General features: G+C 47.3%; 3 protein-coding genes across 3 annotated transcripts; 2 read left to right on the top strand and 1 right to left on the bottom strand.

Moving 5' to 3' along the window:
- Positions 1–30,576: 30,576 nt before the first annotated feature.
- LOC117870316 (scavenger receptor cysteine-rich domain-containing group B protein-like) lies at positions 30,577–47,315 on the bottom strand. The gene is made up of 6 exons (XM_034757417.1): positions 47,300–47,315; positions 43,858–44,004; positions 38,008–38,337; positions 36,293–36,622; positions 34,784–35,098; positions 30,577–31,862 (listed from the first exon to the last, which is right to left on the bottom strand). The coding sequence occupies exons 1-6, from the start codon at positions 47,313–47,315 to the stop codon at positions 31,432–31,434; spliced, it is 1,569 nt and encodes a 522-aa protein (XP_034613308.1). The 3' UTR covers positions 30,577–31,431.
- A 5,709-nt stretch (positions 47,316–53,024) lies between these two features.
- Positions 53,025–56,260, top strand: LOC117870315 (scavenger receptor cysteine-rich type 1 protein M130-like). The gene is made up of 3 exons (XM_034757416.1): positions 53,025–53,152; positions 55,042–55,371; positions 56,058–56,260. Exons 1-3 carry the CDS (start codon positions 53,089–53,091, stop codon positions 56,258–56,260), a joined length of 597 nt encoding a protein of 198 aa, XP_034613307.1. The 5' UTR covers positions 53,025–53,088.
- A 4,665-nt stretch (positions 56,261–60,925) lies between these two features.
- Positions 60,926–65,248, top strand: LOC117870350 (DELTA-actitoxin-Ate1a-like). Its single transcript, XM_034757481.1, has 2 exons — positions 60,926–61,110; positions 63,743–65,248. Exons 1-2 carry the CDS (start codon positions 61,004–61,006, stop codon positions 64,212–64,214), a joined length of 579 nt encoding a protein of 192 aa, XP_034613372.1. The 5' UTR covers positions 60,926–61,003; the 3' UTR covers positions 64,215–65,248.
- Positions 65,249–70,903: the final 5,655 nt, after the last annotated feature.

Raw genomic sequence — 70,903 nt, 5'->3', positions numbered from 1 at the left:
GGCCATAAAGGCCCCAGAAGGTGGGCAAGCAGAAGAAGGGGACCTATGGGTGGAAAAGTTTCCCAGGGTATGGGCCAAAAAGAAATTAGAATGTGGAAAAATTGACGCAGAGGTTTTAATCCGAGGACCTGACCCCCATCCACAGCGCCAATACAAGTATCTGTTAGAAGCAGAGGAAGGAATAAATTCTACCATTAAAATATTTTTAGGACATGATGTTATTGTGCAAATGGCTAGTACTAATAATGCCCCGATTTGGCCTGTACTAAAAGGGGATGGGAAGACCTGGAGAATGAGAGTGGATTTTAGAGCATTAAACGCAGTAACCCCTGCCACTGTCCTGGGAGTGGCCAAGTGCCAAGAAGTAGTTGCTGCAGTAGCAGCAGGAGCACAGTGGTTCTCAGTAATAGTCTTGGCAAATGCTTTCTTTGCCATTTCCTTACACCCTGAGCCTTGGTACAAATTTGGTTTCACTTCCAGGGGACAACAGTTCTGTTTTACAAGGGTCCCCCGGGGGTTTCATAATGCCCCCGCAATTTGTCACTCCCATGTGGTCAAGATGTGGGGAAAATTGACACCTGAAGACCAAAAGAAAGTAATTTCCTATGCTGATGATAGATTGGTGCAAGGGGACAATAGAGAGGAGGTTGGTAGAATCACTGAGCACGTGTTGCAAATCATTCAGGATACTAGATTTAAAGCTAGTAGAGCCAAGGCCCAGCTGGTATAGCAAGAGATAAAATATTTAGGGTTCATATTGGGAAAGGAAGGATGAACCACAGATGCACAATGGGTTGAACTGATTGGAAAACTTCCCACCCCTACTGATGTAGCATCCTTAGGAGCCCTTTTGGGAACCCTGAACTTTGAGGGATTTCATTGAAATGCCTGCGGACAAGAGTCGCCCACTGTGCTTTCTCCTAAAGAAAGGGAAGGAGTGAGGGCTTGATCAAACAAAGGCATTGCTGACCCTGAAACAGGCTCTGGCTCAGGCCCCGGCCCTAGCATACCCGAAGGTGGGAGAACCATTTATCCTGCAATTGACTAGTACTGATATAGCACTGGGAGCAGCGCTACTGCAGAAACAAAGCATGGGGAAGTTACAACTTGTGGCTTATGGGTCCAAAACACTTAATTATAGGGAGCAAAATTTTACCCCCTTTGAGAAAGAGTTTGGCCTTAGTGTGGGCCTTGCAGCATTGGGAATATATCATTGGAGGATCCAAAGTCATACTACAAACAATACATTCCCCATTGAGATACATAATATCAGGAAAAGCGCAGGAAGGGCAGGTATCTAATCCTAGGTTGGCACAATGGACTGTGGCCCTTGTAAATCGAGGGATAACTGTAGAAAAGGGAAAGGTTCTATCCCCTGCACCATATGGCCTTGTAGTGCAAGGACAAGAGCGTGAGTGTTCTCTCCCAGAGTAGAACAAGGTGGAGTGGCCAGTGAAATCAGGATTCACCCTACAGAAAGCCCAGGAGAAAAATGCACAAATTTGGTTTGTGGATGGGTCTAGCTATTTGTCAGGGTTTTTAGTGGATATAGTCTTTTTGTGTTGTGTAAGTCCCAGCACAAGTGTGGGTACGGAAAAGTCATAAGGGTAAAAGAGATTCATAAAGAAAATATGTTCAGGCGAAAAGAGTCCCCTAAGGACAACACTCAAGAAGATCAGAAAAAATTACCATTTGTACAGGAATCTACTCCTTTTAAGAAAATTTTACAAAAGTTTGGGCACAGCCCATGGACTGGACAAGCATTAGCTGATGTACATACTATAGTTGATTTAGAAAATAGATTGGCAAAATATCTTTTGGTCTGAAGGGCATCGATTCTGATAAAAATGGACTCGGCTGCAATTTGGCTATAGTGGGATGCTTGCAATGAGGCATTTCTCCGCTTGGTTAGCTGCCGAGAGGAGAATGCCACACTGCATGAGAAACGTGGTGTATCTGAAGGAGAAACTGATGGAAAATACTCGCCACCAGGGTCCAAAACAGCCCCAAAAGCAAAAAACAAAAACAAACAAACAAAAAAAACCAAGTAGCTTTGAAATCCTTTCAAGGGAAACCTAGTCTCGGGTGGGAATGGACCCAAGTCCACTTTTTGGTACAAGGATTTAAGACGTTAGGGGATTTAATCCACACTCCCGATATGGTTGATGAAATTATTCTGGGATCCGACTGTTCAAAAACAATGTGGTATTTGATATGCCTAGAGGTACCCTTTGGAAGTTAGAAATTCCCCCTCCCCATTCAGGAAAAATTGGGCAGGGTGTTCTGTTAACAAAAGAGGGAGAGAGACCAGTAGCCGCACTTACAGCCCAACAGGTTGAAATTTGGCGCTTGAAATTCCCCTCGGCATGGACTCAAAAGAAAACAGATTGCGGTAAAATTAATGCTTGTGTTAAGATTGTTGGGGAATTTGTGCCGCCCCAAAAACAATACTTGTACCTGAGAGTGGCAGAGGCCCAACTGGTGCAAACCATCCAGGAATTAAAGCAACAAGGGGTCATTCGAAAAACAAATTCACCCTTTAAGTCCTCTGTGTGGCCAGTGCTAAAGGCAGACAGCCAATCCTGGTGTCTAACAATTGATTATAGAAGAATCAATAAGGGCAGTGGCACCATTCCTATGGCCTCTATTGTGGCTGATATGACACAGATCATACAAAAAGTGCAAGCCACATCTAAGTATTTCTCAGTTATTCATTTGGCCAACTGTTTCTTTGTCACACCCCTACATCCGGACTCACAAGATCGGTTTGCCTTTACAATAAAAGAGCAACAATGGACCTTTTGTTGGTTACCTCTGGGATATCACAACAGTCTGGCTATTGCCCATGGGCATGCTGTGGATATGTTAGACCAGTTGAGTCCACAAGAAAGATCTTTTGTGTTTTCATATGTAGATAACATTTTGATATTTGGGGAAACTGAGGCACAAACTCAAACACAAAAAAGTTTTGGCATGAATTCAGGAAATAGGGTTCAAAGTAGCTTTAGCCAAGGCTCAGTTGGTGCTACCTCAGGCTATATACCTGGGCATAGTTGTTGGCCAAGAAGGGAGACAGGTAAGGGCACTAATAAAAATGCCGGCCCCTAGCAACGCCCACTCTTTAAGAATACTGCTAGGAGGATTCAATTTTTTCAGATCACACATTTATAAATATGCTGAAATAACTCACCCATTGTGGAAACTGCTAAAAAATAAAGACAGAATGGGAAGGGGGAAAAGAGCAGGACTCTGCTTTGAACTTTTAAAACAGAAGGCTCTCTCAGCCCCAGCCCTGCATTTCCCTGATGAATCAGCCTTTTGTTATTCATTTGGCAGTCAATAACATGGCCTTGGCTGCCACACTATTACAAAATATTGAAGAGGGAAAGCTAGTGCCAGTAGCATATGAATCTAGGAAAATACAAGGAGCAGAAATAAATTTTGATCCCTGTGAATGTGAGCACCTAGCAGCCGTCTGGGCAGTACAATCTTTTGAGCCACTCACAGGAACAGCCCCTATTACTATCCAAAGCACCCACACTCCCCTCAAGTACATTTTGTCAGGGAGATTGATGGGCGGTAAAGTCTCAAACACCCAAATGGCTCAATGGACACTTATCTTAGTCAACAGAGGGGTGACTACAGAAACGGTGTCCAAGCTGGACTTGCTAACACATGCCCTGATTAAAAAAGGAAACCGACATGAATGTCCAGAGGTCACTCTGGAGCAAAGAATTGCCTTGGTAGAGGCACCCCCACTGGAAGAATTAGCTACCGTAGGTCAAAAAAAGCACTCACTGACGGGAGTGCAATGGTAGTAAAAGGGAAAAGATGTGTAAAATACGCTGCCATTAATTTAAAGGAGGAAATCATTCAGGGATGTCTAGATCCGCCCAGCATGCTGAGTGCCACGCAATTTATCAGGTTTTAAGGCAATATGAAAATTCCCCACGGCCCATGTATATTTATGCTGACAGTGATTTTTGTGTAAAGGGGATACAAATTTGGATACATGATTGGTATAGGAATGGGTGAAAAACAGCAGATGAAAAGGATATTGCATATTCAAAGGAATGGAAATGGATTTACCAGTGGGTAACACGGAACCCTAAACAGTTAAAGGTGTGACATGTAAAGGCACACAGTAAAGGAACGGGTAATCGAGGCCACCCGGAATAATCGGGTAGATACAATAGCGCAACAGCATGACATAGCAGTTGTAACTAGAAATCAGAAAAGGGGTGTCTGTGCTGACACATCTGAGCCGACAGATGGCACTACAGACCGCTCTAACCGAATTTCAGAAAAAATAGAGAGACAGGAGTTACTTAAAGTAACCCAGGAGTTTATGCATAAAGGAGTGGAAGGGACTTCAAAAAGGTTAAAGCAAGTAGCAGAATGGGAGTGTATGGAGAATGATGCTAAAACATGGGTGAGAAATTGTATGTGGTGCGCTCAGGACAAGACTCGTCCTCTGCATTGGCAACCCATGATGCACCAATGAAGGCTTGGGCCATGGCACAGGGTTCAAATTGATTTTAGTAATAAATTACCAAAGAGTAAGAAAGGATTCCAGTTGTGATGGGTTGGATCGCAGAAACCCTCTGGGAGCTGCCACTTGATGTTCCAAGAATACTTCTGCCCCTGCTTTCCTGCCCTGGCAGCTTAGGACTTCAGTGCCCTGCCTGGTTTGAGCCAGACCCGCTAGCCTGCTGCAAACCCAGACCCAAGTCTGAATCACGTCCCCTAACAGCTGTAGACTTATCTGAAAGCAGCTAACAGAAGTGTTCTTGTCTTTAACACTCAGATGCCCAACTCCCAATGGGGTCTAAACCCAAATAAATCCGTTTTACCCTGTATAAAGCTTATACAGGGTAAACTCATAAATTATTCACCCTCTATAACACTGATAGAGAGATATGCACAGCTGTTTGCCCCCCCCAGGTATTAATACATACTTTGGGTTAAATAATAAGTAAAAAGTGATTTTATTAAATACAGAAAGTAGGATTTAAGTGATTCCAAGTAGTAACAGAATTGTTACTAAGTGAATTACCAAGTAAAATAAAATAAAACACTCAAATCTAAGTCTAATGCAGTAATACAATTGAGTACAGATAAAAACCTCACCAGTAAGCTTCCTTTTTACAGACAAGTCTCCTTCTAGTCCGGGTCCAGCAATCACTCACACCCCCTGTGGTTATTGTCCTTTGTTCCAGTTTCTTTCAGGTATCCTTGTGGGTGGAGAGGGTCTCTCTTTAGCCAGCTGAAGACAAAATGGAGAGGTCTCCCACGGATTTAAATAGACTTCTTTTGTTGGTGGAGTCCCTCTCCTCTCTCCTATGCAAAGTCCAACTCCAAGATAGAGTTTTGGAGTCACATGGGCAAGGCTCATGTCCATGCGTGACTCAGAACTACAGGTAGCAGCCATTGTTCACATGCTACCTTGAACGTTCTCAAGTAGACTTCTTATGTGGATTGGAGCATTCCAAGATCCATTGTTCCTTAAGTGCTTTCTTGATTGGGCACTTAACTTTGCAAATTCCTTTCTAAAGAAGCTGACTAAATGCCTTACAAAGCCTTAGAAATCAAGCAAGTATACAGCCAATATTCATAACTTCAAATACAAAAATGATATATGTGTACAAATAAGATGAATAGATCCAGTAGACCATAACCTTTACAGAGATATGTTACATGGCACATGTAGCATAAAACATATTCCAGTTATGTCATATTCCCATAAAGCATTATGGGATACATTGTCACACCAGTATTTATTGGTGACAACTTATCCCTTTTCAGGATGGGTGGAGGCATTTCCCACTAAAAATAACAGCACCAGGGTGGTAGCCAAAAAGTTCTTTAATGAGGTAGTGTGCAGATATGGCACCCCCGAAATAATAGATTCTGACAATGGGGGAGCCTTTGTAAGAGAGATCTTTACAACAATGATACAAGCCTTGGGAATTAAACAAGAGCTCCATATACCATACCAGCCTCAGTCCTCAGGCCAAGTAAAGCGCACGAACCGCACTATTAAGGAAGCGCTCCAGAACGTAGTAAATTACACAGGAAAAGACTGGCCAAATAAACAGCCTTTGATTTTGGCTGCCATCTGCACCAGTAATAGACTAAGAACAAAAATCCAACCCTTTCATATTCTGTTTGGACATCCAATGCGCCTAATGATTGATCCTAGTTACCTGGTACAGGGTCAAGAAGAGAGCTCTTATATAACCCAGTATGATTATTTTCAATGGCTCAAACAGTTACAAGAAGATAAAACCACCCTCCAGGATAGGGTTAATCAGGCCATCGAACACATGAACAACAAAATTCAGAACCAAAGGCCCACAAAGGCAGCCTTGTGGGAAACAGGGGACCAAGTCATGTACCTTAGAATGGGAAAAAGGGGTCACTCTCTGGAATCAAAATGGATAGGCCCTTACTCCCTAGTGGACCACCTTAGCCCATTGGTATACCGCATTGAAAAAGATGGAAAATTGAAATGGGTACATGTTTCACAAGTTAAACTGCAGAAAAGGACTTCCTGGAACTGGAGGCACTGCTTAACCACCACAATTTTAATCCACAGAAAATGAGACTCCAGTGTAAGGTCTGGCTTTACCTGCTTCTGGGAACTTTTAGTGCCCAGATAATTAGAGAGATCATGGGAGAAGATGCAGCCCTTCTTATAAGCCAATATTTAAGGAATAATTCATTCCCCGCCAACAAATCAGGGATTCCTACCTGTGATCCGGTAATCCTCATAAAATAGTGTAATCAAAACACTAGCCAAATCTTAAAACCCTTAAAAAATACCAATGTGTATTCCTAGAAAAAAAAAGTGGAATTTAAGGCTTACCTTATCACACCGCAGGAATATCAAACCACTGGGAAATAGGGATTAAAATAAAAGGTCCCTATAAAAATACCACCTAAAGTTCGAGCTATCCACAATTAGCATATCAATGGAACAAGCCTGTTAAAACAAAAACAATACTAACAGTTATTGTGGAATACTGTCCAATACCCCATAGTAAATTGAACCTATGGTTCCTGGACACATGCACCAGAACCTGGACCAGGAACTATGCATTCAAAAAAGGTCCCCCAATTAAAATAAAGAAACCACAATTGTTTGTGACTCAAAGTAATCCAGTAAAAGTCTTGTTAAATCCACTATTAGTAAAAATAAAAATTAATATGAATTAGTTAAACGTGACTCAGTTAAACGTGTCTAAATTAAAACCCAAATGTTCATCCAATTTTAGGGTTCACATCTTTTCAAGTCCAGCTCACACAGTCATGGCTGCATTGTGCCTGGGGCATCTATGACAGGCTCTCTCAGTGAGTGCTCAAAGCTTCTATGCACAGAAACTCATACAATCGCACACACACCAATTTTATGTTTACTGATTGGCACTGGCTCAGTTAGATCAATGCTAAATTCCTCCCACAATGTTAGCTAGTCCATGTCTGTGGAATTAGCACCATCTTTTCTCTCTGCTGTTGAACATCTGCCTTCAGGTTGGGGCGAAAGCAGGTCTTTACGGTCGTCATTATCCAGATGCCCCAAAGCCTGTGAAGCCATGGCTCAACTGTTGCGAGTTTTCAGATAACAATGTAAAGTTTCATTTTCACAGGATGCTTTAAAACCTTTACTTTGCATCTAGGCCGCTTAGTCACATGGCTTAACATTTTGCTTTCGGGATGCTGAATGAAATTGACATTCTTGAGCTGTGTCTCCAGGACTGCCAGGCTCCCCGCTCCAGTTGGTGTTCACATGCTAGGGGAGAATGATTCCTTCCCCTTCAGGAGTCATGGGGTAGGGGTCTCTGGCTTGGGTCATGATGAGTGATCGTAATGGTCCCTTCTGGCCTTAGAATCTAGGACTCTACTAAATTCTTGGAATAACTTAGATCAAGTCAGAAACGGGCCATGTGACCTATAGATCCTGTCAAGCCCCTTTTAATTTCAAATATTGAATAGTTATAATAAACGTGTCACGAATGAACCTCAGCCTAGAACTATTGGCCTATATTATTCAGCGGGTAATTTAAAATAATTTAAAAGTTCTCCAGAGTTCACCCATCAGTCTCATGAGGCCGTAGTACATCAAAGGCTTTCCCACCACCCCTAAAGTGTTGGGACCCCTCCCCTTAGCCAGAAGGTTCTGTCCATTTCCTGGATCAGAGAAAAGGCCCTGAGACAGTTTAGACGCAGCCTTTTTCAACCACATGCCCTTTCTTTGTTTGCCAAGTCTCTGGAAATCCAATTTAAACCAGTAGATGAGAACCTTCCTGGGGTGTGGTACCTCTCAGGAGGTGTTTGTAATGTGAGTGATTCACCACCCTGTTTTAGTTCCTGAAGTAGCTGTGGTAATCCTATCCAAAGGAGCAGAAAACGATCATTCATACCATCCCTGGCTCACAGTGATACCTAAACTTACTACTATATAATATGTCCCCCCAAAGATTCTGCGTGCGGTTGCAATGTCTGTCTCAAAGGTGTCTCATTAGTCTCTTAGAAATTGAGATGCCCAGAATGGCTTGCCACTTTCTAAAATCTTGGCCTTGATCTTTAATTTTGTAACTACTGTGGGGGCAGAAAATACTCTTCTGAGGATAACTTGGTTTATGATGCACTCTTCTCAGCACTGTTATCAGCTGGAGACTGGGCTCAAGATTAGGATTCCAGATTACTTTAGAATTTACATAAACCTTCAGAAAAAAGTATATAACAGTGCAGTGATGCATTGACAGATGGCGTGATTCTCCTTCTAGTTTACATAGCAGCTTAAACACCTCCCTATCCCTCCCCCTCTCCCTCCTGGGTAATTCTATATTACACCTCATTCTGATGGATAAAGATAAGTGGCTCAAGGAGTTAAACATTGATAGTTACTGTTAGAGAGCTTATTCCTTCACTCTCACACTTCCCTGGTCCTTCTCACATGAACAGAGAGCAACAATACCCAAAGTCTGAAGGTGCAAACAATTCGATGTTTATTGGGGTGAACTTCCAGCAACCTTAAATCCAAGTTCCTTTTTCCTTATTTTCAAATCCCAACTTACTTCCTGTTTGCCCCTAATTTATATAGTAATATCTTTAGCTATACCTTAACCAATCATTCTACTAAAATTTACCTAACCAATCCTAACATATTGTAACATGATTAGCTAACCAATTATATCCCACCACCTTAATTAGTTTACACCCAGCAAAATTAATTATACAGCAGACAGAAACAATTACAGAACCAGACAGAGACCATGCAAATAAACATACAAAACAATACAGACATAAGGGTTTTACAACTACATCTATACAGACATAAGGGTTTTCCAGCTGTGTCTATTGGTAAGTGAGTTCTTACCAGACAGAAAACTATCAAACTAAATTTCCTTTTACATGTTCCTTTCTCTGGAGGTGATAGATTGGATCACCTTCCTAACAGCCCCAGATTGCCTTATTTCAATATGACTAAACAGGGCCTCAGCCTGTCACAGTGAGAGAAGGCCCTTCCACAGATAGACAATGATTTTGATTCTTTCTTTTATACCTCTATAACTAGCTAAGTGATAAGAATACACCTACATTCTTACAGTATAGGCCAGACAGGCTTGAATATCTATATCCTAACAGTTACCTAGATGAAAGTGATCATGAACTAATTTCATTTGCTGTGTGCAAACAGAATATAGTCCCAAACAGCAGACCTGTTAAGAGAAATCTGAAGCCTTAGTACATCATTTTCGCTGGGGCCACACCTTGTCCCATTTCACCCCAGTTACAGATGTTTGGGGGGGGTACTCTAATCTGGGACCCTGGTACATTTGTTCCTCCTTTCCCATTTGCCATCAGCCCTGTCAACCAGTAATATAAATTATTGGTACCTTGTAAAAATCGTCAGTTTCCCAAAGCTGAAAACAATTATGAGCAAAACTGGGTGGGAAGGAAATAATAAGCATAAAAATGTAATGATCATTGAAAGTTGTTTAAGACTGCTGTATTAAATACCCATAAACCTACAATTCTGAACTCATATAAAAGGCATTTTTGGTTAAACACATCCTGATGAAAGCAACAAGGTTGCTTTGATATAATTTTCAGAAACCTCACATTTCAGTTTTTTAAAAGGATTTTATCTTTTTGTTGAAGAAAAAATAATCCCCATCAAGACATGAGGAGATGTCACAGAAGGGTTAGTGTCACAGGAGAAATTGCTAGTGGTGAAGAGCTAGAATCAGATTGCTGGTCTGCCAGTCTAGCTGCAACCCTGCAACTACTGAAATCTACACTATGCAGTTTGTAACCAACCATCCTTGGCTCCAACACTGTATTTCAATGGAACAACCAGTTATGGGGCATGTTTTGTAAGGTAACATTTTCACTTTCATGTTTACTCTTTGTGCTTAGTTATTTGTAGAAAGTGGAGCTGAAATCCAAGGTTCATTAGTGCCCTGACTTAGCAAAGAACTGTTCACAGGATCAAATGGCAGTTAGANTTTGGTTAAACACATACTGATGAAAGCAACAAGGTTGCTTTGATATAATTTTCAGAAACCTCACATTTCAGTTTTTTAAAAGGATTTTATCTTTTTGTTGAAGAAAAAATAATCCCCATCAAGACATGAGGAGATGTCACAGAAGGGTTAGTGTCACAGGAGAAATTGCTAGTGGTGAAGAGCTAGAATCAGATTGCTGGTCTGCCAGTCTAGCTGCAACCCTGCAACTACTGAAATCTACACTATGCAGTTTGTAACCAACCATCCTTGGCTCCAACACTGTATTTCAATGGAACAACAAGTTATGGGGCATGTTTTGTAAGGTAACATTTTCACTTTCATGTTTACTCTTTGTGCTTAGTTATTTGTAGAAAGTGGAGCTGAAATCCAAGGTTCATTAGTGCCCTGACTTAGCAAAGAACTGTTCACAGGATCAAATGGCAGTTAGAAAGAAATTCTTTGGGACTTGGAAAAGTAGTCTTCCTATTATATCTGTGTCATTTTGCTCTTTAATTTTGGTAGTGGTTGAAGAAGTAACTGAAAGTGAATTTAAATGTCCTCAAAGAAAGAATTTGAGAATTTACTATGGCTTGTCCTTTTTCATTTTTCCAGCCCTTATTTTGCTTGTCCTGAGCTTGATACTTCAGCAGGATTTCATTGGTTGGGCTCGCTGCTCAGAAAAATACGATCGCGACCACTGCTGTGAAATAGTGGGAAAGGCTGTTGGATCTTCTCTTTTATGGTGTGTGATTCTCCTCATTGATGGCCGATACAGTGAGTGCATAAATACGGCATTCAAGGGAAACAGCGCAGAACCCACAGCACAAACAACGCCAGCACAGCCACCCAGTGAAGCTTATGTAATATCGCAGGTAAGAGCCCATCTGAAGTAAGGGACAGAACTACTTCAGGCATTTTATTTTCCTCTCTGTTTTCTTTGTGAAAACCCTGGAAAAAATATAGTTAGAGAAATGGTTTTATATTGTAGAATGATTTATTAAGTACAGTAAAAGCTTTTTTATCCAGCATGTTGGGGGAATGGAGGGTGCCAATAAGTGAAAAATTCTGGTTAACAAAGGGTACGTCTACACTTACCGGAGGGTCCGGCAGCAGACAATCGATGTTCTGGGATCGATCCCGGAAGTGCTCGCCGTCGACGCCGGTACTCCAGCTCGGCGAGAGGAGTACGCGGCATCGACGAGTGAGCCTGCCTGCCGCGTCTGGACCCGCGGTAAGTTCGGACTAAGGTACTTCGAATTCAGCTACGTTAATAATGTAGCTGAATTTGCGTACCTTAGTCCGAAAGTGGGGGGTTAGTGGGGACCAGGCCTAAGAGGGAGAGAGTTTGGGTGAGGGAGGGGATGCAGGGCTGGGGGTTGGGGCACGGGATGGGGTGCAAAGTGTGGGCTTCGGGAGGGAGTTAGGGTGTTGGAGGGGGCTTGGGGCAGGGGTTGGGGCATGGGAGGGGCTTCTGGGTGCTGGATCTGGGCGGTGCTCACCTCAGGCGGCTCCCTGAAAGCAGTGACCTGTCCCTGCTGCTCCTAGGCAGAGGCACAACAGGTGTCTCTGCGCGCTGACCCCACCCCAAGGGAACAGCCCAAGTTGTGCCAATATTTAAAAAGGATGACTCGGGTAACTACAGACCAGTTAGCTTGACATTGATCCCAGGCAAAATAATGGAATGGATGATACAAGATTCAGTGAGTAAAGAATTAAAGGATGATAACATAAACCATGCCAATCAACATGATTTTATGGACAGTAGGTCTTGTCAGACAAAGTTGATACTGTTTTTTGATAAGATCACAAGTTTGGTTGACAAAGGTAGCTATGTTAGCATAATATATTTAAACTTCTGTAAGACATTAAATTAGAGCCATGTGATATTCTGAAAAAAATAGCACATTAAAAAAATGTACCCCATCTTAAATGGATTTAAAACTGGCTAACTGATAGATCTAAAAAAAAAAAAAATTGTAAATGAGGAATCTTCATCCAGTGGAGGTGTTTCTAATGGGGGTCCTGTAGGGATCTGTTTTTGGCCCAATGCTATTTAGTATCTTTATCAATGATCTGGTAGAAAATATAAAATCATTGCTGACAGAGTTTGCAGATGACACAAGGCTTGGTAGAATAGTAAATAGCAATGAAGACAGAATTTTAGCGGGTTTTCCAAATCCAAACGCAAAAACTTTTGAGTTTTGTCCATCAGTCTTAGTAACACTGAAAGATTCCACCATTACCTGTCCCAAAATCTGGTTGAAGAGATTTTTGATTTGTAAATAGATCTGTGTAGCTAAATTTATATCAGAGGCCATATCCATTTTGGTGGGATGCTAAAGATGCATAGAGAAAAATTCCCATGAAAATAACTAGCTTTGGTTCCCCCCCCCTCAGGTTTTTGGACTATTTGCTCTTTTTGTTATCATATTTGTCTACTGCCTATATGCAGTTTACCCAATTTGGTTCTGCTGCAATGATAAAGAAGAACGCAAGAAGATAGCCAGCGCATACTAGAGGAAGAAACTCAAATATGTATTTCAAAAGAGGAAAAGTATGTGCAGGAAATAGTGCAGGAAATAGTGCGGAATGTCCTGGTAGCTAAATTTCAGGATCGCCTGAAAAATGTTTCAAATAACCTAAGTATAAAGGGCATATTTGAAGAAGTAAAGAAGTTTCTTACCCCATCAGCAACATCTCAAACGGAAACTGAAATGTGAAAGTTCCACCTGAATTGGAAATTAGGCAGAGATAGCCAATACTGATGTAATCTTCATGGAAAAGGCTGCAGCCCCACATCTGTATGGTGACTTTCCTATATCAATAACAACCAGAACTCTCCCCCACCGACTTTTTGAAAGAGTAACGAAAATAGACTTTAACAAAAAAATCATGCTTTATTATGTACTGTGCATATTAGCAGATAGAAAACAGCTGCATGGTGGAGTGTTCCACACAATCTCTCCCACAGATCAGTCAGGCATCTTAAAAAATGTATGTAGGATTTAGTATTGTTTGAAGTGTTGTTGTACCTGTGTTGGTCCCAGGATATTCGAGAGACAAGGTGGGAAAGGTCATATCTGTTATTGGACCAACTTCTGTTGGTGAGAGAGACAAGTTTTCAGGCTTAGGCTATGTTTACACTACAGCCTATATTGGCAAAACGTATGTTGCTCAGGCGTGTGAATATTCCACCTCCCCCAGCAAAATAAGTTACACCAACCGCTTGTGTGCACAGAGCTATGTCAGCGAGAGAGCCATCGACATGGCTTCTGCCGCTTGCAGAGGTGATATTTTTACATCGATGGGAAAGAGCTCTCCTGTTGGTTTAGGACATCTTCACTAGTCACTCTGCAGCTGCATTGGTACAGCTGCGTTGCTGCAGCGCTGTGTGTAGAGACATTCCCTTCCACAAAGCTCTTCATCAGGTTACGCATCTTGTCTTTCTCTAGACTTGAATGGTCATATCGCCAGTGCTTAATTTGTGCCAGGGCTTGCCAGGGCTGAGCCCTGGCACCTCTAGGCTTGGCAGTTCATAACCCCGGCACCTTTGGGCTTGCTGCATCAGTTATGAATGTAAAAAAAAAATTGCTTGAGCCTGGGCACCTATTTCATTACAAATCAAGCACTGTATCTCACTGATTTGTCCTCAAGAGACTAATCCTAAAGACTTCTAATAATCTTCTGAGCAGCGCATATTCTGTTTATTGAAGGGGAGTTTCCTTGTGCATTGAAATCATAACCAAATATCCCTGGTGCTGAGGATTTTAAATCTGTTCCCTGTGTCTGTTTCAGAGCTGTACTTTTCTCAAAACATTTTCGGGTGCTGTTGTGGAATGTTTCATTTGGCTTGGTCAGGTTTAAGGACCCTTTTCTAGTTTCTCTATCATTGCTTGTGCTTAGGACTGGACAAAAGCCGTCTGTTCAATAGCTCAGATGGTCGGTTAGTTTTCTTACTATGCTCACTGAATTTTTTTTGTAATTATCTTTCTTATTTTTATGTATGAAACCTTAAAAATAAAATTATTTTGAAATATACCATTTGTTTAATCTTTTTTTTATTTTTTAACCAGAATGATAATGTTGCCCCCTTTTGACCTGAGAGGTTACTCAAAATTCGGGGTCTTGCAGATTGTTCCAGCTGGGAGGAGAAACTGATGATTGAGTCAGGTATCTTTGGTGCAGTCCTGTTTATTTACAAAGAATGGACAAAGGCCAGTTTGCTTGAGAACTGGAGGAGCAAACAACAGGTGATGATAATCTCTTTGCTCGTGGCTCCAAGGAGGACACACCCAAGGCTGACCCTGGAGGTAGCAGTGCAATGAGGCAGGAGAACCCTGATGTTCTCAAATAGGGTGTTTTCCCGTACACAACTAATACAGTGGTGCTGAGGGTGCCCCAGCCACAGGGCGTGCCTGCTACCAGGGGACAGGTGTGTTTAACTGGTAGGGGTGGGACTGGGTCGAATCCCTCCCCTTCCCTTCTCTCCCTTTCCTGCCACTCTGCAATCCATTGGGCCACAGGGCAGCCAAGCCAGGTTGGCTGGGGGTAGTGCCACTCCAACCCAAGGATAGAGAGTTGGCTAGAGACCGCCAAGGGCAACGGGTGGAGCAGTGGCGTGACGTTTGGAGAGAACAAAGAAAGAGCAGCTGCAGGCTGGAAATGAATGAGCTTTGACCCCGCAGAAATATAAAGTGCGCTAAGGTGGCTTGTTTGTGGGGAGTGGCTACTGTAGTGTGTTCTGCGTGAGCTAAAATTAAGTGAGAATTAGTGTAAAAAATGAAGCCAGCCGGTCCCCTCTGAGCACCCGCTATGTTCTTCATTGTTAATTTTCGTGTATGAGGTAGTTCCAATGACTGCTGAGGGCAGGGTGTTCGTCGGGTGTGTGTGCTGTCCCAGTGCTGCAGCCGCTCTGCTTCAGTTTCCCTGACAGGGTCTCCAGCCTGATCTGGTGGCTCCCGGCTCAGCCCCCAGCCAGGTGGCTAGGACAGTTCAACCTTCTCCAGCAGTGTCCAAAGTCGCAGTCCCAAAACAAACAGGGCTCAGCCCTTCTGAGGTTATTCCCCTGCCTGCACTCTGGGCTTAACCTTCAGACCCCACCGCTTAACTCTCAGCAGGTCCCTGACAAACCCATCGTCGGGTGTCAGGCGCCTTTTTCCAGAGAGGCTCTGACTGGCTGCTGTCCTGCTCAGCTCAGTATTTTATAGACTTTGGTCAGGCCCTGTCTCATCTGTTTCCTCTGCAAAGACTCCCGACTGGTTCAATCTCTCATCACAAGAGAGTTTTTCCAGTCCCTCGATCCTTCTCATCCCTCTTCTCTGACCACCCCTGCCCCACTCTGCCATAGCCTGTTTGCGAGAGGGGTAACTGGGTGACATTTCAGGGCCTCTGCTACACAGGAACAGGACTAGATGATCTAATGGTCCCATATGGACTTAAACTCTATGCAGCCTTTCTGCCAGGTGGAGTCGGCAACAACAAGGCAGGGTTCAATATCTAGGGGATCCTCTTAACAACACAACACTGAACTGGCTCAAGCCCCCACTCAGAAATCCGGGAGAACTAACCACCATCCCTGGACAGGGCTGGATTAATCTTTTGTGGGCCCCAGAGCCTGGACTGTGGCCCCTCCACCCACCCATGCTCTGCCCCACTCAGCCTCTTCCCCCTGGGGCCCCACCTGCGCTCAGCACTGAGGCCTCATCCCTGCTTGGCCTCTTCCGCCCCGAGGCCCTGCCCACCGCTCACATTGGGGAGGAGTGGGCAGAGGAGCAAGCAGTGGGCAGTGCCTGGGGGGAAGAGGTTGAGTGTGGGTGGAGCTGGGGGGAGGGGTTATGGTCTGGGTGCCGGCGCCATTGTAAACCCAGTACTGCCCTGGGTGCCTCTAAGAGGCAATATTTTCCCACTCGCAAACACGGAATCTGTGTATAACAAAAAGAAAACTTTTATTAAAAGGGAAAGGGAACCCAGCATTAATTTGGGGAAACAACACAACCCTGATTTGAAAGAACGCAACCATAAGCAAATCTCTCTCTCTCTCTCTTTCTCTGTGGTCTCAGTGTTACTAGATGGGACAGAACCCCGCACCTGGGAGGTCTGTGGGTTACACAAACACCCACCCACCCCACAATACAGTGAGGTCTGAGGCCTTTTCCTGCAGCCATATTAGGAGAGCAGCAGCCATGAACCAAGCAGCAGAAAGTCACAGCCTCACATTCCATCTAAATTACATTAAAACAATGTAATATTGGGCTGTTAAAAAGGAGATCCTGTCCAAATAGTGCCCACCCTCACCAGATAATGAAACAGATCTTAAGAGGTTTAAAGAAAACTTTGTTTGACAGCATTCTGTCTGACAAGGAAACACTTTTCAATGGTTCTGGGTGTGAAATCTCTACTTTATTGTTTTGTCTTTATGGGCCCCACTTCTCTATTGTTTATCTGTATGGCTTCTGTCTGGTTCTTTGTTTCTGTCTGTTGTATACCTAATTTTGCAAGTTTTGAATCAACCTAGATGGTGGAGTATGATTGGTTAAAGAATTGTTTCACAATATGTTAGTATTGGTCAAAGAATTATTTTGTAATATTTTAATAAAATGGTTGAGGTAGAGGTAAGTGGGACTCAAAGTTTCATTGATGTAAGCAGAGTCAGGATGAGCTCTACCCTGACATCTGGTGGTGAATTATGGCGAGTGTGGAAAAGAACTCCAAGGGCTAATCTTGTTTGCATAGGCACACCCACTCGCCTGGCATGAAACAACAGCAACTGAAAGTGGTTACTTTGGCTGGTGTGGGATCCCCAGTTTCTCTGTTATTGGGGCAGGAAGAATAAAGTTTTGTTATCCTGATTCTGTGAATCAAGGCCAGTGGAACTGTTGTATGACAGAAGGAGTCCCTCACCATTACCTAAGTAGCACTTACTTGACAAGGGGCATGGGTTACAAAACCCAGTGAATTGAGAGAGGATGGGGAGGGGAGAGAGAGAGAGAGAGAGAGAGAGAGAGAGAGAGAGAGAGAGAGANAGAGAGAGAGAGCTATCTATCTATCTATCTATCTATCTGATGGCATGGCGCCCCCTCCCCCCTCGAGGGTTTGAACTAAATACTAATTGCACTTCCTTCTCTCTCCACTGTTGAATATCAGAGCTAACTTTGATTCCATTAGGAGTCTAGTTACAGACTGCTGAACTGAATTCACTTTGGGCCAATGGTGCACTAGCACTGGGGTTCCCCTACTATGAGCTGAAATTGCTAAGAGCTGAAATCACAAAAGAGCTAAAGTTACCAAGAGCTGAGATCACTGAGGCTGTGTTAACTAGTGGGGGAGCCTGAAGCTATATTGCTAAGTGGCTGGAGGAGCAGCTAGCAGAGCGGAGCCTTGTGGGAGCGGCCCAAGGGACGGCTGAAGTGGAGCAGAGCTAAGTGGCTCACAGGTCGGTGAGCGGAGCGGAGCAGAGCGGAGCAGCTGCCAGAGCAGTTCGTGGGATGGCAGGAGCGGCTCACGGGACAGCTGGTGGAGTGGAGCGGCTAGTGGTGAAGGCTGCGGTGGAACCCCACGGAGAGGCAGCTGGTCAGCCTCGGATCACGTAAGGTGCCCCTTAACACCCTGAGTGCCCCCCCCCACCTTTGAACTCTTGGGGCTGCATTGACCAGGGACAGAGACTTTGGGGGGTTGTTGGACTTTTGGGACTTTGGGTGGTTGCTGGACCCAAGAGACTTTGGGGGGTGTTGGACTTTGGGGACTCTGGGTGATTTTTGGGCTGCTGGATTCAAGAACCCGAGGGAAAGGACACAGCCCAATTTGCTGGGGTGGGTTTTGCTCATGGTTTGTGTTATGAATCCTGTTTGTGGTGTTTTTCCAATTTTATGCTGATGTCGTTTACCTCATGTTATTAAACATTTTCTGCTACACTCAGACTCCGTGCTTGCGAGAGGGGAAGTATTGCCTCTTAGAGGCACCCAGGGGGTGGTATGTAATTGTCTCAGGTCACTGGGTGGGGGCTCGAGCCGTTTTTGCATTGCATTATTGAAGCGGAACCCCTAGATACAGAACCTGGCCCTTGTTGCTGCCAACTTAGATGGGCAGAAGGGTTACACTATAAAAACTGAGGTCCAAGAAGGAGACCAGCTGGGGAAAAGAAAGGGAAATGCAAAGAAGAATAAGAAGGAAAGATCTGGAAGAAGAAGAGCTCAGAGCCCTAGTGTCTAACAACCAGAACCCAGATGAAATGGGCCTAGCCTAGCCAAGAGGGAAAGTCTACCTGTGTGACAGCATTGTATGCTTAATGTGTTATTTTGCTTGGTGATTGTTAATAAATAGAGGTTAAGGATATTATTGTGTAAGGCTCTTTCACTGATAAAAGGTCTTGTTAAAGAGTATCAGGGGGTAACCGTGTTAGTCTGTATCTACAAAAACAACAAGGTGGCATCTTAAAGACTAACAGATTTATTTGGGCATAAGCTTTCGTGGGTAAAACACCTCACTTCTTCTGATGCATGGAGTGAAAGTTACAGATGCAGGCATTGTTATACTGACACATGAAGAGAAGGGAGTACCTCACAAGTGGAGAACCAGTGTTGACAGGGCCAATTCAATCAGGGTGGATGTAGTCCACTCCCAATAATAGATAAGGAGGTGTCAATTCCAGGAGAGGCAAAGCTGCTTTTGTAATGAGCCAGCCACTCCCAGTCCCTGTTCAAGCCCAAATTAATGGTGTTAAATCTGCAAATGAATTTTAACTCTGCTGTTTCTCTTTGAAGTCTGTTTCTGAAGTTTTTTTGTTCAAGGATAGTTACTTTCAAATCTGTTATAGAATGTCCAGGGAGATTGAAGTGTTCACTTACTGGCTTTTGTATGTTACCATTCCTGATGTCCAATTTGTGTCCATTTATTCTTTTATGTAGGGACTATCTGGTTTGGCCAATGTACATGGCAGAGGGGCATTGCTGGCACATGATGGCATATATAACATTAGTAGACGTGCAGGTACCTCTCCACTTGTGATGTGTCATTATATAATGCCTGCATCTGTAACTTTCACTCCATGCATCTGAAGAAGTGAGGTTTTTTTACCCATGAAAGCTTATGCCCAAATAAATCTGTTAGTCTTTAAGGTGCCACCGGACTTCTTGTTGTTTTTTCAAAAGAGTATGCCCCGAGCCCTGGGAACTGGGTAATGGTGGTATGACGAACTGGGACTGGTCTTAATGTTTCCTCTGAATACTGAGTGGGGAGTATTGACCTGGGAAGATTGCAGGGGAGTTTTGCTGGGACTGTCTGCATTGGGGATGGGAGACTTTCCTTGAGGGAGGATACCTGAGCACGTAACATGAGAACCCAGGAAGGGGGTTGAAGGCCAGGTGACACCTCTGCCCGGGAAACTGGACAAAGGTCTGGGGAGGAGCCCGAGGGAGGCTGAGTGAGACGGCTGGAGGGAATTTCAGTTTTGGAGCTGGCTGGGGACGGGAAGTGAGTGCAGATGGGGTTGTCTGGCTCGCTGGACCCCAGAATGGACCTGGCTGAGGGGTCCCATTCTCTGTACCTACAAGTTCTGTTTTAGACGGTGTTCCTGTCATCTAATAAACCTCTATTTTACTGTCTGGCTAAGAGTCACATCTGACTGCAAAGTGGGGGTGCATGCAGGACCCTCTGGCTTCCCCAGGACTCCGCCTGGGCGGACTCGCTGTGGGAAGCTCATGGAGGGGCAGAGGATGCTGAATGCTCCAAGGTCAGATCCAGGAAGGTGAAGCCGTGTGAACTTCTTGCCCTAAAGATAGTCTGCTTAAGGGAGAGGAGGCTCCCCAGAGTCCTGACTGGCTTTGTGGGGAGCAGTTCCAAAGCATTGCCCGGGAACTCCGTGACAGATGGGTACTTAAATAAACTGGGTTATGCCTTGAGCCCTGGGAACTGGGTAAAGCTGGGTGCCCTAGATAGTGCGCGGGTAACAGTACATTGGGCAGTGTCCTTTGCCTCAGTTTCCCACCTTGCAGTGTCTGAGGAGCCAATGTCCCTTTAACATGCCCATCCCCTTTCCCTCTGCTGCACTCCACTCACCGTTGGCTGTCCTTGGTCAGGGAGGACCAGAGTTCAGAGGTGTGTTCACATGGGCTCACCTCCCACCCCTGAAAGTGTGGGAGGGGGTCGTTGAGTATCATGCTGCAGCCATGCACCTCGGCAGCTGGCTCATGGCTGCTGCTAACTCTGCCACTGTGCTCTGTTACAATAGCTGTTCTCTCTGTCACCACTCAGCTCTGCTGCTGCTATTACTGCTGCTGCTTACTACCCCTTCTACAGCGCCACGGTCCAAGGGCCCCCACATAGCCCCGCTCTCAATGATTTCACTAAGAGCCTCTTCATTGTCTTTCACTGCAGCACTGTCCCCACACCCGGTCTCAGGCCTCACCCCTCGACCTACTCACCGGTGACTTCTGCTCTAGCAACCAGAAACAAGAACTCACCACTGAACCCAATCAGCTGTTGCAGACAACACAAAACAACCCGTCCCCTCCCTTTTACAGGGATTTGGCATCCCTACCTCATGGTTAGCAAGTGAGGTTCAGTGTAAGGGGATCCCCCTTAATCAGGGCAGACTAAGTTCCTTTATTGCCCCTTACTCATGGAATAAGGAAAGAACATTTCAACATTCAATACGAAAGTGAATTGTAACACCAAACCAGCCAAAACTGATCCCTGTGGCAGAGCAGGTTTGTTTGCTGATCCCCTAGGGGTGCCTATGCCAGCGGTTCTCAAACTGTGCGTCACAACTCCTGAAGGGGTCGTGAGGTTATTACGTGGGCAAAACAGAGAGCAACAGCTATAAAATATATAATTTAAATAAAATCTAGCGTTTTAGAACAATTACATACACCTTTCCATTGCAAGGGAGTGCATTTACTTCAAAACGTATTGTAGATGTATTATGCAGTGATCCTTGTTCCTAAATTAAATATATATTTGTATTATCACCACTGTAAGGAAACTGGGGATTGTACTATTGTGCATGCAGGTTTGTTCTCTTGAGATTGAAAAGGTGGGACTGAGACAACATTAGAGGGCTCGACTTTTCAGCAGCTGAAGAGCTGCATTAAACTGCAGACAAGTCAGAACATTGAGACTGCCCTTGCCCCCACAAAAAAGCAATTTATAATTTAACAGTCAGACACACAGGTGGGGCGGCACTGGTGGGAGCTATCGCCACCCCAAAATTTGTCTTAGCCCCCCCCCCCCCATAGTCACCCCTCCTAGTGCAAAGGTCAAACATTATGCAGAAGTGCAAGTAGCATGGTATAGCATTGCCACCCTTACAGCCACCTTCTGCAGTTCTGTGCTGCTGCTGGCAGTGGTGCTGCCTTCAGAGCTGGGTGCCCAGCCAGTAACTGCCACTCTCTGGCCGCCCAGCTCTGAAGGCAGCGTCACTGCCAGTAACAGCACAGAAGTAAGTGTGGCAATGGGGTGCTCAATCTAAGAACACAAGAACAGCCAGACTGGGTCACACCAAAGGCCCATCTAGCACAGTATCCTGGCTTCCAACAGTGGCCAATGCCAGGTGCCTCAAAGGGAATGAACAGAACAGGTAATAATCAAGCAATCCATCCCCTGTCACCCGTTCCCAGCTTCTGGCAAACAGAGGTTAGGGACATCATCCCTGCCCATCCTGGCTAATAGCCATTGATGGACCTATCCTCCATGAATTTATCTAGTTCTTTTTTGAACGCTGTTATAGTCTTTGGCCTTCACAACATCCTTTGGAAAATTGTTCCTCAGACTGACTGTGTGTTGTGTGAAAAAATACTTCCTTTTGTTTGTTTTAAACCTGCTGCCTAGTAATTTCATATGGTGACCCCTAGTTCTTGTGTTATGAGAAGGAGTAAATATAAATTCCTTATTTACTTTTTCCACACCAGTCATGATTTTATCGACCTCTACCATATCCCCCCTTAGTTGTCTCTTTTCCAAGCTGAAAAGTCCAGTCTGAGGCCTGGTCTACACTATGGGTTTAGGTCGACTTTAGCAGCGTTAAATCGAATTAAGCCTGGACACGTCCACACGACGAAGCCCTTTCTTTCGACTTAAAGGGTCCTTTAAACTGGTTTCTTTACACCACCTCCGACGAGGGGATTAGCGATAAAACCGGCCTTTGCGGGTCGGAATTGGGGTAGTGTGGACGGAATTCGACGTTATTGGCCTCCGGGAGCTATCCCACAGTGCTTCATTGTGACCGCTCTGGACAGCACTCTCAACTCAGATGCACTGACCAGGTAGACAGGAAAAGACCCGCGAATGTTTGAATTTCATTTCCTGTTTGCTCAGCGTGGAGAGCACAGGTGACCACGCAGAGCTCATCAGCACAGGTAACCGTGATGGAGTCCCAGGATCGCAAAAGAGCTCCAGCATGGACCGAAAGGGAGGTACGGGATCTGCTCGCCATATGGGGAGATGAAGCAGTGATAGCTGAACTCCGTAGCAGTAAAAGAAATGGCAAAGTATTAGAAAACATCTCCAAGGCCATGAAGGACCGAGGCCATAACAGGGACACACAGCAGTGCCGCGTGAAAATTAAGGAGCTACGGCAAGCTTACCACAAAGCCAGAGAAGCAAACGGAAGGTCTGGGGCAGAGCCGCAAACTTGCCGCTACTACGCGGAGCTGCATGTGATCCTAGGGGGTGCAGCCACCACTACCCCAACCGTGTGCTATGACTCTCTCACTGGAGAAACACACAGGGAAGACAGTTCGGGGAACGAGGAAGATGAGGATGGAGGTACTGTAGGTAGCTCACAGCAGCAAGGAAGCAGAGAAATCGGTTTCCCCAACAGCCAGGATATGTTTGTGACCCTGGACCTGGAACCAGTAACCCCCGAACTCACCCAAGACCCTCAGGGCACACAGGAGACCTCTGGTGAGTGTACCTTTGTAAATATTTGTAAACATTACACATGGTTTAAAAGCAAGCGTGTTTAATGATTAATTTGCCCTGGCAATCGCGGCCAGTACATCTACTGGAAAAGTCTGTTAACATGTATGGCGATGGAGCGGAAATCCTCCAGGGACATCTCCAGAAAGCTCTCCTTTATGTACTCCCAAAGCGTTTGCAAAAGGTTTCTGGGGAGGGCTGCCTTATCCCGTCCGCCATGGTAGGACACTTTACCATGCCAGGCCAGTAGCACGTAGTCTGGAATCATTGCATAACAAAGCATGGCAGCGTATGGTCCCGGTGTTTGCTGGCATGCAGACAATATCCATTCCTTATCTCTCTTTGTTATCCTCAGGAGAGTGATATCATTCACGGTCACCTGGTTGAAATGGGGTGATTTTATTAAGGGGACATTCAGAGGTGCCCGTTCCTGCTCTTCTGAACAGAAATGTTCCCCGCTGTTAACCACGCGGTGGAGGGGAGGGGTGAAGTGATCATCCCAGAGAATCGTGTGTGTGTGTGTAGGGGGTGGTTTACTTGTGTTTGTGCCGCATGTTAACCGGGAAACCGCAGACCCTCCTTTTACATTGAAAACCCATTTTAAATGGACAACCCAATTCATCCTTGATATGGGAAATGCGCTGCTGTTTGCAACCTCTCCCGCATATTAAGAAGGTTAAAAAAGCCAAAACACTGTGGCCTACCATGGCTGCCTGCAAGCCGAAATATGCGACCTTGTAATGAAAGAGTGTACCCATTGTTCTCTAAAATGTGTCTTTTTTAACCACCTCTCCCTTCTCCTCCACCAGCTGCAAATGTTTCTCCTTCGCAGAGGCTAGTGAACATTAGAAAGAGAAAACATAGGACGAGGGACGATATGTTCACGGAGCTGCAGATGTCCTCCCACACTGATAGAGCACAGCAGAATGCGTGGAGGCAGTCAATGTCGGACATGAGAAAAGCACAATATGAACGAGAGGAGAGGTGGCGGGCTGAATGGCGGGATGAAAAGAGCAAGTGGTGGGCTGAAGACGATAGGTGGTGTCAGCTTGCAGACAGACAGCAAGAGTCAATGCTCCGTCTGCTGGAGCATCAAACTGATATGCTCGAGCGTATGGTTGAGCTGCAGGAAAGGCAGCAGGAGCAGAGACCGCCGCTACAGCCCCCGTGTAACCAACAGCCCTCCTCCCCAAGTTCCATAGCCTCCTCACCCAGATGCCCAAGAACACGGTGGGGGGGCCTCCGTCCACCCAGTCACTCCACCCCAGATGATCGCCCAAGCATCAGAAGGCTGGCCTTCAATAAGACTTAAAGTTTTAAAATGTGTCCTTTTCCATCCCTCCTCCCCCACCCATCCCAGGCTACCTTGGCAATTATCCCCCTACTTCTGTGAGGAACTAATAAAGAATGCATGAATGTGAAAAAACAATGACTTTATTGCCTCTGCAAGCGGTGCTTGAATTGGGGAGGGGAGGGTGAGGTGGGGTGGTTGGTTTACAGGGAAGTAGAGTGAACCGGGTCGGGGGGGGGTTGGAGGGTTCATCAAGGAGAAACAAACGGAAGTTTCACACAGTAGCCTGGCTAGTCACAAAACTCGTTTTCAAAGTTTCTCTGATGCGCACCGCGCCCTGCTGTGCTCCTCTAACCGCCCTGGTGTCTGGCTGCACGTAATCAGCGGCCAGGCGAGTTGCCTCAACCTCCCACCCCGCCATAAAGGTCTCCCCCTTACTCTCACAGATATTGTGGAGCGCACAGCAAGCAGCAATAACAATGGGGATATTCTTTTTGCTGAGGTCTGAGCGAGTCAGTAAGCTGCGCCAGCGCGCTTTTAAACGTCCAAATGCACATTCCACCACCATTCGGCACTTGCTCAGCCTGTAGTTGAACAGGTCCTGACTCCTGTCCAGGCTGCCTGTGTACGGCTTCATGAGCCATGGCATTAAGGGGTAGGCTGGGTCCCCAAGGATCACGATAGGCATTTCAACATCCCCAACGGTTACTTTCTGGTCCGGGAAGAAAGTTCCTTCCTCCAGCTTTCGAAACAGAGCAGAGTTCCTGAAGACGAGAGCATCATGTACCTTTCCCGGCCATCCCACGTTGATGTTGGTGAAACGTCCCTTGTGATCCACCAGGGCTTGCAGCAGCATTGAAAAGTACCCCTTGCGGTTTACGTAGTCGGTGGCTTGGTGCTCTGGTGACAAGATAGGGATATGGGTTCCATCTATGGCCCCACCACAGTTTGGGAATCCCATTTCAGCAAAACCATCCACTATTGACTGCACGTTGCCCAGAGTCACTACCCTTGATATCACCAGGTCTTTCATTGCCCTGGCAAATTGGATCACAGCAGCCCCCACCGTAGATTTGCCCACTCCAAATTGATTCCCGACTGACCGGTAGCTGTCTGGCGTTGCAAGCTTCCACAGGGCTATCGCCACTCGCTTCTCAACTGTGAGGGCTGCTCTCATCTTGGTATCCTGGTGTTTCAGGGCGGGGGAAAGCAAGTCACAAAGTTCCATGAAAGTGCCCTTACGCATGCGAAAGTTTCGCAGCCACTGGGAATCGTCCCATACCTGCAGCACGATGCGGTCCCACCAGTCTGTGCTTGTTTCCCGGGCCCAGAATTGGCGTTCCACGGCATGAACCTGCCCCAGTGACACCATGATTTCCACATTGCTGGGGCCTGTGCCTTGTGAGAGGTCTATGTCCATGTGAATTTCCTCATCACTCTCTTCGCCGCGCTGCAATCGCCTCCTTGGGTGGTCCGGGTTTTGCCTTGGCATGTCCTGGCTCTGCATATACTCCAGGACAATGCGCGTGGTGTTCATAGTGCTCATAATTGCCGTGGTGATCTGAGCGGGCTCCATGATCCCAGTGCTAGCTATGGCGCCTGGTCAGAAAAAAGGCGCGAAACTAGTATCTGATGGACCAGGAGAAGGAGGGAGGGCTGAGTGACGACATGGCGTACAGGTACAGGAACAGGGAATTAAAATCAAGAAAGGTGGCTGTGCATCAGGGAGAAACACAAACAACTGTCACACAGAATGGTCCCCCCAAAGATTAAACTGAAAACCCTGGGCTTAGCAGGCCGTTGATTTCACGGAGGAAGGGGAAGCAAATGAATACAGAACAAATCTATTTTTTACATCTTAAGCTGGCAGCCAACGGTGCAGCATGAGTGATAGCCTCTACAGTACGATGATGACGGTTACCAGTCATAATATACCATCGTCTGCCAAAAGGCAAGGGGCTGCTGCTGTGTAGCAATGCAGCCCCACGTCTGCCAGCCCCACGTCCGCCAGCACCCAGCATCGCCCTCGGCCTCTTCTGGGTGCTTAGCAGACAATATTGGGCAATTGGCAGAAAATAGTATATTACAACTGGTAGCCATCATCATCGAAACAGTAGCATGTCTGCCCAGGTGGCCATGATTGACAGCCACTCCAGTACGACGATGATGGATACCAGTCATAATATACCATCTCCTGGCAAGGGGCTGGTGCAATGCAGCCCTACGGCTGCCAGCCCCACGGCTATTACTCATGCTACACCGTCTACTGCCAAAAGGCAGTTAGCAGCTGCTGCTGTGTAGCAATGCAGTCCCACGTCTGCCGGCACCCAGAGGACATATGGTGACGGTGAGCTCAGCTGAGCTGAGCGGGCTCCATGCTTGCCGTGGTATGTTGTCTGCACAGGTAACCCAGGTAAAAAGGCGCGAATCTATTGTCTGCCGTTGCTGTGACGAGGGGGGAGGGGCCTGATGACATGTACCCAGAACCGCCCGCGACACTGTTTTGTATCATCCGGGCATTGGGATCTCAACCCAGAATTCAAAGAAAAGGCGCGAAAGTAGTATCTGATGGACTAGGGGAAGGAGGGAGGGCGGGCCGAGTGACGACATGGCGTACAGGTACAGGGAATTAAAATCAAGAACGGTGGCTGTGCATCAGGGAGAAACACAAACAACTGTCACACAGAATGGTCCCCCCAAAGATTAAACTGAAAACCCTGGGTTTAGCAGGCCATTGATTTGACGGAGGGAGGGGGGAGCAAATGAATACAGAGCAAATCTATTTTTTACATCTTAAGACGACGGTGCAGCGTGACTGATAGCCCTCGGCATCTTTCTGGGTGCTTGGCAGCAAATACTGGGCACTTGGCAGTTAGTGTATGACGATGGTCTTCAGGCCTATTGCACGATCTGCTGCTCGGGGAAGACTCTGCTAATGTGCGATGACCCAACTTGTAACAGGACGGTTAACAGTCGTAATACACCATCTACTGCCAAAAGGCAAGGGGCTGGTGCAATGCAGCCCCACGGCTGCTAGCACCCAGATCGCCGATGAAGGCTACCAGTCTACTGCACTGTCTACTGCCATAAGGCAGTTAGCAGCTGCTGCTGTGTAGCAATGCAGTCCCACGTCTGCCGGCACCCAGAGGACATATGGTGACGGTGAGCTGAGCGGGCTCCATGCTTGCCGTGGTATGTTGTCTGCACAGGTAACCCAGGTAAAAAGGCGCAAATCTATTGTCTGCCGTTGCTGTGACGGGGTGGGGAGGGGCCTGACGACATGTACCCAGAACTGCCCGCGACACTGTTTTGCATCATCCGGGCATTGGGATCTCAACCCAGAATTCCAAGGGGCGGCGGAGGCTGCGGAAACTGTGGGATAGCTGTGGGATAGCTACCCATAGTGCAATGCTCCGGAAGTCGACGCTAGCCTCGTACTGTGGACGCGGTCCGCCGACTAGAGCACCTAGAGCATTTTATGTGGGGACACACACAATCAGCTGTATTCAACCGATTTCAATAAAACCGGCTTCTATAAATTCGAACTAATTTCGTAGTGTAGACATACCCTTATTAATCTCGCCTCACATGGAAGTTGTTCCATACCTCTAATCATTTTTGTTGCTCTTTTCTGAACCTTTTCCAATTCCAATATATCTTTTTTGAGATGGGGCGACCACATTTGCATGCAGTATTTAAGATGTGGGCATACCATGGATGTATGTAGAGGCAATATGATATTGTCTGTTTTATTATCTATCGCTTTCTTAATGATCCCCAAAATTCTGTTCGCTTTTTTGACTGCCGCTGCACATTGAGTGGATATTTTCAGAGAACTATCCACAATGACTCCAAGATCTCTTTCCTGAGTGGTAAGAGCTAATTTAGACCCCATCATTTTATATGTCTAGTGGGCTCCATGGAGAGCCAACAGCATTTAATGGTGGTTATGGTTAAAAACCGTTCTAGGTGACCCCTCAGTTCTAGCACAGCTCCAGATGCCCCACGGCATGCTCCCTTTCCTTGCCACAGTCCGATTGCTCAGACACATATGAGAGCTAAGAAGTATGCCAACAGGCACCTCCGATGGGACCCCAGCACTGCTCTGCCTTCATGGAGCCAGGTCGACCAGAAGTCAGAGCAGCCTGGCCCAGGATCACAGCCCAACTCCCTGAGCTAAAGGAATAGTCACTCCCAGGGTTGGGTTTAAGGCCCACAGCTGAGATGCCCTGAGTGTCTCCGCGAGTTGCACACAGGCCAGCTCACAACCATACCACAAGGGGGTGACACAGCTCATAAAAGACGCTATTCCAGGTGTTTCCTACACTTATTAACAATGAAATTGTTGTCCTGTTCAGAACGTGCCCTGCCATTAAAGGCCTGTCAGGACATATGGTGCAAGCATGGCCCTCCCCTTGCTGGGGGTAGAAGCAGCAATGTGGGATGTGCCCCTCACATGCACTAGTGCAAGCGCCTGGGGTGGGTGGAATGTTTGGACACTAGGAGGTGAAGCTGCCATCTCCCCGTTCCAGGCCAGGCTCCCCCACAGCCCAGTGTTGCTGGCATCCTCCTAGTCAGTACATCTCTCGCTGAGGTCTCTGGATGCCCAAAAGACTTGGGACATCTGTGAATGAAACAATGTGAAGGGGGGGGTGAGGATAGAGACTGAGAAAGAAATGGAGCTGAGCCAAGGACACCATGGAATGAACTAAATCATTACAGCAATAATTCTCCTGGCAAACCCCCCCCCCCCCCCACCCGCAGAGGCACGGAGTCCTGCTCACCCTCTAACCGCTTCCTCTGATAATTCCCCCAGACATCTCAGCAGCTGCGGAGCACACTCTGCCCTATGGCACAGGGAGGCATCTGGGTGGCAGAGGAATCTCAGCTCTGAAAATACTGGACAAATCCTACAGCTACAGCAGGGACTTCGGAAGCATCATTTCTGATTCCCAGAGGTGGGACAGTTTGACAGTGGCTCTTGGAGAGCGACAGGCCAGAGCCACAAAAGTAGACCCAGATTCAAACAGGCCAGATTTTAAGCTATCCTGTCTCTGCTCGGGGCCAGGGGAGATTTAAGGTCTGGTTTTAGATTCCAAAACCCCCTCCTCACAGCTGAACCATGCTGCAATCCAGGCATCCTGCTTCCATCCTGTACATCTCATGCCCCCAGCCCATTGCTTTGCCTGGGAAAATCAGTGAGTCCAGCCAATGTGCAGATTCACCTCTAAGGGAAAGAAAGGATTGTATTGTGCAAAGTCTGAAAGAATGGCTCAAGCTGCCTTTGAGTTACAGATCATGACAATTTCAAGGAAGTGGATACAAATAATGAAAGATTTCCAGGGTTTGTTTGTGTCCTTGACTCTGGGGCATGGACTCAGACTTATGTTTTCAGGCTGACCAGAGACATTGCTGCTGGAATTACCCAGCTGAATGTCTAAGCAGAACCACCCATAAATGACAGTTACTCACTGGCGTATATAACCGACTCCTCTCCCATCGCTTGGTCCTCTCCAGCCTGCTCCTTGCTGCCATTGACAGTTCTCAGGGGCTCAGGGAAGGCAGGGGCTCCTTTCTTCAGGATGCAAGTGATGATTGGGGCAGATCCCAGCAGGAGCAGAACCAGGGCAGAGCGGAGAAGCCAGACTCCAAGGGATATAGCAGGCTCTGGGGTGTGGGAGGAAAGGTAGAGGTAGGTCTATGCCATAGGTTATAACTAAGGCTAAGATTTTGGTCATGGATATTTTTAGTAAAAGTCACAGGCAGGTCAGGGGAAAAAAAAAGTCACAGAACTGTGACCTGTCCGTGACTTTTAATAAAAATATTGTGACATAATGGGTATCTGCGGGTCCCCAGACTGCCTGAAGCAGGGCAACTGTGCAGGGATTGGGAGCTGCCTGCAGCAGCTGGGGGGCTGCAGGGTACCCCTGCCACCCGCAGCTCAGGGGCCCCTGGCGGCCTGGAGCTCGAGTGTTCCCCCACCACTGCCACCCGCGAGCTTGGGGGTTCCCCCGTCACCCGTGGTAGCTGAGTCCTCAGGGGTTTCCACGCCGCCCTCGGCAGCTAGGAGCTGCAGGGAACCCTGCCACCCACGTCATATGGGAGCTGCGGGAGTGGCCAGCAGTGACTTCTGTGAACTCCGTGACTAAATCGTAGCCTTAGTTATAACACCAGAAGGGACCATTGTGATCATCTTGTCTGACTTCTTACCTAAAACGGGCCACAGGATGCCCCTGAACTAATTCCTGTTTGAACAGGCAGCTGGGGGGCTGGGAGAGTGGGAATATGCTGTCCAGTGACACAGATTGATGGGAAACTAGTATTGAGAGCATGTGCAATTTGGCTGCATTTGGGCCCTGAAGGTTGTTGAGCACCCCCTGAGAAACACTGGGAGCCCTCCCGTCCCACTGACATCTCAACACCTTGTGGGACCTGCCCAGCGACTCTCAGCATTAGTATTCCCTTAGACATTGGGGATTGAAGCAAAAAAGAACGTTGGGCCAGGAAGTGAGGAGAATCCTGTGTCCAGCACATGCCAGGATTTCAGGCTGAAGGAAGGCAAATGGATTCACCCCACCTGGAATTCAAATCCAGCATTAACTCCCGGACTGCTGGGAAAGTGCAAGAGAGAGACAATGGGTAGGGCCTCAGTTTTAGCTCTCAGCAGGAAAGACCCAACTCAGGCCAGTCTGGGACATCAGAGTCAGGGCTGATTCAGAGGGGAGAATGGCCCCTGTTGAGTAACACATGCTGCTCTGCTCCCTGCAGCACAGTACCTGCCACCGAGTGCCATATGTGACATGGGTGAGGGTTACCTGAGCACACAACACTGGCATCTTCTACATGGTAACAGTCATGCACTCCCCAAGGCCTAGCCCTGCATTCAGAGAGGGCAGCTTCTTTCCCTGTGTGGTTAACCTCATCCAGCCAGATGAGGTGAGATCCTTGTCCAAAGTGAGCTTCACGTGGCGCTAATGACGCCGTCCCACAGCCCAGCTGCCTGCACACAACTCTGGCATCAAGAAAGTCCCAGTCATCATCACACACGGTTCCCCACTGCTGGCTCAGGAACACCTCGACTCTCCCTGCACAGCGATGTGGGCCATTCACCAGCTGGAGCTGAGCAGGCTCTGAAATAGATAAACCTACAAACACAACATGTGAATAGAGACTCTCTTCAATTCATTTTACTACAAATGACTGAGTGATGACAGTGCCTCTCTGACTGCGAAGTCACAAAGGGCTCACATACAGCTACTGCTACTGCATCTGTAGGGCCATGTTGCCCTCCACTGAGAAGCAGCCACCCCTGGAGCTCATTAAGAGGGCAGAGAAACATGCCACAGACATTCAATACAGCAAGTGAAGAGAATCCTAAGTCTGATCAAAATTGTAGCAGTGTTTTAGAGAGGCAGGGTAATTAAAAGGTAATTAAAAAGTAAACACAATTCTTCAGTCACAAAGGTTGGGCTCTTTGATCCATCCTGGTTAAGTAGGGAAGTAAAGGCAACAATAAGTAATACAATATTTTACACCCACACCCACCCACACCCAGACAATGAAAGGAAAAAGGGGGAAGTAAAGACTATTAATCATCAATTATGAAACACAGATAATTGATAAGGGAAGCTAAAGGTATTAATGAAAACTCTACGGCTATTAGGGTTAAGAACAATAAAAACAATTTCTTTAAATATATCGGGAACAAATGAAATAGTAAAGATATTGGCCAATTCCTTAATAGTGATGGTCAAATGGTCAGTCATGATGCAGAAAAGATAGAATGTTCTGTATTTGGAAGGATGATGTAGAGTAATAATGAAATACTTTCTATTCAATGACCAGGTAATATGTTAATCAGCAACTATTGAAGCGCAACGCTTTCAAATCTGGAGAACCAGATAACTTACACCTAAGAGTATTAAAATAATTGGCTGAGGGACTCTCTGAGCCATTGATTTTGATATTTAACAAATTCTGGGCAAGTCCCAGAGAACTTGGAAAAGATTAATGTGCCAATATTTAAAAAAGGTAAAAGAGATGTCCTGGGAAATTATAAGTAGAATAACCTGACATCAATCCTAGGCAAAATAATGGAAAGGAGGCAATCAGTAAAGAATTAAAGGATGGCAGCATAATTCATGTCAATCAACATGGCTTTACGGAAAATAGATCTTGACAGCTAGCCATTGTTTTCTGATGCAATCACAACACTGTTGGATAAGGGTAGATGTGTTAACATTCTATACTCAGCGCCACATTCTGAGCTGTGTCTTTGAGACGCACAGCATAGAACGCACAGCTCAGGGTGGGGGTTATGGTGGCTTTAAGCCACCTTTGTGCCTGCCCCATTCTGGGCTATTTTGGGGGCTGAAGAGACCCCTGGAATAACTTGGACAGTTGTAGGCCTTATGTGAGTTATGGCAGCCTCCAGGGGGCTGCCCTGTGGGCTGCAGCATTGACAGAATGTCAGTAGCGCTGTGTGTTGCAGCAGTCCCACCTTTGACAGCCCCGGCATGCCCCTACCCCAGGCCTTGTGAGGGGGTCCTTGGAGGACAGCCATCTGGCTGTCTTCTTCACGCCCCGTGCTGGGCCAGCACTTGGGTTTTTAGGGCCCCTTTATGTTGCTCCAGCTCTTTTACCCAACATAAAGGCACCGGAATGGGGGGGAGGAACTGGGAACTGGAATGTAGAAATGTGTTTGGGGTTTGACTTAGTTCCACAAAACATTCTAGCTTAAAACACTAGCACTCTACAAAATCAATGCATCCCATAGTAAATTAAAACTGGTCTAACTGATACAATTATTTTTTGCAATCTAACAGGGAATCATCATCCAATGGGGTGACTGAAGTGGGGTCCTGCAGGGACCTGTTCTAGGCCCAATGATATTCAATATTTTTTATCAATAATCTGATCTGGAGGAAATGTAAAATGACTGCTGGTGAAGATTGCAGATGACACAACTATTGGTGGAATGGTAGATAATGATGGGAACAGGTCAGTTATACAGACGGATCTGGATTGCTTGGTACGGAGAGGATCATTTGAACAACATGCATGTTATCACAGCCAGCTAGATCTAGGAACAAAGAATGCAGGGCACACTTGCAGGATCGGGGGAGGGGGCTGTCAGCTGGAACGTAGTGACTCTGAAAAAGATCTAGGGTGGGAACCAGCTGAGCATGAGTTCCCAGTGTTATGTTGCAGCTAAGAGGGCAAATGCCATCCTGGGATGTATAAGCAGAGGAATATCATGTAGAAGGAGGGAAGTGGTATTAGCTCTCCACATGGCGTTAGTGAGACTGGTACTACATACTGTGTCCAGTTCTTATGTCCACACTTCCAAAGATAAGTTGAAAGGGCTCAGAAAAGAGCTCCGAGGATGAATCGAGGTGCGGAAAACCTGCCTTCTAGTGAAAAGACTTATGAAGCTCAATGTGTTTAGTTTGCTCAAGAGAAGGTTAAAGGGTGACTTGATCACAGTCTCCAAGAACCACATGGGGTAGAGATTTCTGAGAGCAGAAGGTTGTTAAATCTGGCATAGGAAGGCGGAATGAGATCCAAGAGTTGGAAGCTGAATGGCAGGAATAAGCTGGGCATTTTTACCAGTGAGTGGAATTAACCCCTGAAACAACTGGTGGGGATTCTCCATCACCTGGAGTCTTTCCATTGAGCCTGGGTGTCGTTCTGAAACGTAAGCTATAGCTCATCCAGAAGTGTGGGCTCCCTGCAGGAGAGACTGGGAAGGATTCTATGGGATGGCTGTAATGGTCCTTTAGACTTTAAAACCTATTAATTTCTCAACTTGCCAATGAGCTAAAGAAATGGGGTTAGCACCCAGAGTCCAGTAAAAGTGACAGAGGATGGTGAGCCCCCATGAGCGCAGGCTGGACCTGCTCACCAATGAAGCCCAAGCAGTATCTCCATCCCCACAGTAACTCCGTCTGCAACAGCAGAGCATTAGGGTTCGGGCGGGCTCAGAGAGGAGAGTGCTCCCTGGTGAGCTATTGGCACTGATTCCTGCAGCACAGCACCCCCTAGGGATGACCTGGGCTAATATTACCTGAGCACACAACACCGGCAGCTTCTTCATGGGTGCAGTTATGGATTCCCCAGGGCTTGGCTCTGCATTCGGTGATGGCCACCTCTGTCCCTGTGCAGTGGACATCATTCAGCCAGATGGGGTCAGAGCCTTGTCCAAACTGCCCTCTTCCTGGGGCTGATAACGCCGTCCCACAGCCCAGCTGCCTGCACACAACTCCGGCATCACGTAGGTCCCAGCTGTGATCACACACGGTTCCCCATTGCTGGTTATGAAGCACCTCGACTCTCCCTGTGCAGCGACTCGGGCTGTTCACCAGTCGGAGCTGGGAGTGCTCTGAAATGGTCAAACCCACCAATGCACCACAGGCATTACCATGGAGCTGTACCGAGGCCAGAGCTAAAAGGAAAAGATGGCCGCTACCTTTACGGGAGTGTTGGACGATGATTTTTTTAAAGGAAGGATGAAAAAGTGGCAATGAATGAAACTTAGAAATGACAATGTGCCAGGTAGTTGAAATGTCGATGTCGGTTTGCAGCAGCTTGGGGTCAGACCCATAGCGGAGCAACTCTTCAAAAATTGCCACTTTTCATTATTGTTAATGGCGTGTTTCCCATTTTTAGCCTTTGTTGGCACCTGTTTGCAAAATCTTGGGTTCTGTATCACTTCCCATGCTGCTGTATATTAGCCAAGATGGGCAGGCATGGTGTCCCCAGCCTCTGTTTGCCAGAAGCTGGGAATGGGTGACAGGGCATGGATTATTTGGTGATTACCTGTTCTGTTCATTCCCTCTGAAGCAGTTGGCATTGGCCACTGTTGAAAGACAGGATACTGGGTTAAATGGACCTTTGGTCTGATCCAGTATGACTGTTCTTATGTTCTTACATATGCTAATGAGGACAACAGCAATTGGCTGTCGGTAGTCTCTTTATTAATTTAGAAAATAATATTTTAAAATGACTCTTGATAAAGATGATAACATGAAACTTCCCATTTTCTTATTTTGTTTTGGAATTTCAAACTTTTGTTTCAAATTCTGTTTGATGAGGTTATATTCATGCGCATATTATTTGTATGTTATTTTTTGACTTGTCAGTAGTACAGGTGACTAATATGCACTACTACCACTGACAAGTCAGGATATGACATAATAATATTCTGTTATTGTTATATTATTATATGTTCTATTGCTGGTCTATTGTTTATTTTTAAAATCATTAGGGGCAGCTGCTACTTAGTATTGATTAAGACTATTATCTTTTATTTTATGTCAAAGTTGTAATGAAAGACTTTGAGCTGCAGTCCTGCTCCCTGCAGCACAGCGCCCCCTAGGTCCAGCACTGACTGTGAAGGGAGAGTGCCCCTTAGTGAACTCACCCACCCCATTCTTTGCAAACCAGGCCCACTAATGCCAGGCTGGATCACTGAGGCCAGTGCTGACTGTGAGGGGAGAGTGCCCCCTGCTGAACCACCATCACTGCAGTACAGGTCCCCTATCACCATGCAGGAAATTACATACGTGAGGGTTACCTGAGCACACAACACTGGCATCTTCTTCATGAGTACAGTTATGGTCTCCCCAAAGTCTAGCCCCGCACTCGGTGAGGGAAACTTCTGTTCCTGTGCAGTTAATCTCATCCAGCCAGATGGGGTGAGACCCTTCTCCAAACCAAGCTTTTTCTGGGACTGATAACACTTCCCCACACGCCAGCTGCCTGCACACGACTTTGGCATCATTCATATCCCAGCTGTGATCACACACGGCTCCCCATTGCTGGTCATGAAGCACCTCGACTCGGCCAGTGCAGCGACTTGGGCCATTCACCAGGCGGAGCTGAGTGTGTTCCGAAATGGTCAAACCTACAAACGCCTCAGGAGAAAAAAGACTAATCAGTAAAATCCACCCCAGGGGGATGCTGTAATTATCCCCCCAAACAAGTGCACTAAACCTAGGAAATTCAGTGTTAAGGTGACACTGCAAAGAACCCTCAGCATGTTATGATCTGGGAGGTCACAGGTAAGCACCAATCAACCTTAACTCTGCCCTGCAGTGACTGGGGGGTTTGGACAGTGCTGGTCTCTCAGGTGCATGTATGGCCCAATGGGCATGTTACAGAGCTGGGAATTCTGGGGATTGTATGGAGCCAGATTGAGGGCTTGTGAAAAGCCCCTCCCAGCCCCCCAACAGTCAGCAGCACAGGGTGGAATTGAGGCTGCCTAGCTTGGCTGTGCTTGAGATGCCCGTGCCCATGGGAATGGGACCAGGAGCCCAACGAACAAGCCACATCACCAGCTGCAGGGCCCAGAGAGCCCACCCATTCTGGGAGCACCCCTACTGCCATCGGTGGAAGACCTGCCTGCATGGGACAGCCCCTCTGCAACAGGAGCTAGGAGCAGGCAGGGACCCACTGCATCCAGTGGGGAGAGCTGTTGACCTCCCAGCAAAGGGCCCCTCCTGCCATTGTCCCCCAGAGCTTCTGACCAGTCGAGGTGGGTGGAGGGCTGTGGGGGAGCGTGTGTTGTGCCTGCATGGTTGTGGGCAGGCAGTGGTTATTTCTGTGGCATGGTGGGGTGACTCTGTTACCCCACCTCCCTGTCTGTTACCAAACCTACCCGGCGATGAAGCGTGGTTTCCCCTTGTCGTGGGCTGGCCCTTGGCTCCATACAATGCCCTAGAGATCACAGGGGCTGTCTGGCCCTTCATGTACCTGGCCACTAGGTGGAGGCACTGAGTACAGAGAACACAGGGCCCGCTGGACCAAAGGTGGGACACCCCAGAGTGGGGGAAGCATTGGGAGTGCCGCTTGAGGGGCCTGAACATGACTTCCCTGGGAGGAGTGGGGGGTGTCCCAGGCCAGCACATGGCTGGGAAGGACCATGTGACCATGTGGGAGCTCAGCATAGGGAGCAGGGCTGGGGTGGGGCTGTGTAGTCTGAGAGCAGAGTCCCAGAGGGGACTGTGATGCTGGGGTAAGGGACAAGAGAGGATGTGGGAAGCCCAGAAGGGGAGACTTCATTTGAAACACCAGTTGGGAGATGTATGAGTATCCCCATGTCACACCCAGAAGGGAAACTGAGGCCCCATAGCACACCTCAGTGTGGCAGCTTTGTTGGACATGTTACAGTCACTCACCCCACTCCCAGCAGCACAACGGCCCCAGCGCTGCTCTGGGGCATTGGGGCGAGAACTGACTATGGGGGGAGAATGCCTCCACCTCCTGCACAATAAGACGGGTTAATATTACCTGAGCAGTCAACACCGGCATCTTCTCTGTGGGTACAGTTCTTGCCTCCCCAAGGACTAGCTCTGCATTCGGAGAGGGCAGCTTCTGTCCCTGTGCCGTTAACCTCAGCCAGCCAGATGGGGTCAGACCCTCCTCCAAACTCAGCCAGCCCTGGGGCTGATAACGCCGTCCCACAGCCCAGCTGCCTGCACACGACTCCAGCATCCAGTAAGTCCCAGCTGTCATCACACACGGTTCCCCACTGCTGGTTGTGAAGCACCTCGACTCTCCCAGCACAACGACTCGAGCCATTCACCAGCCGGAGCTGAGCGTGCTCTGAAACGCTCAAACCTACAAGTGCAATGTGGGAATAAAGATTCAGAGAGGGGAAGATTAGGGCTGAGCCACGAACGTCCTTTCTAGCATCCTCCATGCCCACGTATCTTTACAGCGGGCTGTTCCCCGTCTCCTGGGAGCCTGGAGGCAACCAGACCTTTTCCCCTGAGCCAGGGGACGTGAGTTTCAACAGCAGAAAACCCTAACTGTATAAAGGTAACAAATTCCCGCAGCCCAGACTATTTACACCAAGGGCTGCACAAGAAATATGAAGATTTCCTTCTTGAGAACATACCTCCCTTTCGAAGGACATAGGCAAGTGGCAGAAGCCCTACCCATAATGCCATCCTTGATGGGCAAATGGGGGTGTGGCTTTTGCTACATGTGCGTTGCACCATTTCGACTGAATTTAGTTAACCCTGTGCAAAATCCCGTGGAGACACTCTTATTTTGGATTTGGCAATTCTGGGGTTAGCTTCCCGCTGTCAGAACAGGGACGAAGCAGAACCAAGATAAGTGTAGACACTCCAACCAGCACTGTTTTCATTCTGTTTGCAAACAGCACTTTAGTTAACCCAGTGCAGGTTTACGCCTCAGGAACTGACTGATGCTAAAACACAGTGGGACCCCAGGTCAGGACTGGAAAGGAGCTCCTTGGTCATCTAGTCGAATCCCCTGCTATTACAGGCGTCCCCCATCATATCATCCCATTTGTAAACACGTCAAGCTCCATCTTCAAACTAGTTCGGGTGTTTGTCCCCACTCCTCCTACTGGGAGGCTGCTCCAGAACCTCCTTCCTCTGATGGTTAGAACCCGCCTTCTAATGTCCAGCCTCAATTTATTCCTGGCCAGTTTATCCCCATTTGTTCTGGTGCCAGCATTATCCATTAGCTTAAATAGCTCTTCTTTACCCCGACCCCTGAGGTATGTGTAGAGAACCATCAGATCCCCTCTCAGCCTGCATTTGCTAGGCTAAACAAGCCAAGCTCTCCAGTCTTCTCTAGTAAGACCAGCTCTCCATTCTCCTGGTCATCCTATCAGCCCTTCTCTGCACCTGGGCCTGTTTGAATTCACACCCCGGTGAGGCTGGGCAGGGCTCTTAACCCCATGGGCTGGATGGGTAACGGAGGTCCAGAGTGACTAAGTGGTTTGCCCAAGGTCATACAGGAAATCTGTGCCAGAACAGGGACTTGAACCACAGCCCAGAGTCATAGAGTTTAAGGCCAGAAGGGGCCACCAGATAAAATCTGATCTCCTGTGTATCACAGGCCACCAGCATCACCTGGCACCTGCACACTAAACCCTACAATGGAAATTGTATCACGGCCCTCAGGAGACTAGACTATTGTGTGCCACAGACAGAGACTAGGAGGGACTGAGGTGCACCAAGGCTCGAGGTCCCTGCCATGGCAGGGAATTGATTAAATGAGATACACCCAGATGATCCCGGCACATGACCCACACCCCACACTGCCGAGGAAGGTGAACCCCCCCCCATAAGGTCACTGCCAGTCTGACCTGGGGAAATTCTTTCCTGACTGCACACGTGGTGATCAGTTAGACCCTGAGCATGTGAACGAACCAGCCAGCCAAGCACTGAGAGAGAAGCTTGGTGCCACCTCAGAACCCTGTCCCACCCTGTCCTGTGTCCCATCTCCAGCCATGCCCAGTCCTGATGCTTCAGAGGAAGGAGACCAAAAAACCCCCACAACCCCGCCACCTCCAAAATACGCCCAAACAAACCACCCAACCAACCAAAACTACATTGGGGAAAAAATTCCCTTCCTGACCAGCTGAAGCCCTGAAACAGGAGATTTTGGGAACATTGCAACAGAATTGGCCCCCAGGGCTGCCGAGCTCTGCTCCCCACCACCACAATCAATCCTGTCATACAATCCTACTAAAAAATTAGCCCAGCTCACTCTTAAAACAATAACTAAGTTGTTGGCCCCCACAACTCCTATTGGGAGGCTGTTCCAGAACCTGCCTCCTCTGATGGATAAAAACCTTCTAATTTCCAGCCTGAATTTGTTCATGGCCAATTAATATCCATTTGCTTTTGCACCAACGTTGTCCTTTATCTTCAATAGCTCTTCACCCTCCCTGGTATTTACCCCTCCAGTGTTTTTACAGAGAACAATCAGATCCCCTCTCAGCCTTCTGTTTGCTAAACGAAAAGGCCAAGCTCATAAGAACATAAGAATGGCTATACTGGGTCAGACCAAAGGTCCATCCATCTCAGGCCTTGGCTACACTTGGGAATTCACAGCGCTGCCACGGCAGCGCTTGCCACTGCAGCGCTGTGAAGCGCGAATGAAGTCGCGCCGCCAGTGCTGCGAGAGAGCTCTTGCAGTGCTGTATGTACTCCACCTCTCCGAGGGGAATAGCTTGCAGCGCTGCGAGGGAGCGTGCAGCGCTGCAGGTGCTGATTACACTGGCGCTTTACAGCACTGTACTCGCTGCGCTCGGGGGGGGGGTGCGTTTTCACACCCCTGAGCGCAGCAAGTTGCAGCGCTGTACAGCGCCAGTGTAGCCAAGGCCTCAGTATCCTGTCTACCGACAGTGGTCAATGCCAGATGACCCAGAGGGAGTGAACCTAACAGATAATGATCAAGTGATCTCTCTCCTGCCATCCATCTCCACCCTCTGACAAACAGAGGCTAGGGACACCATTCCTTACCAGTGTCTTCTAGTGTCTTTTCATAAGATCGCCCTTCCAAACCCTGATCATCCTAGTAGCTTTTGTCTGCACCTGTTCCAGTTTGAATGAAGCTTCCTTGAACATGGGTGACCAGAATCACACTCCGTATTCCAGATGAGGCCTTACGAATGCCTCGTACAATGGCATTAATACTTTTCTCTCATTACTGGAAGTGCCTCGCCTGATACACCCTAGGATTGCATTTGTCTTTTTTGCAGCCTCATCACATTCGTGGCTCAGAGTCATCCCGTGATCGAGCCGCACTCCCAGGTCTTTCTCCTCCTCCATTGCTTCCAATCGATGAGCCCCCGGTTTGTAGTAGAAATTCTTATTATTAGACGCTTAGTGCATGACGTTCAACTTTGTACTATTGAATTTCATCCCATTTCTGTTATTCCTGTCTTCAAGGTCAGCCAAATCTTTCTGTAGAATACTCTGATCCTCCTCTGTAGTGATCACATCTCCCAACTTTGTGCCATCAGCAAATTTCATTAGTGCACTCCCACTTTTTGTGCCAAGTCATTAATAAGAATATTGAATAAGACTGATACCAAGACCGATCCTTGAGAAACTCCACTAGTAACCTCCCTCGGTCTGATAGTTCACCTTTTGGCACAACCTGTTGCCTTCTTCCCTTTATCCAGTTCCTCACCCACCTTACAATGCTTGTACCAACCAATCCCCATCTTCCCTAATTTAACTAATAATTTCCCATGTGGTACTTTGACAAAAGCTTTACTGAAAGTCCAAGTCTATTAGATGTACTGCACTTCCCTTATCTAAAAAATCAGATATTGTCTCAAAGAAGGAAATTGGGTTAGTCTGGCACAATCTACCTTTGGTAAACGATTGCATTACAGCCCCTTTTCCATTTACCTAAATGAATTTAAATATTCTTTCCTTCACAATTTCTTCTAAAACCTTTCCTACTATAGAGGTCAGATTAATGGGTCTGTAATTGCCTGGATCACTTTTCCCCCCGCTTTCTTAAATATAGTTACGACAGTAGCTATTCTCCAGTCATAAGGTACTGTCCCCGAATACATAGATTTATTAAAAATCATTGCTAGTGGACTAGCAATCTCATGTACCAGTTCTTTCAGTATTCTGGGATGGATATTAGCTGGCCTTCCCAATTTGGATGCGTTAAGCACTTTTAAATTTTTCTTCCACCTTAGATGTGGTAATTTCCATGTGTATATCCTCATCTCCATCAGCGTTCCTGCCTTCATGCCCTTGTATCATATTATCATCCTTATTGAAAACCGAGGCAAAGTATTCATTTCATTTTTGGGCCATACCTAGATTAGTTTTGATCTCCTCCCTATCCATGCTGCATTGCAACCCAACCTCATCCTTCCTTATCCTCTAGAGACCTACCCACTGGGACATCCTTTGTCTCAGGAAATTCCTAACTTTGAACACATCCTTGCCCAGGAGATTTGGGATTACAGAACTCTACCATCACCAGGCAGAAAAAAGTCTATTTATGTAATCAGATTGTGGGTGTAATTTTCAAAATCCCATGGGATTTAGGCTCCCACAGCCCAAAGCCTATGGGTCTTAGGCGCCGAACTCCCATTTAAATCTGACACACACACCCTTCCTACCTCTTGCAGGACAGTGCCCCCTAGTGCTGAAATAAGTGATAATTCAGAGCTTCAATACCTTTGAGGATCTGGGACTAAGTAAGTCCTTTTTAAAAATGGAAATGAGGAGCCGAAGTCACTTAGAGGTTTTAAAAACTTTTCCCTGCTTCTTTTTGCTCGTGATCCTGTGAAGTGATGATGCAGCTCCTGCTGCTTCGTTGTCTTTAAGAGAAGAGCTTACTTAAATCTGGGAGCCGAGGTACCTGCTCCACGCCATCACCTGAAATTTCCAGTACCACTCCTAGGGCCTTTGAGGGGAGACACTCTCACTGGGGAGGTTTCTAGACACCAAGAGGCATGTTAAAGACAGCGGATGAGTCTGACTACAGAATTGTCATCCCCAAGCCTTCACAAATCATAAGTTGCACACACAAAAAATCATGAGATTGGCTTCAAAATCATGATTTTTTTTTAGAGAGAAAAAATTACGTGTTGGGAGCTGTCCTCTGATTTTTGAACTGCCCATGGAGTGTATGTGTGTGGGTGACAATTGGTATTGCTCATTTTTCATGGAAAATACAATTCTGCGCCCCTGCATGCCGACATCCATGAATTTTGTGCCCCCCCCCCACGTCTAGCCCAGCCCCACAGGAGTTCTACCCACCCAGCCACCCAACAATTCTGCACACACCCCTTTTGCCACCCAGCTCCACATCAGATCCTTCTGCAGCTGCGTGAGGAGGCTTTTCTCCCCTGGCAGACTTGGAGTGGGGGGTGGGGAGCAGGAGCTGTTCCTGGGGATTTTACCCCCTCAGTCCTTCCTGTCCCAGGCCTGGTGTTGAGGGGAGAGGGGAGCAGAACAGCCCATTCTGCCATAGCATCACTGCTATCGTTATGGGCGCTGCTATGATCTAGTTAGATAGATTATGTCTGCATGTGCTGCAACCAGATCTCCCAACTGCAGTGCAGACACACCCACTCTGAGCCAGTGGGCTCTCTCCTGTGTCCCCGGTCCTCTCCTGCTCCATCCCAGAATTGGGGATTGAAACCTCAGAGGCCTGAATCACTGCTCCCTGCTCTAATTACTAGATGACACTTCCCTCCCAGAGCTGGTGATAGAACCCACGAGTCCTGACTCCCAGAGAAATGTTACATCTAGTCTCCAAAGGTGCCAGAGGAGCAGATTCTTTAACCAGTTTTTGAAATCTCTGTGCAGCTGAACGGCAGGAGAAAAGGGCACTCACCCCAAGCCAGCCCAGAAGGACGAGCAGCGCTGTGTTCCCGGTCCCCCAGTCCCTCGGAGCCATATCCAGAGACCTCGCTGTGAGCTGTGTGGCCCCAACAAGGAGAGCTCAGTGGGGAAGGGAAGGAGTGACTTGCTGTGGGCCAGTCTGTTGGTTTTGTTCCCAGCCTGGCCAGGGGCTACAGCTGCTGGTTTCCTGCATGAGACACATGATGGGCCAGGCTCGTGAGCACAGGAAGGGTGTGAGGAGGCCCTCGCTCATGTGGAGCCCAGGGTGGGAGAGGTATGAAATGAAACTCCTGGCAAGGCTCCCCCCACCCCAGGGCCTCTGCTACAATTCATAGCCCCAGGCACCCTCTGGAGGGACCTAGCCCTGGTAAACCTTGCCCACTCCCATCTTCCCCTCTCTGCACCTTCAGCATGTAAATCCACTCCCAGCTAAATACATGAGCACTCTGATCAGTCACTCATGAGTTACATACAGCACGACACCCGCAAGTTCTTAGTCCCAGACTTTTCCTGAGAAATGTGTGTCTTGTACTGTCCAGCACACTACTGAACAATGCAAGCTCATAGAAAGTCCATCATTTCATCAAAGGAAAATGATAATGCACCAAGCTTGTTATCCGAAATGGAGTTTCCCACACACTGTAATCCAAACACACTCTGATTAAGATAAAACAATAAGATAAGTTTATTAACAACAGAAAGATACATTTTCAGTGATTATGAGTATTCATGCATAGAAGTTAGGTTTGGTTACAAAAGAAAATACAAGAGTAATACGCAAGCTAATACCTAATTTAACAAGCCTAAAAACAAAGGTTTTTGTCTCACCATATGCTGTTGTAAATTTCACAGGCTGGGTCTCCTTCCAGCCTGGGACCACTCCCCGCTTAGCTCAGTTCTTTGAGAGTTGTTGATATCATGAGCAGAGAGATGGGAGGAGAGGTGAGTTGGAGGTCACTGTCTCTCATATTTATATCTCTCTCCCTTCTTCAAGGATTACTCACAGCTGGGGTGCAGGCAACAAGCTGTCTCTTGTGGACATGAGGTTTGAAATGTTCCTGTGATGCGATGTAAATTTCTTGTTTACCCTTTCCAGTTGCTGGAGAATGGCCGCGTAAGTAGGTGATGGCCCTTTAACACCTGAGTGGGGTTCTAGTGTGTCTTTGTCTCTGAAAAACTAGTTTGTGCTTGCTTGTCTTAATCTTGTCTTAATCTAATAACTTCTCATACAATATTGATACACACATTTTACAAGGACAATAATATTCAGCAGATTATGAGTTTTCAAATGATACCTCACAAGGCATACTTTGTAGAAAATGTATCATAGCCTTATAAAAGTGGTGAACATAGCATTATAGACCATCACACTCCCTCATAACTTCTAGCCCACCAGTGAGGGTACTCACCTGGGATGCAGGAGACCCCTAGTTCAAGTCCTCACTGTACCTGAAGAAAAGATTTGAACAAGGATCTGCCATATCTTAGGTGAGTGCCCAAGCCACTAGGTCATGGACATTCTGGCATAGGGCTTCCTCAGTTTCTTCTGTTGAAGATGTTCCACTGTGGAAACAGGCATTTGCACAGACAGACTGGATCCTCAATCTCCCACATCATCAGAGAGTGCCCTAACCATGAAGCTGCAGCATCCTTTGCACAATTTTGCTTTCAGTCTTTCCATAAATTATACCCTTTTTGTTACGGTAAACCTGTAACTCCTTCCAAATTTAGGGTATGGCATGTAGATGAATTAAAGAGATTAAACCTGAATTTACTAAAGAAAATAAAAACAGCAATGGCGTATTAGAAAAACCTGTATTTTAGTATCTGAGAAGCAGTAGCTACAAACTAAATGTTCTTATTAAGATTCAATGTTTCTTAAATGATTTAGCAGTAAATGTTTCACATTATTAACCTATTCGGCTGTGTAGCGGGGTGGTCATCCTGCTCCTGCCTGAATGGGATAAAGCAGCCCTGGAGAGGGCTGCAGTGAGGAAAGCTAGGCTGATTAGGAAAGCAGCCACAGCTGTGGTAGCTTAATCAGGGCCCAGCTGGCCCTTATAAGATGGCAGTGGGCTAGAAGCTGACACAGTCTCTCTCTGGCTCTAGAGAGAGAAGGACCTGGCTGTCTGGGAAGCTGAGAAGGGTACCTAGGGTGGAGCAGTGCTGGGGAAGGGCTGAGGGAGCTAGGGAGCTCCAGCCTAGCAAAGCCCCAGGCTGCAAGCTGAGTTAAGGGCCCACAAAGGATACTGGGGCTGCAGAGGGGCAGCCCAGAGATAGGCAGAGGCAGCAGGTCCAAACCCCCCTTGCTAATGATGAGTGGCCTTTACAGACTGCAGTCTGCCCCAGTGAGTGGGGCTAGATGGTAACTGGCAGTAGCCACTGAGGCGAGGTGGGGATAGGGGTTGGGGGTTCCCCTGAGTGGGGAGACCCAGATTGGGGGTTGCTACGGTGAGCAGAACCCCTGGGTAAAGGGCACCAGGGTCTGGGAGGGACATGGAGCCAGCGGCAGGCGAGACATCAGCTGGCTGAGGGCATCCAGGGGCTGGAAAGAGCTAATTCCCTGGACAACCACCAAGAGGCGCCGCGTGGTGAGTCATCACCTTGCCAGAGGCACATTTAGCAAAATACCAAAAAGAAATGAAAAAACATGAAATGGACCTGTACACACATACAGAGGAACGCAGATTTTAGAAGGTAACATGAAAACACAGGGCATGAGGATAAAAAAACTTGGAGGGGCATTTTAACAAATGTTTGAAATCTTTATTTAGCAAAACAGCCTTGTATGTATGCTTTATTAGATATCAAGGTTTAACATGTGGGTAAGCATGTGTCATGCAGAAACCCTTCTCAACCGCATGAGGCATTATATTCCCACTTTTGTTTTTCCAGTGTTTCTAATCACTTTTTCACCGGGGAGTTAGTAAATAACAAACACTTCCAAAGGCGTCAGGTGGAATGGGTATACATGCAGAGGCTGGTCTCTGGCTGGGATGACAAACACTGTATCATAATCACAATGCTTGTTTTTACATCCTTAGTGATATTTTACAGAAGTACTTTAAAAGCAACAATCATTTTTGTTCATTAATATCCTAAGACACATATTGGACCCTAAAAGAACAGCAATGATGAAACATGAAACCTAAAAGGAGTAGAGGGGTAAAGTCATTGTTAGCACTGTGCAGCTCACTGCTTCAACCCCCCCAGCTCAGACATGATAAAAAAGCCCTGTGATATAATCAAAATGCACCAACATCTTTACTTTTGTAGCAATATTTTAAACAGCTGTATGACAATTACTTTTTTCCATTTTTATCATCATTTGAAGTGGCCCCAAAATATTAATTTCCCTGCAATTTTATCAAAATGTACATTGCATAGTGCCTTTAAAACTGTACCCTCTTAGCAACTTCTTGCCTCCACCCTACCTCTGATAAACATCATGGTTTTGTCTTAAGCAAAGAGAAAGAAGTCTGGTGAAATAAAAATTACATTGTAATATTTAAAAGCGAGACTATCCCAACCTTTTAAATAAGAGCATAAACTTGTTTTTTAAAATGAATTATCCAGCATGCAACCCCCCCATAAAAAACAAACCCACAAACAAAAGACTCCTCTAAAGGCAGATTACAAAGATGGGACATAAACCTCTTAATAAACATTGTTTGTAAATTGTGAAGAAAGTGTTAGATTCCAGGGTACAGTTTAATCCCCATTGTCATTTGCAGATAAAAATTATCAAATTTGAAAAGCTTTGTAACTGCATGTAGGAGATAGATAAAGTCCGTAGCCTGTTATCTGGAAAAACATCCCCCACCCCACAGCCAATCCCCAATGCACCATGACAAAATTATGAGAAATTTGGCAAAATGATGGGGGGCAATAAAGCCTTCTGAAGTTCAGCGAATGTATCTGTATGACAAAGGCTGGCCCTGGCTAAAGCAAGGCAACTAACAAAGAATGGATACAAAACTCTTACACTAAACAAAAACAAATTTCAGTCCATAATCAAACCACCCCCCAAATCTATGTCAGGTCTCTTATTCCTAGGTCCCTGTTTTTTTCATATTCAACTTTGAAAAGTTTATGATAGTTTATTTTGTAAAACGTTGTTTGATGTTATTAAAAACAGTGAGTTTAGCAGCAGCAGAAGAGGGAGATGGCTGTTTCAGATAAAAAAAGTCAGGAAAAGAGAGGCATGGGGTAGGATGTGGGGTGACAAGTTTTTTCAGATAACAGTGTCAGATGCTACAGACTTTATCTCTCTCCTTTATGCAGTTACAAAGCGGTGGTTTGGCTTTTCAGGGTTGATATTTTTATTGTAAAACCGCTAGGTAAATGATCAAAGGTTTATGCATTCTGGAAATTTCTTCACAAATTACAATTGATGAGCTTATATCATATCCTTGTATACTGCCCTTAAAGAATATTGTTGTTGTCAGGGTTTTTTTGCATGTTGAGTAATTCATGTAGGCATCACTTCAAAAACAAACAAATGCTTTTATTGAAAAGATTGAGCTAGTTTCTCTTGTCAGCGTTGTAATTTACTTTTTATTTCACCAGACCCCCTTCTCTTTGGTTAGGACACAACAGTAAGGTTTATGAGAGGTGGAGTGGAGGCATGGAGAGGGAGCATTAGAGCAGTGGTGGGACCTACGGGGGGGAGTGCCTGAGGATGTCAGCAAAATGTCTTGCGGCCCGCAATCAGATTACTCTGATGGGCTGCATGCGGCCTGCGGGCCATAGGTTGCTCACCACTGCATTAGAGGTTATGGTTTTAAAGGCACTATATGTGATGCTGGCAGACCAGGTACCAGCTCATGCCAAAGCCCCAGTCCTCACTGAATGTTTATAAATCCATAGTTGGAAGCCAGACCAATTCACTTGTGTATTAGTACAGATCCAAGTGATTGGTAAATGTATGAGAGTGTATTTGATGTTTAAACTTCATGAAAACTAGTGGGATGTTACATGCATTGTTTTCACTTATCTGTATCCCGTTATAATGTAATAGCAAACATCCACAGTGTATATCCCTGTAACTAAATAACCCATCAAATGAAAAAGAAGCCGTGTGGAATGCAAATGAAGAACTTTAACAGAAAAGTGCTAATTTTAAGGCAAGTGATCATTGTGTGTGGTGATCAGAGGTCAAAGACGCTAAGTGCATTCCTCACTCTCCATATTCGAATGAAGAGCTCATGTGGGTAGTGACCCAGTGAGTTTGCTTGCTGTGAGAAGAAGCTATAAGTATGTAGTTAGGGAAAGCTCCTTCATCTCTGAGCTGTTTGGATTCTAACAGGTGGAATAACCAGAGTTAATCTGGGTAGCCCTGAGATCCTTTTGGGAAAATGGCTGGATATTACATCTCTGCCACCATTTGGAATTATAGACTGTGATTAACCTGTTATTATGTTTAACCTGCTTTAACCTCTCAATAACTCATTTCCTTTTCTTTGCTAATAAAACTGTAGTTAGTTTACTATAGAATTGGCTGCCAGCATTGTCTTTGGTGTAAGATCTAGGATACCATTTGATCTGGGTGAGTGACTGGCCTCTTGGGACTGGGAGTAACCTAAAATATTTGTGATTTTTGGATTAAGTGACCATTTTATCATGAAGTCCAGTTTGTCTGGGTGGCAAGATAGGCTGGAGAGTCTAAGGGGACTGTCTGTGACTCCATGGCATGACTGGTATAGTGATCCAGGAGTTCACATTTGTTATTGGTTTGGTGAAATCTAATTATAGAACACACCACCAGCTTGGGGTGTCTGCCCTGTTTTCTGGCAGTCTGCCCTGAGGTAGCATTCACAGTCATGAGCCACTCCAGACAGCATGACACTATACAATAATTTTTTTATAAGAGAAAGAAAATTAATACCTTGGTGCTGCTTCAGTGTGATGATAAATAAAATGAAAAAAATTAACTGTTTTTCAGATAGCTCTGATTATCAGATAACTCTGTGTACCTGTGTGTGTGTGTGTATGTGCTCAGTGATTGTTAATCTCTTTTGTGTATGTTGCAAAATATGCCAAATAAGTTATTAATGCAAAATATTTACTGCTTAATCTTAAGGATAAAATTTTGTTTGTAGCTATTGTCTCTCAAATACTAAAATATAGGTTTCCCAAATACTCCATTGCTGTTTTTATTTTACTTAGTACACACAACTTTAATTAATCCACATTTCAGATCTTACCAAAAAGGGCATAGTTTGAGGAAAGAGGAATAAAAAGGTAGCTTAAACTAGGCCTGCATTTTCTCTCACAAATGGGCCTATTAATGAATTTTCACCATTAGATTTCCTTTGAGTGCGGTATTGTGTGTGTTTTATATGAAACAATGCTGAAAAACAAGTGTGTGTGAGAAAGACACATCTATAAAACATTCAAAGTAGTTTTATATTATATGTTTAAAGGGGTTATCTATAAATAGTGAACAAGCTGGCTTGAACATACTTATTTGGGGTTGGAAGTGATGGGGGTGTGTTGCATGTTTCCCTACTTTTTTTTTGTCAAAAACTTTACGAAAATTAAGAGGCCCCTAATACAGCTTAAGCCAATAGGTGCTAATTTCCAATAAATATAAAAAGGTTAGGAAGAAATACATTATTTGAGTATATGGAATAAGGGAAATTGGAATAAAATTTAGGTATGTATCAGTTTTTAAAGACAAATGCTAAAAGAATTGTGGTGAAAGAAGACATTTTATTCCTGGTCCAAATTAAGAAACAAATAAGGTTAACTGCTGAATGTATGTAGGTATTGTAAAAAAAATGGATAAAGAAACCTACATACATGCTTATTGGAATTGGTATTTTATCTTTAATTTACAATTTAATATACTCTGCTGGATAATCCATGGGGTTAGAAAATCCTTCTGATTGGTTTAGGAAAATGTGATGCAATTTACTATTCAGTGACATGTGAGTCCACAAAAAGTCATGTGGTTAAAGAATCCCTTCTGATTGGCTCACCAGTGATGGGTGGTTTGTTGCAAGATTCCAGAGCAGGGGGTGCTGCCAGGGCCGGCTCTAGGCACCAGCAAACCAAGCACGTGCTTGGGGTGGCACATTTTCAGGGGCGGCATTCCGGCCATCTTTTTTTTGTTTTGTTTTGCTTCTGGCGGCAAAAGCCTAGAGCCGGCCCTGGCAGCAGCAGCATGTGGTGGGCGGGGGGCGCCCTCGGGATGCTGCGGTTCGTGCCACGGGGGAGCAGTGCCCACACCTTGTGGCTGGACCAGGCAGGCTCCGAGCAGGGGACACTCGGGCTGGGGGCCGCCCCATGGGCACAGGGAGCTGCCTGCAGGTGCCACAGGCACCCTGAGCCGCCCAGGGACTGTGGCAGGGCGGTCAGAAGCAGCAGCAGCAGTGGGGCCATAGAGGGCGGGGCGCTGCCGTGCGGGGCCTGTGTCCTGCTCTCCGGGGCTCTGTTCCCTCTGGGGCTACCCTGCCCCGGCTCCTCAGCCCCGTGCCGGGGCGGTCCCCAGCTCTGCCCTGGGCTGAGGCGCGGGGGGCCCCGCTGCTTACCCGACCCTACCAGCGCTGGACTGGCTGGAGGTGAGGGGGGAGTGGGCGGAGTCAGCACTGGTGGTTCTGGAAAGGCAGGGGGTGCGGGTGGGGTGGGGTGGGGTCGGGGGGAGAGCCCAGGGCTGGGGCAGGGGGCAGCCAAACATTTTTTTGCTTGGGGCGGCAAAAAACCTAGAGCCGGCCCTGGGTGCTGCAGTTTGGTTGTTGACAATCTGTGGTGTGAAATGTTTTTCTCTTGTCTCTGTGCTTTTAAAAAAAAATTTCTTGAATGTCTCTGTAACGATCCCCACTTCTGGTATCACTGTAATGGGCTGGCACCCAACTCTCGCAAGCACCCCCTGGTCAAGTGCGTGCATGCCTGCAGTTTTTCTCCGCTCATGGTGCCCCCATTGGCTGCTGCACTTGTCAGGCAGGTCTTCAGTGACTCAGCCCAAGTCTGTGTGTGAAACAAACAAACCTCTTCTGGGGTACACAGTCCAAAATGTCCTGCAGCTCTCCCCGGGCTCAGTCTTTAACAGTCCAGTAGGGCCCGTCATGGTACCCTCTCCATTGGTATCAACCTCTAACCCTTCCTGGGCTGACACCCCTAATTAGTCCAATGGTGGCCTATCTCCGTACCCTTTTAGCTGGTGCATCTTCCTATAGCCCTCCCTGGGCTCAGTCTTTAAGCAATCTAACAGGGCCCATCACGGTACCCTCACTCGGTCCGGCTAGGTTGCAAGGTTCCTACTCTGGAATTGAGCAGTGCCCCAAGGGCTTCTTCCTTGAGACTCCTTGCCTCCACTTGTGCCACCCCTCTTGGACTCAGTTCACTGACCACAGCTCCTCGCTGAGTCAGTCCCAGGGCAGCCCCCTTCCCTGCGGTGCCACCATTCTAATTCCCTTCCTTAGGGCATAGCCACTTCCCCCAGAGCCTGGTGGGGGACCTGGTCCCACCCATTGCTTTGGGTCCAAAACCAGGGACCCTTGAAGTATAGCAGCCTTGTGCTGCGCCTCTTAACTAATTGCTGGTCTACATTTCCTTGGGCCACTTCCCCATAGCTCATCTTAGTTGAGCCCTGGCAGCCAGCCAGAAGCTATTCTCCAGCTCCTAGTCCCTGCAGACAACTGCTTGCTTCACCCTCAGCACCCGGCAGCCAGCCAGGAACTCCTTCCTCACTCCTCGAGTCCCTGCCAGGGCAGGGTTTGCATGACAGCATGAGTGAAACACTGACCGTTTGCCCCTTTGGTTGGTGCAGAGGCAGCGGGAAGGGCTGGGGGGCACCAGCAGGTGCAGAGAGCGGGGGAGAGATTATGCAGCGGGTACTGGGGGGCTGTGAGCAGATGCAGAGAGGGGAAGATGGGAGTGGGCAAGGTTTACCAAGCTAAGCCCCTCCAGATGGTGCCTGAGGCTGTCCCTGCAGTGAGGTGCATGGGGCATGAATTATAGCAGTTGCCATGGGGTGCAGGGTCTTGCCAGGAGGTTCATTTCATACCTCCCTGGGCTCTGCACAGGAGCCTCCTCACACCCCTTCCTGTACTCACGAGTCTGGCACATCATGCGTCTCATGCAGGAAACCAGCAACTGCAGCTTTGGCCAGCCTGAGAAATGAAACCCACAGATTGGAGAAGCCCAGAACCAGGCTCTCCCTTCCCCACTGAGCAATCCACATTGGGGGGCCACGCAGCTCACAGTGAGGGCTCTGGAGATGGTCGCCAGGGGTTACGGGACTGGGAACACAGCGCTGCTCACCCTGTTGGGCTGGCTTGGGGGTGAGTGCCCTTTTCTCCTGGTGTTCGGCTGCACAGAGATTTTAAAAGCCTCATAAATAATGTTTCTCTGGCATCTTTTACTCCAGAGCCTTTTGAAGACTTAGGTGTTGGATTTCCCTGGGAATCCAGACACCTGGGTTTTATTCCTAATGTTGGGAGGGGAGTGGGGTCTAGTGATTAGAGCAAGGGGTGCTGGGAGTCAGGACTCCTTTCCTTAGAGGTTTTTAAGGTCAGGCTTGACAAAGTCCTGGCTGGGATGACTTAGTTGGGAATTGGTCCTGCTTTGAGCAGGGGGTTGGATTAGATGACCTCCTGAGGTCCCTTCCAACCCTGTTATTCTATGATTCTATGACTCCTGGATTCTGTCCCCAGCTCTTGGGAGGAAGTGGGGTCTAGTGAGTTAGAGTGGGGAGGGGGCTGGAGGGAAGTGGGGTCTAGTGGGTTAGAGCATAGGAGGCTGGAAGCCCGGACTCCTGGATTCTACCATTGACTCTGGTAGTGGAGTGGTGTCTAGTGATTAGAGCAGAGGGGCTGGGAGCCTGGACTCCTGGGTTTGATTTCCAGTTCTGGGATGGAGGAAATGACCAAGGATACATGGGGGAGCAGGAGTAGTCCAGCAGCTCAGAATGACTCTGTTCCCTTCACCAAAAAAACTGCACAACTAGGACTGGGAAAGGAGGTTGGTTATGTGTGTGTGTGTGGGAGTAGAAGCTGCTCCCCCAGGCTTGGGAAGGGGTGAAGAGCTTCACAGCTGCAGAAGGGAGGTGGGCGGTGGGGCTGGGGGTCAAAGCAGAGGTATTTCCAGTCGAGAGAGGGAAGTGTTAATGCCATAGTACAAGGCGCTGGGAAGGCCTCATCTGGAAAACTGTGCACGACTCTAGTCAGCCATGTACTAGAAATATGAATTCAGGCTGGACCAAGTGCAGAGAAGGGTTGTTAGGATGACCATGGGTTGGAGGACAGTCTTATGAGAGGGGACTGGAAGAGCTTGACTTGTTCAGCATGGTGAAACGCAGGCTGAGAGAGGATCTGAATGCTCTCTATAAATACATTGTGCAGGGGAGGGAGGGCACCAGAGAGGGTGAAGAGCTACAGAAAATAAAAGAGGAGGAGGCAGATTCTGGAACCTCCTCCTAATAGGAGGAATGGGGGACAAACACCCTAACTAGTTTGAAGATGGAGCTTGACGTGTTTCCGAATTGGATGATATGATGGGGGATGCTCCCTTCCAGTCCTGACCTGGGTTCCCACTGCGGTTTAGCTTCAGTCAGTTCCTTAGGTGCAAACCCGCCCTGGGTTTTAGTTAAAACTGGGTTAAAGTGCTGTTTGCAAGCTGAGTGAAAACCATGTCAGCTGGCGTGTCTAGACTTTTCTTGGTTCTACTTTGTTCCTGTTCTGGCAGGGGGAAGCTAACCTCAAAACTGCCAAATTCAAAATGAGACCATCTATATGGGGTTTGCACAAGTTCAATAAATTGGTTTTTGAAGTGGTTTCAACTGCACTAGTGCAATCCATGTATAGTGCAGGTCACAGCCTCACCCACCTGTGAAGGATGGAATTATGGGTAGAGTTTCTACAAATAGCTTAAGCAATTTGAAAGGGAGGTATATGTTCAACTGGGAAATCTTCATATTTTTTGTGAAACCCTTGCTGAAAATAGTCTGAGCTGAAGAGAACTCATTACCTTTATACAGTTAGGATTTTCAGCTGTTGAAATGCACATTCTAAGCCCTCACTCAGGGCAAAGAGCTGGTCAGCTCCAGGTCCCCAGGAGACAGGGAACATCCCACTGTAAACGCATGTGAACATAAGGGATGCTAGAAAGGATGTTCATGGATCAGACCTAATCTCCCCTTCTCTATGTCTTTATTCCCATGGTTCACTTGTAGGTTTGACCATTTCAGAGCAAGCTCAGCTCCGATTGGTGAATGGCTCGAGTCACTGTGCTGGGAGAGTCGAGGTGCTTCACAACCACCAGTGGGGAAGCGTGTGTGATGTTGACTGGGACCTAAACGATGCTGGAGTTGTGTGCAGGCAGCTGGGTTGTGGGACGGCATTGTTAGCCCCAGGGGGGGCTGAGTTTGGAGAAGGGTCTGACCCTATCTGGCTGGCTGAGGTTAACTGCACAGGGAGAGAAGCTGCCCTCACGGAATGCTGGAGTGGGCCTTGGGGAGACCATAACTGTAACCACAGAGAAGATGCCAGTGTTGTGTGCTCAGGTAACCCTCACCCATGACACATATGGCACTGTGTGGTGAGTACTGTGCTGCAGGGAGTAGAGCAGCATGTGTTACTCAACAGGGGTCATTCTCCCCTCTGAATCAGCCCTGACTCTGATGTCCCAGACTGGCCTGAGCTGGGTAATTGATGCTGAGAGCTAAAACTGAGGCCCTGCCCATTCTTTCTCTCTTGGCACTTTCTCAGCAGTCTGGGAGTTAATGCTGGGTCTGAATTCCAGGTGGGGTGAATCCATTTTGCCTTCTTTCAGCCTGAAATCCTGGCATGTGCTTTCAGCTGGACACAGAATTCTCCTCACTTCCTGGCCCAAAGTTCTTTTTGCTTCAGTCCCCAATGTCTAAGGGAATACTAATGCTGAGAGTCGCTGGGCAGGTCCCACAAGGTGTTGAGATGTCAGTGGGATGGGAGGGCTCCCAGTGTTTCTCAGGGGGCACTCAACACTCTTCAGGTCCCAAATGTAGCCAAATTGCACATTCTCTCAATTCTAGTTTCCCCATCAATCTGTGTCAGTGGGCAGAATATTTTCCGCCCTCCCAGCTGCCTGTTCAAACAGGAATTAGTTCAGGGGCAACCTGTTTTATGTAAGAAGGCAGACAAGGTGATCACAATATTCTGGTGTTATAACCTATGACACAGCCCTACCTCTGCCTTTCCTCCCACACCCCAGGGCCTACTATGTCCCTTGGAGTCTGGTTTCTCCGCTCTGGCCTGGTTCTGCTCCTGCTGGTGTCTGCCCCAATCATCACCTGCATCCTGAAGAAAGGATCCCCCACCCTCCCTGAGCTCCTGAGAACTGGCAATGGCAGTAAGGGGCAGCCTGGAGAGGACCCAGCGATGGGACAGGAGTCGGTTATATACGCCAGTGAGTAACTGTCATTTATGGCTATTTCCGCTCAGACATTCAGCTGGATAATTCCAGCATCAGTGTCTCTGGTCAGCCTGAAAACATAAGTCTGAGTCCACGCCCCAGAGTCAAGGATACAAAGAAACCTTGGACATCTTTCATTATTTGTATCCAGAAAAATGTTCCACTTCCTTGAAATTAGGGGGGGGGGAAGAGGGGGAATCCCATCTCTGACTAATAATTGGCCTCTAAATGCTGAAATCTCAGAATCATGTGGCGCTACAAGGATGGGCCAAAATCATCCTCAGAGTAGGATACTGTTTGTGACCTAAATCATGGGTGAACTCACTGATTTTCCCAGGCAAAGCAATGGGCTGGGGGCATGAGATGTACAGTTACATGGAAACAGGATGCCGGGATTGCAGCATGGTTCAGCTCTGAGGAGGGAGTTTTGGAATCTAAAACCTGATCTTAAATCTCCACTGGCCCAGAGCAGAGGCTGGACAGCTTAAAATCTGGCCTGTTTGAACCTGGGTCTACTTTGTGGCTGTGGCCTGTTGCTCTCCGAGAGCCACTGTCAAACTGTCCCGTCTCTGGGAATCAGAAATGATGCTTCTGAAGTCCCTGCTGTAGCTGTAGGATTTGTCCAGTATTTTCAGAGCTGAGATTTCTCTGCTCCCCGGATGCCTCCCTGTGCCATAGGGCAGAGTGTGCTCCGCAGCTGCTGAGATGGGAATGTCTGTGGGAATTATCGGAGGAAGTGGTTAGAGTGTGAGCAGGACTCTGTGCCTCGGGGAGTGGGGGAGGGTTGCCAGGAGGATTATCGCTGTAATGATTTAACTCATTCCATGGTGTCCTTGGTTCAGCTCCATTTGCTTCTCAATCTCCATCATCACTCCCTTTCACATTGTTTCATTCACAGATGTCTCAAGTTTTGTGGGCACCCACAGACCTCAGTGAGAGATGTACTGACTAGGATGATGCCAGCAAGACAGGGCTGCGGGGGAGCCTGGCCTGGATTGGGGAGATGGCAGCTTCACCTCCTAGCGTTCAAATGTTCCACCCTCCCTGTCTCTTGCACTAGTGCGTGTGAGGGGCATGTGCTGGATGGCTGTGACTATCTTTCGGGGTGGGGAGGGATGTGCTAGCAGCAAATATCCTGACTGTCGTTTAAAAGCAGGGCATGTTCTGAACAGGGCTTATTTTAAATAAATTTAGGAAACACCTGGAACAGCCAGTTTTATCAGCTGCGTCACCTTGTTACAGGGTCATGAGTTAGCCTGGGCGCATCATTCCCTCCAGTGGAGAGACTCAGAGCGTCTCAGTTGCGTGCCTTAAACCCAGCACTGGGAGGAACTGACAGCTCCTCTTTTAGCTCAGAGAGTTGGTGTTGCCTTTCCTCCCAAGCCAGGTGCTCTGTGCATCTCCCATTCCTCCTTCCCCCCAGGCCATGGGCTCTGTGTACCCCCAACTCTCCCTTCTCCCATAACTTACTGTGGAGGTCATTGCCAGGGGTGGCTGTTAATGTTGCTGCTGTGAACAGACACACACACACAGATGGAGAGCCACTATGGATCTCAGCAGAGCATGGACCATGACTTAAGCTAGGCCACATTACACCAGCAGATCCGCCTGTGGCTCTCCCCCTTCCCTGCCAGCATGAAGCAAACCCCCCAGTGATGTGGGAGCTGCAGGCCCCGCTGGCTTTGCTCCAGCTGTCCGAGCCCCAGGGAAGAAGAGGAGCGGGGGGGGGGGGAAAGGGGCGCAGTGAAGAGGTGAAAGCCCCTCTCGGGGGAGCCCCTGAGAGGCTTGGAGGCCCTAGGGCTTGTGGAGCCCTGAGCAGGGAGCCCATCATGCTCCCCCCATTATGGCTGAGTCCCCCCAGCTCCCTGAGCCCTGACTGCACCACCCCCTGGCCCCCGACTGGCTGGCTCCTGGCTCCCACGGCAACGTGCTGAACTGAACATGGGTCACTGCCCCTGTGCCCCCATCCCCTTCTCACCCCTCGCTGGCCCCGCCCAGCGGCAGCGTCTCCGGGGCTCAGGCCGTGCTGGGCCCAGCATTATCGACATGGGGCCACTCACCTGGGGGCTGGGGGGCTGTGGCAGCTGGAGGGGCCGTTGGGCTGTGCCACGTACTTGAGGGGGTGGATCAGAGGGGCTGTAGCAGCTGGAGGGACCGTTGGGCTGTACCACTCACCTGAGGGGGTGGGCCAGAGGGGCTGTAGCAGTTGGAGGGTCCGTTGGGCTGTACCACTCACCTGGGGGCTGAAGCAGCTGGAGGGGCCATTGGGCTGTGCCACTCACCTGAGGGGGTGGGCCAGAGGGGCTGTGGCAGTTGGAGGGGCCATTGGGCTGTACTACTCACCTGGGGGCTGAAGCAGCTGGAGGGGCCGTTGGGCTGTACCATTCACCTGGAGGGCTGGGCCAGAGGGGCTGTAGCAGCTGGAGGGACCTTAGGGCTGTACCACTCACCTGAGGGGGTGGGCTAGAAGGGCTGTAGCAGTTGGAGGGGCCATTGGGCTGTACCACTCACCTGAGGGGGTGGGCCAGAGGGGCTGTGGCAGTTGAAGGGACCATAGGGCTGTACAACTCACCTGAGGGGGTGGGCCAGAGGGGCTGTGGCAGTTAGAGGAGGTGTTGGGCCTTATTGCTTGTATGGTCCCCTAGAGGGGAAAGGACTCGTGTCCCATTCCCCTGTCCTCTGGTGTTGGCTGCATGTGCTCTTTCAGCATGTGTCCCAGCTCTGTGCAGAGAGCAGAGAACCAGGCCCCGATGGAGCGACCCAATAAATCCACAGACTTGGCTCCTAGCGAAGGCACCTGGTCAGGTTTATTGCCGACGAAGCAGTGTGCTAATGCCTCGGATCAATGGTTACAGCTACACTGACACATGCATGCTGGTCACAATGGACTGGCTCAGTTAGTGGTGGGACTTTCCACTATCCCCTAGGCCAGACAAAGACACTCCCTCTGAGACACATCTTTATACACCTCTGCAAACAAGTTACTTATCATCTGTGATGTATTAGGGAGCCACTCATTGCTTTGTATCTGTAGGTGTGATCAAAACATCTCTATTCGTCATGCTGTCATCCTGACCTTAGCCTTAAGATGGGTCAGTGTGTTCCTGTTATCTTTGGGGGATTTGTTTATCGGGGCGTTATGGTACCGCCCTTCTGAAATGTGCTTGTGTGAGTGCTTTGTGCCTAGCAACTCTTAGGAATTTGTGTTTTTGCAATATCAGCCCTAATCTTGCCAATTCTTGAGTCGGGCCTGCCTCTTGCTGACAACTTAACTTTGCTTAATATCAGCAAGGTTTTGATTACTTTATTCCAGGCCTCAGGCCTCACACCAGGCCTCTGACACACGGACTTATGTTTCAGGCCCTCTTCCTACTACATGCCCCAGCCCCCATACTAGCTAGTCCCCCCTGCCTGAGGCCGGGGGGCAGAACCAGGCCTCTCCAGCTCACCGGCCAGGCACCTCCATCTCCCCCAGGAAATCAATACCAGGGGGCGGTGGGAATGTGTCTCTGTGTCATTTCCGCACCAGCTGCCATCTCCTTTGCTGGCTGCTCACAGAGTGTCGCTTCTCGTATCAGTCTATTCTCCTATCTTCAGCAATGGCCAACGCCTGCTGCTTCAGAGGACGATGCAGAAAACCCATCAGTGGGCAGCAGATGGAAGTCCTGCCCCCAGGGGAAGTTTGTTCCTAACCCCCATTGGTCACTTTGTGGCTGACTCTTGCTTTGAAGCAAGACATTTTATGTTCCTTCTACCCTCTCTCCTGTCACTCTGGATGGTCTCATTCTGCCGATAAATCTCCAGTCCCTATTATACAAATCCTTCTCAGAGCTTGTCCTCAGTGATATCTAGTGGCAGTGAGTCCCACAAGACAATTCTTTGGTGTGTATGTATAGAAACTTTAGATTGGTTTTAAATCTGTCCCCTTTCAGCCTCACTGAATGCCCCCTTTTTCTTGTAATATAAGGGTGGGTGAATCTACGTTCCCCATGCACTTCACACTTGGCCAGATGAGAGGCCTCCAATATAGGGGGACATGGAGTGCACTTGTATAGCCATATAGGGGGGAAACTTTTGTTTAGTTCAGGGATTGGCAACCTTTGGCACGCGGCCAGTCCAGGGAAATCTGCTGGTGGGCTGGGCCGGTTTGTTTACCTGCAGTGTCCGCAGGTTTGGCCAATCGCGGGTTTAGTTCTTTAATGTTGTTTATTCATTCTTCCTGCATCTTATCCTGAATTATTCTTCATAAGATATTATTCTTGACAACCAGCCAATCAAGCACACTCTTTGCTTTCTATTTTCCTCGGAGAGAGACAGGTGCAATGACTAGAAGGCAAGTAGTAGCCACTAGTAGAAAGGTTTCTTGCCTGGTCAGGTCATGTGTCAGATTAATAATTTTCTAGACCCATATTGATTCCATCCACCTCAGACATAAACATCAGAATGGTGACATTTTGCAACAGGTATGAGCCTGCAGTGAAAACATTCCCAGCAGCAATAATTGAATTCTTGTATCTATAGAGATGCCCTTTCAGTTTCATTTTTGCTCTCTCATATCATAATGGAGTGTCTTCATTGTATACACAAATATACTTCATCAAGTTGATAGACTTTGCTCATGTGCTATCTGGGAAGCTTGTTTATCTTTACACACACTGAATGGTCAAAGTTTCCTTCTCCAGACTTCCTGCCCAAACTGTCCGAATCAGCTGCCCCTCAGAAGCAGCGTACCAGTCTCCAGCACCATGAACACCCAGGCTGGAATGCAAGACAGCCTTGAGACTTACTTCGAAAGGAGTGTGGAAATTGAGATAACCAACGAATCACGGGATGTGACCCTCCATTCCCCCAGGTAAACACCCCCTGTGGCACCTGCCTCAGAGCACCCACGGGCTCTCTGAATACTATTTATCCTGCTTCTTCCAGATACTGAGTCCCCAAGTTCAGCATTGTCCCCAAAATATTCTTACCCCACTCCCTGTTCCCCCTATGCTCTCTAATTCATTAAAATCTCCATGGTTTTGAAATTTTGATGCAGAAATGAATGCAACAGGAGAAAGATTTTCAATGCAGGAAAGGTGGGAAATCAAAAGCTAAGGAGCCAGATTCAGTTTTCATTTACAAAGATGTAAATCTGGTGTCACTACAATGCACTCTCTGGGCAGACTCTGGGGGAACAGATCAGAATCTGGCCCTGACCCCGTTGCAGACTGTGGGTGACTCTAGATTTACCCCAGGGTAACTGAGATCAGAGTTCAACCCTGACCCCGTTGCAGGTGGTGGGTGACTCCAGATTTAACATATGGAAATTGAGATGAGAATCTGACCCTGACCACATTGCAGCCAGTGGTTGACTCCAGATTTACCCCAGGGAAGCTGAGCTCAGAAGCTGAAATTCCCTGGCAGCATTATTATCCAGCCAATTCTTACCCACAGCAAAGGGACTCAGAACAAGCAGTATCAGCTCATGAGCAGGGCAAAGGGCTAATAATAGTCCATGTGATTCTTTATTCACAAGGAGCAATTCAACACACTCCACTCTGTCTATATCTTTATGAAGCTGTAAACTCCATTTTACCAATGCATCCTTTTGCCTTCTCTATGGTCCCTTTCCCTCCATGTTGGGCTGAGATTCAAAGGCTGGTGGCAAATGATTAACACAACAGAGTTTATAAAGAGAGTCTCTGAAACCTGACCTGTGAGGAAAAGTTAAAAAAAAGTGGGCATGTTTAGTGCTGAGAAAAGAAGACTACGGGGGACCTGATAACTGTCTGCAAATATGTTAAGGGCTGTTATAAAGAGGATGGTGATCAATTGTTCTCCATGTCTGTTTGAGGTAGGGCAAGAAGCAATCAGCTTAATGTGCAGCAAAGGAGGTTTGGGCTAGATATTAGGAAAATTTTCTAACGATAAGGGTAGTTAAGTTCTGGAATAGGCTTTCAATGGAAGTTGTGGAATCCCAGTCATTGGAGGTTTTTTAGAACAGTTTGCACAAACCCCCATTAGGTATGGTCTAGCGCAAGGGACTGGACTTGATGACTTCCCAAGATCCCTTCCAGCCCCACATTTCTATGATTATATAAGAAGTGGAGCAGGTCATCACCTGACAAAGAGGGCAGAATTTATAAAAAGGGCATGGACAGCCAAAGGGGAAGAAGACAATCTAGGGAAGATGGCTCCATGAGGGTGAAGCAACCCAGAAGGTAGACATTTGGTGGGCAGGGTCCTAAAGCTGAGTGGCTAGGGTATTTGACAACAGCCCGTGGGGGTTTGAGACTTGCTTGATCTCCCCCTAAAAAGCCCCCCACCAATTCACCCAGCTGTGAAATAGGTACCTGATCCATTGGGTTAGGGTGATCAAAGATGGTCAGATGTGATACTGGCTGCATCACTCCTTTGTGTTCCACTGGCTATGAAACTCATGTGCCGTAACTACATCAGCCTGATCAGCTAATGCCTCAGGGGCACTTTGACCCTGTCTGCCTCTCTGAGCCCAGATGGCATCAAGGGAAGGGTGATCTAGCCAGGGGCATTGTGGTCAGGAAGTTTATTGTGTTCTCTATGATCTGCACTCCCATGTGCTTTCCCTTTTAAGTATAAAAGAGCAATGGTAGAATCCTGTGTAAAGTGTCTGCAGGTACGTCTACACTGCAAGCAGCGAGTCTCAGAGTCCAGGTCACCAGACTTGGGCTCATGGGGCTTGCGCTATGGCTCTAAAAATAGATGTGTAGGCAGCACTTTGAACTTGTGGCTGGGGCTGGAGGTCTGAGACCCACCCTCCTACCAGGGCTTCAGAGCCTGAGCTCCAGACCAAGACAGAATGTTTACAAGGATATTTTTAGCACCATACCATGAGCCCTGCAAGCCCAAGTCTGTGACCCGTGCTGTGCCTTTGGTGTTTGTCTGCAGCTAGACACACCCTCAGTGTGTTCTCTGCTTTACAATTACTGCCTGCCTCCTGAGAGAATTAGACTGTCACCAGAAGGCTCTCACTTCTAAGTGGAGTTCTGGGAGATGGTGTGCTAAGCAACAGGGGCGTCTGAAGGGTCGGCACTGAGACCTAGGACTAGACACGTGGACAGTTCTCAGGAGGGAGTGCTAGATAGAGGGACTACACCCCAGGTGTGTGCCTAGGGACCCCAAGACTAGACCAGTGTCTGGACTCCTTTCAGGCTCCATAGGCTTAAAACACCCAATATCCAGGGGCCAGGATTCCCCTCTCAGCTGTCTAGTGAGTGGCTGAGTGTGGGCACTCAGCTTGGATCTGTGACACCAGTAACACCGGGTTTAAGCAGGCACATCTCCATTAGAGTCAACAGATTTTCATTTGGTTGCCTCAGTCCTAAAATATTTGCAAATCCAGTGCACAAACCTCTTCTAACCCCTCCCTGTTTGTTTCCCACCACCTCCATGCTGTCCCCAAGTAGCTAGCACTGCACCGTGGAAGTCAGACTATGCGCATCTCAATCCCTCTCTTCCCACAGGAGTTACTGCTTCAGCGGCCACAGCCTCCTACCTCCTTCCCCCCGAATCCCGCCAGGATCCAAGGAGAGCTGTCTGTTCACAAAGGGACAGTACAGCTTTCGTGGGAGCGTGGGGCTGCTGGTGTACAACTCAGATGCCTTCACCCTTGCCATCATGTTCTCCAACCCCTTTGACTACAACCTCTACTGTGTTGAGTTTGGCCTCGAGATCTGCCCAGGCAAAGAGCACCTTGGTGACATGGAGGAAGTCTATGCAAGGATGTACAATTATATGCCTGCCAACAGCTGCACAACATTCAAGAAAGCCAAGCTGGGCCAATGCCAGGAAGCGCTTGTGGTCACTGCAGGGAATATCCGTGTCATGGCCACCATGTCCAATGCTGCCAAAGCAGTCATTAAAGTGCTTGTGGAGGAAAAAGGGAACCCACCTCCCTACTCAAAGAACCCAATTTACTACAAGACACACTCCTAGATTAAGGGCTGCTGCTACCACTGACATCCAGCCTAAGACATGAAATGACTCCTCATGGGCCTGATCTACAGGAAGAAATAACCCACTACTGTGTAGACACCAGCTAGTGCAGGAACCTGCCTAGAGACAGAACTGGCCCCCAATTATCATAGTGCTTGGAAAGAGCATAGACACTGCAAGAGGTGTCTAAGGCCAGAAGGGACCATTGTGATCAGTTAGTCATATATCCTGTATAATACAGTTCAGAAAACTCCCCTCAGATAATTCCTCTTGAACTAGAGCATCTCTAATAAAATAAATAATGTCTCAAAGACAATCTTGTGACCCTGGCTTTGAATTGGCTCCATGTTGTTCACATTGTGTTAGCCGCAGGTGAGAAAGTGAATTCATAACAGGCATAAATAATGTCTGATTCTTTCCTCATCTATTGCCCTTTTAGAATGGTGTAAACTGATTGCAGGCAGTAGGTGACTCTGAATTGCCCCCTGGGAACTGAGATCAGAATCTGGCCCTGACCCCATTTCAGGCAGTGGGTGACTCCAGATTTACCCCGAGGGAACTGAGATCTGAATATGGCCCAGTACGGAATCAATAACATTTTCATTCTAGGTTCCATTTATTTCAGACTAAGGAAAAAATAACAAAGAATAAATATAAAATCCCATGTGAGAACTGGATCAAAGTGACTCTATGTAACATGCTCCCTCTTGAGCTACCCACTCCATGGGCTGGAGATGTCTCCCAGCAGTGCTCTGCAGCAGCCAGATGCCTAAAGAAGCAGGACACAGAAAAGAGATTGACAATGTCTTCTTCCAGTTACACAGCAAGATGCATTACAGAAATTCATTAGAATGTAAAAACCTGCAAGCAATGAAGGGAGCTCGCCAGTTACAAGAAGAAACAAGCTCCTGTGGCTTTGTAGAGTAGCATGGCTAGAGTTCCAGAGAGATGTGCCTTGAAAGCAGAATATAGAGTAGGGGTGGGCAAACTTTTTGGCCCGAGGGTCACATTGGGGTTGCAAAACTGTATGGAGGGCTGGGTAGGAAAGGCTATGCCTCCCCAAACAGCCTGGCCCCTGCCCCCATCCAACCCCTCCCACTTCCCACCCCCTGACTGCCCCCCTCACAACCCCCCACCCATCCAACCCCCCTGCTCCTTGTCCCCTGACCACCCCCTCCCGGAACCCCCTCCCCTATCCAACTCCCCCTGCTCCATGTCCCCTGACTGCCCCGACCCCTATCCACACCCCCACCCCCTGACGGGCCCCCTGGGACTCCCACACCTATCCAACTGCCCCCTGCTCCCCATCCCCTGACTGCCCCCCAGAACCTCCGGCCCTGGCCCCCTTACCATGCCACTCAGAACAGCATGTCTGGCAGCTGTGCTGCCCGGCTGGAGCCAGACACGCTGCCGCGCTGCCCTGCAGGAGCGCACAGCCCCGTCACTCAGAGTGCTGCCCGCGCAGTGGCATGGTTGCGGGGGAGGAGGGACAGCAGGGGAGGGGTCGGGGGCTAGCTTCCCCAGCGGGGAGCTCAAGGGCCGGGCAGGATGGTCCTGCGGGCTGGATGTGGCCCGCGGGCCGTAGTTTGCCCACCTCTGGTATAGAATATTATGGAGGAGCAGTAGCAACTTCCATCGTTTTATTTAAGGTCCTGTTTTCAAAATGCTATAAAATCTCTAAGCATATTCTTATTGTTTTGAAAACTGCTGTGTTAGTTTAGGGTCCAGATGAGAGTTTGAGGTACAAATGTGGTGTTATTTGGGCAAAGGGTTTCTGAGACACAGCCCCTCAAAACAGCATTATTTTAAAATTTGCTGGTTCTTATCATTTCCACCTCCTCAGAGCTAGGGAAAATACTACAGGCTGTATCCCCATAAAGCTCATATCACTGTATAGCCCCTAAGCTGAGATCCAATTAAAAACCTAATTATTCAAAAGTTATTAGACCTTCGTTCTGGTTCCGTAAGGTAGCCCACACATTGATCCAAGCCATAAATACTAGCACACATGCAGATCGAGCAAAATTTCTGTATCAATGCAAAATTTCAAAGTGCTCTATAATTGACAAGAAGAGTCAGACTGGCTTGAAAGTTAGCATGCCAAAGCAGCAGCTGGAGTAGATCTTGTGGTGCTAATTTGAGGTCCTTTCGTCTACAGGTTCCCAAGAAACTTCTCCCCCCAAATGACCTTTTAATTTCCAAAGTGTTCAAAAATCAACATGCATAGGGCAATTGTCTTGACAATAGGTATGCCACAGCAAGGCCTGGAGTGGGGTTTGTGGTTCAAATTTGGGGACACTTGGTTGACGGTTTTTTGAGATACAGCCCCTTCCCACATGAGCTGCTTTTAAATTTTTCAGATTCCCATAATTTTTTTTTATACAGAGTGTCTCTGAGCCTCATTTAGTGATGAGGCTGATTTAGTTGGGGATTGGTCCTGCTTTGAGCAGGGGGTTGGACTAGATGATCTCCTGAGGTCCCTTCCAACCCTGATATACTATGATTCTCATGAAACTGCTATCATCACTGGACAGTTCTGAGCTCTGCTATTCAAAGGGGCCAAGGTCTAGTTCAGAAACCCAATCCTTCAAGAGTTATTGCACTACAAATACTTTATCACCTCGGCTTTCAGACTGTTCACACCGCTGCGAGCTGTGGTTTCTTCAGAGACTCCTTGGTGAGTGATTGACTGAAGTACCACAATCAGGAGCTCAGGGCAACCATCATGGGCCCTTGAGCCCAAAGCACATGACTGTGAATCCTCTTCACAGGAGATTTGCATACCGTGAACTTTATTGCTCCCAGCCTGCCTGTTTCTTGGTCCCTGCCCCAGATAATTTGCCCTCCATCCCTGTTCTTGGTTCATTTTAAATGAGTCACTTTTTATTGCAGTTACTCTGCTCTGCCCCATTTGGTTTATACACTAAGAGATAAAGGCCTCTACGGGACTGGCCCTCCCTTGGTGTGATGGTGCAGGAATGGTCACACAGTATGTGGCACTGTGCAGTGTTAGGAGATCATGCAACAAAAGACCTTGCTATAACATTTAGGCCAGAGAAGATGGACTTCTGGCTACTGTGGGCTCTCTAGCTCTGAATTCACCAAGGGGGGTTGTAAATTCTCAGCCTCAGTTCTGCGCTGACACCTGTTTTATTCTAATATATACCCCAGACTTTGCCCTAAGTAAAGGAGAACAGATAACAAGCGTGCCCTGCCCTATACAGCTGCTGGAGAATGGCCCGAGGCACCAGCCTGCAGCTTGTGTCTGCCTCTTGTTTTACTTCCATTGTAAACTCTTTTGGGGGCAGGGACTAGTTCTTTGTTCTATGTTTGTACAGCACCTAGCACAGCGGGGCCCTGGCCTCTGGTTGCTTCAGAAACAGAAATAAATAAATAACCCCTTAGACAATCTTTGCATGCGGTAAAACCACTCCTATGTGCAAGGACTGCACGGCCACAGCCCCTGTCTGGGGGCACACAGCCCCACACCCTTTTCTGCAGGAATGCCAGGGCAGCAGCCACAACCTCCTGGTCCTGAATCACAAAGACAGCATGTGCCTAGAGACAGTAGGCACTTGCAACTCCAGAAAGGGCCGCGTGAGGAGAGATTTCACCCTTTCTGGGTGGGTTTTTCCTCCTTATTATGTTGTACCTGAGCCTATGTGAGTATTACTGTTTTGCACAAATATGGTGTGTGCCTCAGTTTCCCTGTGTATTGCACCAATGCCTAAGTGATGGGAATAAGGGTGTGTGACTTTTGCTGAGATCCTCAGGGGCAGGTGAGATGGCTCCAGCTGCCTGCACTTATGCGATGGCCAATACCCTTTGTAACCTGAGACCCAGGAGGGGAATGTGACCAGATGACACTTTGCCCAGGAAGCGAGACAAAGACCAGGAGGAGGGGCAACTGGCATGTCGGAGGTCGGGTCGGGAAGCTGGGCAGTTTGCTGTTGGGGACTCGGAGAGGGAGGAGTCCAGGATGTCCAGCCTGGGGTCCGCTCAGGATGGACTTTGCTGAAAGTCACTGATTTCTGTGTTAATAAGCTCTGTTCTATGCTGTGTACCCGTCGACTAATAAGCCTTCTGTTTTACACACTGGCTAAGAGTAATGGCTGACTGTGGAGTTGGGGTACAGGGCTCTCTGGCTTCCTCTGGGGTCCCGTACAGGTGGACCCGCCAAGGGGAAGTGTACAGTGTGAACAGGGATGCTGAATGCTCTGAGGTCAGACCAGGAAGGCCATAGCCGAAGAGGCTCCTTGCCCTGGACAGGCGTTCCCTGAGGGGAGTCACGCTACCCAGAGTCCTGTCTGGCTTCATATAGAGCAGTTCCAGAGCATCAGACCTGTGACTCCATCACACCAGGAAAGCTGGGCTGTCATGAGGGGGAATGCACACTGCACCCTTACAAAAGAAAATGCAATACCCTGTTTCCCCGAAAATAAGACAGTGTCTTATATTAATTTTTGCTCCCAAAGATGCGCTAGGTCTTATTTTCAGGGGATGTCTTATTTTTCAGAAATGAAAAATGCCTTATTATCGGTGGATGCCTTATTATCGGGGAGGTCTTATTATCGGGGGGATGCCTTATATTACAACGAGAGGCAAAACTGTAAGTAGGCCTTATTTTCGGAGGATGTCTTATTTTCGGGGAAACAGGGTACCTGCCATGGCCTATGCTTAGCTAGTGCCATTTAGCCTGTCCTGTGCTGTGCAGCCCCAGCGTAGAATCTATCTAATCTGTCGGTCATCATGCAATTATATCAGTAGAGAGGGGTGCAGCTACTCCGGTATGGAAGGGGAATCATCTATACAGCTAAAAGGCACCTTTATACAGGTATAACTGCAGCTACTCTAGGGCTTGTACGTGTTTAAGTATTTCAGTAAGAAATAGACCTGGATGGAAAATCTTCAGCAGAATCATTTTCCGTCTGCTGAAGTAGAAACGCTTGGTGAAGTTGTGTAATTTTTGTCAAAATTTCCTTTCTGAGAAAAAAACATAGGAAAAAAAGTCCCAACAATGTCAAAACATCCAATATAGACCTTTCTGGAATGAAACATTTCAATGTTTTGTTTTGAAATGCCTTTTTGTTTTAATTTTTTAAATTCAGCATAATGATCATCATCATTCCTAGCTCTTAACATCCTTAGATCTCACAGCACCTTATAAAGGAAGTCAGTATTATATTACAGAACATAATATAAAAATTAAAAAAGGCAAAATCAAAACATTTTGGTATATCCAAAACAATTTTTTTCCATGCAGATTTGTGAAATGTATGGGTTTCGTTCTTAATTTGAATGAAGACAAAAGTCAAAATGCTTTGGGAAATAGAATTTCCATCCTCCACATAGCTCTAAAGAGAAATCACTGCTGTCTGGCATAGCTACGCCAGTACAACCTGCATATTGGGAACAGCATGTAGGGAACAGCCCCAAGAACAAAGTTACTTCTATTCTGCTGACTTCTCCCACATTTCGCTGTTAGCAATGAAGGAAAGACCCAGTCAGGCGCTGTAACATGAGTTGCTGTCTTTCTTCAGTGGAGAACAACTTTAGTTTGTGTGAATTAAAATGACTTGAGTCTACATGTGAAATTCTTTAAGTGTACTAACTGTCTGGTTAATACATAGTCTATAATCCCCTTTGAAATTGGATTAAAATAATTGCTGATTGAGTTAGTATGGACTAATGTTTATGTGGGTGCATCTCTACTTCTCAGTAGTTTGGCAGTCCTCTAACTGCTATCCCACATTGCTTTGCATGATGTCAGGACTAGTCTGTCTATTCACCTGTGTCACCTCCACTGCTCTGGGATCATCTTGACTGGATGTCACCTTCCTTTACCTCTTACTTTATACATTGCTATGGCAGCACTATTCCACGCCTCACGCAGCCACCTGGAGTGTGCAGAGGTCAGGGGTCTCCTAGCTCTCTGGAGAGAACCGAAGGCACAGCAACACTTGCCAAGAATCAACACAATAAAGAGGTTCATGAAGCCATCTGTAAGGAGGTGGGAGAGAAGGGTCACAGTCGGGATGCTATGCAGCACCAAAACAAAAGCAAGAAGTTCAAAAGTGCTTATAAGGAAGATGAGGACAAAAACAGGACCTCTGGCAGTGCTCCTGATGACTGTCTAGTATTCTGAGCTATAGTCCACAAAAATTATCAGCATCGGCACCCAGGCAAATCTCAAAAGGATGTAGCCTCTTTGTAGAACTACACAAAAATAAGGAGGTTAGTTAAACAGTAATTAAAAGGTACAGCACCAAAAGTAAAATCCCTGCAAGCTGCATGGAAATTTTTTAAAGGCCATAATAGAAGCTCAACTTAAATGTATACCCCAAATTAAAAAACATAGTAAGAGAACCAAAAAAAGAGCCACGGTGGCTGAACAACAAAGCAAAAGAAGCAGTGAGAGGAAAAATACATCCTTTAAAAAGTGGAAGTTAAATCCTAATGAGGAAAATAGAAAGGGGCACAAACTCTGGCAAATGAAGTGTAAAAATATAATTAGGAAGGCCAAAAAAGAATTTGAAGAACAGCTAGCAGACTCAAAAAGTAATAGCAATTTTTTTTAAGTACATCAGAAGCAGGAAGCCTGCTAAACAGCCAGTGGTGTCACTGGATGATCGAGATGATAAAGGAGCACTCAAGAATGATAAGGACACTGCAGAGAAACTAAATGAATT

Source organism: Trachemys scripta, unplaced genomic scaffold (assembly GCF_013100865.1).
Source record: "Trachemys scripta elegans isolate TJP31775 unplaced genomic scaffold, CAS_Tse_1.0 scaffold_26, whole genome shotgun sequence".
Lineage (NCBI taxonomy): Eukaryota > Metazoa > Chordata > Testudines > Emydidae > Trachemys > Trachemys scripta.
This window is presented reverse-complemented; position numbering and strand designations above follow the sequence as displayed.

Excerpts from the sequence above, each read along its gene's own strand:
- LOC117870315 (XM_034757416.1), top strand. The coding sequence starts at position 53,089 with ATGGTCGCCAGGGGTTACGGGACTGGGAACACAGCGCTGCTCACCCTG. Across the intron at positions 53,153-55,041 it reads CCTGTTGGGCTGGCTTGGGG|GTTTGACCATTTCAGAGCAA; the intron begins GTGAGTGCCCTT and ends GTTCACTTGTAG. Across the intron at positions 55,372-56,057 it reads TGCCAGTGTTGTGTGCTCAG|GGCCTACTATGTCCCTTGGA; the intron begins GTAACCCTCACC and ends CCCACACCCCAG.
- LOC117870316 (XM_034757417.1), bottom strand. Across the intron at positions 36,623-38,007 it reads TGCCGGTGTTGACTGCTCAG|GTTTGACCATTTCGGAACAC; the intron begins GTAATATTAACC and ends AGGCGTTTGTAG. Across the intron at positions 35,099-36,292 it reads TGCCAGTGTTGTGTGCTCAG|AGCACTCCCAGCTCCGACTG; the intron begins GTAACCCTCACG and ends TGACCATTTCAG.
- LOC117870350 (XM_034757481.1), top strand. The coding sequence starts at position 61,004 with ATGAACACCCAGGCTGGAATGCAAGACAGCCTTGAGACTTACTTCGAA. Across the intron at positions 61,111-63,742 it reads GTGACCCTCCATTCCCCCAG|GAGTTACTGCTTCAGCGGCC; the intron begins GTAAACACCCCC and ends CTCTTCCCACAG.